At 34.0% G+C, this 72089-nt stretch overlaps 2 protein-coding genes and 1 long non-coding RNA gene across 5 annotated transcripts; all 3 read right to left on the reverse strand.

Moving 5' to 3' along the window:
- Positions 1-2728: 2728 nt before the first annotated feature.
- On the reverse strand, positions 2729-5653 carry LOC127845775 (uncharacterized). 2 transcript variants are annotated; one of them, XR_008033387.1, is made up of 5 exons: positions 5596-5627; positions 5420-5501; positions 4540-4752; positions 4067-4207; positions 2729-3283 (listed from the first exon to the last, which is right to left on the reverse strand). XR_008033387.1 is itself a non-coding variant. In XM_052376908.1 (5 exons), exons 1-4 carry the CDS (start codon positions 5614-5616, stop codon positions 4195-4197), a joined length of 333 nt encoding a protein of 110 aa, XP_052232868.1. In that variant the 5' UTR covers positions 5617-5653; the 3' UTR covers positions 2729-3283; positions 4067-4194. The 2 variants fall into 2 exon arrangements, 1 of the variants encoding a protein (XP_052232868.1); XM_052376908.1 differs by having other exon boundaries at positions 5592-5653.
- A 9323-nt stretch (positions 5654-14976) lies between these two features.
- On the reverse strand, positions 14977-42934 carry LOC127845294 (zonadhesin-like). Its single transcript, XM_052376123.1, has 6 exons — positions 42834-42934; positions 42634-42715; positions 42226-42294; positions 41393-41527; positions 40898-41044; positions 14977-15571 (listed from the first exon to the last, which is right to left on the reverse strand). Exons 2-6 carry the CDS (start codon positions 42704-42706, stop codon positions 15489-15491), a joined length of 507 nt encoding a protein of 168 aa, XP_052232083.1. The 5' UTR covers positions 42707-42715; positions 42834-42934; the 3' UTR covers positions 14977-15488.
- On the reverse strand, positions 26107-30437 carry LOC127845296 (uncharacterized). Of its 2 annotated transcripts, XR_008033168.1 has the most exons (5): positions 30210-30437; positions 29931-30014; positions 29513-29692; positions 28683-28823; positions 26107-27902 (listed from the first exon to the last, which is right to left on the reverse strand). It is a non-coding gene; the product is annotated as an uncharacterized LOC127845296 (long non-coding RNA). The 2 variants fall into 2 exon arrangements; XR_008033167.1 differs by lacking the exon at positions 29931-30014.
- Positions 42935-72089: the final 29155 nt, after the last annotated feature.

Genomic DNA, 72089 nt, shown 5'->3' on the forward strand with positions numbered 1-72089 from the left:
TTACAGAAGTGATCATCTGATAACCCTATTTCAAAGTTGTTTGTATATGTAGGATACGTGTACGAAAATGTATTTAAAGAGTGAACGCTTTAAACAATTTCTCTATTAAATCCAAATGCTCAGATTGTTTGTTTTTGTTATATTACAGCGCTAAGTAGTCATGTATGTGATTAGGCTCATGCCCCTGGTGTCAAAATTGGCAACGTCAAATATGTTTATTGCCTGGTAGCAAAATAAAATATCCTTAAATGTTTCAAAAAGATAAACATAACGTCTGAATAAATGACAACGCTCATTAGTTTCTGAATGAAAGGGGAGCAAAACTGAATTAAAAAACACAATCCGCGGTACAACCGTGTCTTTTTGCGATTGGTGAAATGTCAAAATGTACGCACAGACAAGCGAAATAACAGTTTCATGGAATATAACTGCTACACATTTCGTCCGAATAGATTGAATAGTAATCTCCCTTGATTGTTTGCAATTATTCACAAAGGTATACGCTTAGATTAAGTTGCTTAGTGCGTAAATAGTATTTACTGTCACATTAACATTTTTTACAAAACAATAACTGGCACGTGTGAGTCGTGTCGTTGTGGATTTTGGGCATTTGTTTTTCTATGAAAACCTTATTTAAACATTAAGCGCAATATTCACGTGCAATCTGCATGCATGCATTGACTGCAATATTCATATGCAAACTTACATTACCATACTATTGGTCTGGTCGACAATATTAAAGTACTTTGTATGCTTGTCATATTTTATATTTGTGCCCGCATCAAAAGCATCACTAAATTCGCGTTAAACGTCTCTCTTATTTGCAAACTATGACAACGGCGGGCGTGAATATGATAATCGGACACATATTCTAACTGTGGGTACCATTTCATTTATTATATACATTTTGTTATACGATTTATTTAGGGATATATTGGTCTTGCCAGTGTGAACTTCTCCTACACAAGACATTGTCCTATATATCATGGTCCTATCGCTGTTACATGAATGTCAACAGTGTGTTCTCTATCAAGTTGTAAATAGACACAGACTATACAAACAGTCCATTTTCCCTTTCAATCGCGTTTAGATTTTTTAAATTTAGTTTGCAGATAAAAGGTCATGTAATTCGTTCAAATGGACACAAAATTCACATTGCGCTCATACGAGAGTTTCATGCAAAATCATACAACATTTTGTGCGATTTGCTACCCAAACGAATGGTTAAATTAAATGTAGGCGTCGTTATAAATATTATTTATATTTGATAACATTTTAATAATGAGTACATTGATGCAAAAATGCAATTTTTGGGCTCATGATAAACATATGACCAACGTTTATAAAACATACATCTAGAAACATGTACGTAAATATTATGTACAACTCACATTTGCCTTTTTTCAACCCCCACGTTATGGCATCGCCGTTGTTTAATTAAATATGAAGAGTGTTCATCTGTTTGACAATGTCGTTGAGACTATTGATTTTATTGTAATTTTTTACAAGAAATGGTGTTCAGGTAGCGAAAGAAATCCGCAGACAACTCTAAATACAACCGTTTTAAACGACCTACACCAAAATGTTATTCGAGAAAATATTGGCAACAGCTTTGTAATGCTTGCACTTTTTGTTTTACGTATTCCCATTTTACTTATCCGTTAAAACATTGTTGCTTTATTTCTTTTTAAATATCAATATAATGTTTCTGGTTAAAAGTTCATGGTATGCGTGAGTCTGCGTGATTGTAGCATTTCCTCACATATTTGTTACAAAATTATACCAAACAATAACGTAGGGGGTATGTATTTGTTTGAAAAAGCGTTTGTTTAAGAGCCTGTTTAAAGTACAAATTAGCTTTATGTGTATCAAAGTTAACATCCTTAGTAACGAATTAATCTAGGTGGTACGAAAAATAAATATAAACGTGAGAGTGTTTTCAAAACTGAATTTTATAGCATGTCAAACCAAAAAAACAACATAAAGGTGATAAAGGTCAAATGGATGTGTTCGTCAAGCTAGATGAGGATATGATATGTCACAATGAAACCATCATAAATATCACTGATAAAGATACACTTATTCCAATTCTTATCTAATTTAGTGTGAAACCTTAAAATTGAGTAAAACAAAGTATAATTGACATGCTGCATGTAGGGACACTATGACTGCGCATTTTCTTAAAGAGCATTCTAACCGTACTGCATTTCAGAAATAAAAAGTGTGTCATCCAACCCGAACAAAACCGACATTTATCAAAGTGTACTGTTCTTAATCGACATTTTTTACAGCTACTTTATAGTAGAGAGTAACCCTCCTTTGCGAGTTTTTCCAACTGAAGTTTCCACTTTAAAACATCGATTTATTAGTGAACAGTAACTCGCTGACTGCACGCAGGTCTAAAAAACAGAGTATTATTTGTGGTTTCTTGGACTTAAAACATGTCTTCCAAACAAAAAATTAATGCACATTTTGTTTAAGATTGTATTACATTGCTTATCTGAATGTATTCGTATAATGTAACCTAACCACAGTTTTTTTTTCAGAATTAACGACCGAAATTGAATGCGAATGTATTTGCTTTGCATTAAGTGTTGGAAAAGTACTGTATACGACTATTATTCGTATGCATTATTTGTGTGATAGTGCTCATTTATATAGGCAATACGGATTTCGTGGAGAATGTTTAATGTAAAGGTTCAGTTATGAGGCAGATAAGACAACACTATTTAATACGTAGGTCTATTTCTTTTATTCACAAAATTCCGGCCAAAAGCGGCGCTCAAGTGCCTACAGGAGACCACCCTGTTCCGATTGACCAAGCATTGCCAGTTGGTCGACACTTCGGCTTCATCAGGCATGCGCAGACAACCGGAACTCACATACATGTACACTCTCGTTGATTTTTCTTGTAGACACGGGGCACACGCACTTTGAAAGCCAGATCAAGTTTTAAAAATGTGCAAATCAAATAGCTCGAATTTTCTGCTCTCTGTTTGTGAAATCCTAAGTTTTTGCAAGTTTGTTTCTGTTGTAGTTATTTCAGCATTTGAAAAGTTATTTTCTGTATTGATAAATGCACTTTCAAAGTTATATGTAGATACAAGCTAAATGTGTTCTACTGATAAATCCTGTAGATATAAAGTCATTTGCAAAAGAACAGTCAATGAGCCGCTGAAGCGATGAAAGGTTTGCTAGATGAGAAACAGCACCATTGTAGTAACCATGGAAATGGCAAGTACCGTCACTCTCAAATGTCTCGCGTCATTGTAAGGGCCTTGCGCTAATTAATAAGAAATAGAAAAGAATATTTAAGTATCTATTACATAACTAACTTAAATGCATTTGCAGTATATGATTACTACATTATTTTGTTATTATAATGAGTTTTTTATACTGTTGAGAAAAACAACATGCACATAACGTTTAACACAATTATTTACATGAAGCATATTATATACAAATGAACACGTAATTTGGTTTTCAGGAAAGAAAATGCAGTCCTGAACGTTTGTTACCACTGTCAGGTACAGAAACGAATAATAAGTATGAAATAACCATTCCGCTTGAAAATGTGTTCGAGTCAAGTGAAGTCATGGGAATAAAAATAAAACATGTATACCAAACGGATGGATTTTGGGGCTTAGCAGATTTAGTAAAAATTGTATTTTGAAGGCTTAAACAAAATAATTTATTAACACAATAGTCTCATTTTCCGAAAAGACTCTCGGCAAAATTATTATATTTAACATATAATTTATTTCATTGTTTAACTGTTCTTGGGAGCTGAAAAAGAATATCGAACTACACCAAAACGCGTAACGAATGAAATTGAACTTCGTCAATTATGCGGGCGCGAGTCTATTATCACTGAGATCTTGTTTATAAAAAATAGTTCAGACACTGCTTCCTTTTATATTGACGATTCTGACAACATTATTGCTGCATTACAAATGATATATATGTTAAAAGTGGGAACATGCATTATTCAATTTATGCAAATATATCGGAGAAATACCGTCGATCCAGCCGTATTATGCGGATTTTTATTAAAATATATGTGTACCTTTGCACTGTCCATTTTCTGGAGTGTAGCCATCGTTGCATTTGCACACCAGATCGCCCTGTTGGTCGCGCACACAACTTGCGTTTGAAATACACTCTTGTAATTGTGTACTTCGTTTTCTTCTTCTTCTACCATTTGCCGCTGAATAATTGCAAGTAAACTTATACTTTATAAATAATAATATGTACGTATAGAATTAAAATTACTGTTTCTACCATTTTTTAACGAGAGAGCAATGTGAAATTTGCAATATTGTGTGCATACAATCGATGCAATAAACGGAAGAAAATATCCTTAATGTAAAACGCCTAGAGACAAACAGTCCTTGCTTTAACATTTGCGTTTTAAATTAACTTATTTATTTTTTTAATTATTCAAGCTTAACAACGTATCCAAAACACACATGGGCATTTAAAATCTGTTCACATGTGTTTTTATACATGACAACCAATAATGTTTTAATAAGTGTTTACTTGGAGAAGTAGCATCTGTTGTTGAAACTTTTGTGGTTAACTCCGTCGGACTTGTAGATGCCAAAGTAGTGGGCAGTACCGTTGTTGTACTCTGTGTCTGGGTAGTGACAACTGGCTGGGTGGATCCAGCGGTTGTGGGTGTTTGCGCAGCGGTTGTTACAGTCGTGGCGACAGTTGTTGTTGTAGTTTCTGTTTGGCACTCTTGACCGACCTCTGAACATGGATAACCAGAACGCAAATGTCGCACCATTTACTTCACGAGTATTTAACGATAATAATATTTTACGAGATGCGACTTACATTAAGTATTGAGATTTATCGTTCTATTCAAATGCTCGTAATGGATAACTACAAAACAATGTTTAACATAGTTTGCTCGTAATTGTCTTTAATATGAACAAACCCGACCAGCTCTCATATAAGAAACATTTTTTGACTATATTGACATACGTATGTGGCACATTCCATTTTCACAAACTGTAGTGTTATCTGAACATAACGTCGTTGCATTAGATGAATCGGAAAGAAAGGAACAACGGGTGAAGAGTAATATCCGAAAATATTTTGATCAATTTTAAAAGACTCACGTTTATGGGATTATCTGCCCGAATCGATGGCCTTGACATTGCATTTAATTTAAAACTTATTATGTAACGTGTAACGTTGTATACAATGCGTTTTACTGCTGTTGTCATAGACTGATTAAAAAAACATATTCTCACAATATTTATCCATGTAATGCTTTACGAAAAGAACATGTGCATTCTATATGTTTCGTTATAATTTGAACGAAGCAGTACTCTTTGTATGGTTTGAATTAATATACCTATAATAATGCAAAGAAATTAAAACAAAGTTAAAATTACATCAGTTTACGTACCGAGCGCATCGCATCGCACAACCTAGAAACTCGGAAGAAATACCACCGCCACAAAGAACGCCGGTGGAATCATGGTGCGCACCTTCCAGAAATAAAACAACGACACGTGTACACGCAATAAAACAATTACATGTAAATACTTTTCCAAAACAAAAATAAGATAAAGACTCACTAACAAACACCAAATCGACCAACATGCGAAGTGTGTGGAGATAGGTCTATTTATAATACGACGTCTCCTTGGTGACCCTTATCAGTTGACACGGATGTTTGCAGAGCTGTGCGCTGGTCGTAAGAGCCCTCGGAAGCATCGAATTGTTATCAATCGTTTATAACCCACAATATTGCCGTTTTGTTTGCATAAATTGTGTTTGTTATAACGATTACACTTTTACTATTATTGCAATTTTATTATATAGACAATGGATTGAAATTAATCATTTTGTGATCATTTAAGTGACTTTAGTTTATGAAAACTCACCGTCGATATATTATTAAATCGTTAATACCGTTTTGTATTGTTTTAAAAACTGAATATTAAAGGCCCTGTGTTTGTTTATTACAAGTGCAACAGGCAATAATTATTATGAACAGTTTGAAAAGACGTTGTGACATTTTGAGCTCGAAACATTTATCTAAAACGGAATAAACGAAGGAAATCACCATGAATCTCTTTCCGTCTGTAGACGCACTTTTGTCGGCAGAATTACTCCACTCCACAACGTACAACATTAAAACCTGATTGAATTGTTTATTTCGATATTTGGAGTTGTGCTTGTTTGATTTTTATGTTCCACGTCAAAAAATACAAAAGTAATCAAAGAGCAAAGAAGACATACATATTGCTCTTTCTAATGTTATCGCATGTATTAATTAAATAATTCTTTTTGCAATGTGAAATGCCAGTTAGGAAGTATTCATACATTGCTTTGTGTACATTGTTTTCATAGATAAGTCAGTAACCACATATGTGGGCAGATGTTTGCTGTGTGGATGTTCATTCTAGAACGCGATGATTTGTTCATCTTGTGTAAGCTCTTGACAAACCCTCAACTGGCTGTAATTCTTGTTCCTGTACATGCCATCGTGGGCTATATATTTTGCTATGTTTTACATCACAGTCAAATGCGAATGGCACTACTAGGTGGTATTCATAGATCTGTTTTAAGTGATACTTCTTGTTCGAATTGTGATATTAAAGTATTGTCATGCGTGTGATTTTCTCTTTCAACTCTTCGAGAAACGTCTAGTCATGACACGTTGTTATGGGTAAATAAAATACTGATATTTCATTGTTCAAACGTAAATATTTAAACTTGCCAAATGCGCATGAAACCTTAACAAATCCATAAATAACACACTTTTCTATTGGCGTTCATCAATTGGAGATTCATTTTTTGTGGCATGAGTGGTACACATGTGTTAAGGGGCACAAACATATTATGTGCTCTCATTAGCATTATATCAGCGTGTAAAAATGTGTTCAGGGGGAGCTTTTTCTATGTAACCTTTATCCGTCGTGAGTCGTATGTCATGTGTCGAGTGTCATGCGCCATCACGAGCCGCCCTCCCGTTTGACACATTATTTTGAAGAAAAGTGACAGGAATGGTCCTCGTGTGACCCACTTTCAAAGTTGTTTAGTACACATGTGAGTAGCACATCTATATAATGAATATGAAAAAAAATGAAAATATGACAAGAGTGGAAGTTCGAAAATCGATAAAATACCAAAGTTCGGAGGTTTAATGCCCTATGAGTCAATACTGAAAATGCTTTCAACGTGGGCATCAGCGTGCGTGCAAATGAATCGAATATTTGAGCTCGAATGTTCCGAAAATATATGGCTTCTCTTGTCAACGTACATGATTTATAACTACTTAGAACACGTTGAGAAGCAAAGAAGAGATCTTCCGCAATTGTTAATTTCAAACTTTATGTTTATAAGAATGCGGAGGCGTAGGCGTATACACTGATGTAAAATATGGCAAGGTATTTGGAGACATGACACCTATGTTAGCTATTCCAGACAAAACATTATCATGATTGGTAAATCATTTATGAATGTAATTATTTTATGCCAGTTAATATCTGCTAAAGATATGCAACAGAAAATAAATTCATCTTTTCTCGTTCATGATATATGACCAAGAGCCAAAATGATGTCCTGAAAATGAGATGACATAATCCACGTTTTCTTATAAATTAAGTTATTATTTGCTTGCCACAAGTATTTATCATTGTATTTACAGTACACTATATATTCATTTGAAATTTAAATTATCTTAAGCCAGTAAGTGATATTTTACATTAGATAAACTACAAATGGACGTACGAACGGATGTGGCTATATTAAAATACCAGGAAAACAATCTAAGTTCGGAGTTTTCTTAAAGACTGTAAGCTCTCTCTTGTAATTGGTGCATAATTGTGCTTAGTTAATGAATAATCATATATGTTTGGACGATCTCGAAATACATTCGATATTTTTTTAGCTTGTTGCTCACATTTAAACTTCCCTCTATCTTAAAAATATATTTTTTGTTTTAAGTTAACATCACCTTTCAAGCGTATTTCAAGAATATGTTTGCAATACTGTCAAACCGGAAGAAAAGGTTGGGGCAGCTTTATTCGGCAAATAATCCTAAAGATTGTTTATGAGGTGTTATCTATTCTTGTTTTTACGTGCTTGAAAAAAATACATTTTGCTTGATTAAGCTTAGTTACGCCATGGACTTTCTAAGTTTTTTTTTTTTAATTTTCTACATAAACTGCCTGCACTGGAACAAGTCATATGGTCTCTTGTTAGTGTAACGCAGTTTATGCCATTTTCTTGCAAAATGAGTTTCATCGCGTCTGTTACATACGTCAAAGAGCACCATTTTGACAATTTTGAATATGAATAAAAGATGCTCCATTTGCTTTTTTTAGTCTGGTTAATGAGATAAACAAAATCCTGTATCGATATCTGCTTAAGATATTACAGTGAAAATAAATGCATGTCTTCGCGGTCATGATATATGATCACTGACCAAGAGCCATAATTATGTCCTGCACATGAGATGAAATATTCCACGTTTACTTAAAAGTTAAGTAAACGTTTGCTTGCCACACATATGCATTATTGTATCTACAGCATATATTCATTTGAAATTTCAGACGTGTTAACGTTCCCATAATAAAATGCGATCGGTCATTACTGACTTTATACACTTTGAGGCACAATACTTTGTAAGTTATACTATTTTAGGTTTAAGTTTAACATATAGTTATGTTACATACATACATTCATTTTTAAACATGTCTTCTGAGTATCAGGTTACTGAAGGGGGTTGTTAATTATATTATGAAAGCGATTGAATTTTTGATTGCGCTGTCTATAAACAATGCTTGTTTATTACTGTAAACAATTAGATAGAGATAGCCGATAGGTACAGAGATTACAGATTTAGTTGGAGGGCTTGTCGTTGCAAAACGTTTCTTAAATGTATTTTTTTATTTATTGCACGTTGTATTTTTATGTAAACAATTGTGGTCTGAAACTTTTCCTTGAAGTGAAGAACATTTAATCTAAATAAATATACAATTGACATGTTCTCATCTTTCTATCAAGTAAACATCCTATATTAATACTTAAACACTCTAATCACGCACCGGTTGTTTTATTAGGAATACGCAAACAAATCTGTTTTAACTATTCGAAAAATGTGTTTCATGTTCTTGACGTTGTAAACATCTGTGTCTTCAAAACAACACACGCAATTTAGCTGCGGTTTGTTTACATCCAGTTTGCCATAAGCGATAATATTTTTGTAACTTATAATAGGCTTTACGGGAAAATACACCAGTTTCATAAGCTTATTTGTAACATATTTGTATTTCACAATGTCTTAAATTGTTAAACTTTAAACTGAGAGTGAAGTGTTGCTTAAACCGCAAAACCCAGCGTATAAATTTTTTAATCTTTTTTTACTTTTATTCTTGATTTTTGACTTAAGCTTTTTAGATCAAATGTTTACATTTATCAATATAAAGCATTTAATGACAAACTTCTAACATGCCAAATCTGTGAAAAGGCCGCTTTAATAACTTCAAAAAAGATTTCTTCGTTCAAATTCGTAACATGTACACCCTCTTATCATATATTATAGTTTTCAGATATTTGTTAACATATTTATACATCAAGCTTCAAACGTTTTCAGGGTGATTTATCCGATGACTGTCATGTTTGTATTACTGTAAAAGCGGAACTAAAAACTTGTTTGACAGCTTTATCATGCAAATATTGATAAATCTTTTTTAAGATGATGCAAGATTGTGCAGGATTTGTCATAAATTCTTATTTTAACGTGTGTGTATTTTTTTTTTATAAATATTGCTTGATGTCTCTGAGTCTGCCATTTAAGGCTTGTTTTTTTAATTATTTGTTTTATTTGATATCAACTGGCTGCACTGATAAACTGGTATGGTCTATTGTTTGGTATACGCAGTGTATATTTTACTGTATAACGTCAGGTGAACATATGCGTGCAACAACACAATTTCTCTATATCTACTAAATATATTCAATTTAAGACACACGCATTATTAGAAATTATTATACGTGGTCACTGACAAGGAGCCAAAAATATGTCCCGAAATGAAATGATTATGTTCGTTTGACGAAGTAAATGACATTTATCTGTATCATCATTTTATCACCGATACATCATCTCGCTAAAGTACTTTTTGCGACGGTGAAACAAAGACAAGAGAGGCGAATGTTACAGATATCAAATGTTTAGTTTTAGTGCTTGTCGTTGCATATAGCAAACGTGTATGTTATAAGCAACTTATTGCACGTTACCAAATTTGACCTGACATGTATTCACTGTACTGCAAGTCCTTTCCATAAAAAGTGTCTATCATTCTTCTAAATGAATACATAAGAATTTTGGAAGTGAACAGATACAAACACAAGCATATGTTATATTTCAATTTATAGTTAAATGTGTATAATTGGACATAACATCGACAACTGCATTTAAATTGGCATTGTTTTGACAAAATACCTACTAGACTTAGCTCCCTGTAGTAATCTGTACCATGTACAATGGTTCTTATAATATTGGCCCTTCTGATTCCTTAGGTTTGCTACTATGCGCATGTTCTTAGTCTAAACATAGTATCTTAATGGAAAACAGAACCTCTTGCGAATGTTTTTCTTAACATATTTTTACACTTTACTAAAAAATAAGCCGAGTATAAAACATTTGATAAAGCTACTATTGGTCCATAAAAAAATTACATAATTGTGTGTTACGTAACTTAAAAAGCATAGCATCGTCCTGGAATAAACATTACCTACTTTCCATTGAACACCGGACGTCATGAACATGATCTTTGCAATAGTCATGCATGACCATCAAATGAATGAAATCTCAAAATTAAAAACACATTAATTTTCCAGTACATTTTAGGGGCGATACTATGAGAATAATATATATATGCATATATTTTTTGTTTCGAGTTAACATTTCTTTAATTGTTGAAATTATATAGTACAGTATATAGTACAATCGTGGCGCACGTGTCGATTATTAAATCATGACTGCATGCAAATAAAATGTAATTCATATCTCGACTATTCAAAGATCACGTCGATTTTTCTTTCCACACGCGTTCAAGTGTACGTGCAATCTTCATGTGTTATCCACGTTGTGTGCCATATATATTGTATATAGTTATTTTTCTTGTTTCCGATATGCAATATACTTGATTCTATTTCAACAAATGATTTACGTTATTTTAGCAAGTTTTTGAAGATGTTAATTGAGAAAGACAGGACTTTCTCGGACCAAATGATATGCACAATGCTGTAAGGGTTAAGATTGTAAATATGTTTTTGAAATTCGTGCTATTATAATGAAGACAATATTCTTTGTAAGCTCACCAATGCAAGTATTAAAACATCGTCTCACCAGAAGGGAACGGGAGAGAATGGCCGTCATATTGAGTAAATAAACAAATGATTTCTTTTTTTTTTTTGACAATTTGACGACTAAATATATATTTAATTATATTTTTCAACTATCGTATATATTTACTGATTCGCCATTCGAAGTGTGTATTTGTCTCTAATGCACATGTATGTCTTCAAATAAGAGGCTACATTATTTTTAAGTGTATATGTTTGCAATGATAACAATAGAATGTAATATACTATCAGTTCGGTTTTAAATAAATGTGAGATTGCATTTTAAGACGAACAGCTACCTTTGCTGGAGAAAGATGTCGCAACGTTTACGGGTGTTTCGAGACTCAATTAAGGTCAAGCTTCGTTTAAAATTGGAGACAAGGAGAAGGATTTGTTTCATGTATATACAAACAACCACCTTCGGGAGAGGGCTCCAATAAGGTTTGCCTTTTAGCCCAATTCTATGTCAATGTCATGTAACTTGTGAATATGTTACAATGCCGTAATAAATAAATTTAAACCAAATAACCATGTCAAATACGAACACCCGTTCTATAGCATTGTTAAGATTAACGAAGTTACTAATGAATATTTCATTGATGATGATGTTGAGGATTTCACAGAAATGATAGAATAGATAATACTAAACATTATCATGACTATACGTAACACGTTTAATCTCAGACGTTATTGGTTCGCCTTAACAAAATAATTGGTGAAGTGATAAATTTCTTTGAACATATAAAACGGCATGTGACTTTTAACGCACCGGGCCATTTCAGCGCAGCAATATACTTGTTTGACGTAACTTTTCAATGATGACTTTTATTTTGAGGTATCTTCAGAACATCTGTTCCTAAACAGCTGGTATAATTTCGACGAAACTTAACAGAAATGATCATCTTATAACCATCTTTCGAAGTTGTTTGCATATATAGGATGCGTGTACTAAAATGTATGTAATGAGTGAACGCTTTAAACACTCACTATGAAAGCCAAATGCTCACAGTTATTTTTTGTATATTACATCGCTAAATACTCATGTATGTGTTAAGGTTCATGCCCCTGGAGTCAACATTGGTCACATCAAATATCTTTATTGCCTGGTAGCATAATATAATCTTCTTTAACGTTTCAAAAAGATAACTATAATGCCTGAAGAAATGACAACGCTCATTACATGCTGAATGAAAGGGGAGAAAAACTGAATTTAAAAATCACAATCCGCAATGCAACCATGTCGTTTTTGCAATTGGTTGAATGTCAAAATATACTCTCAGACAAGGGAAGTAACAGTTTCACATAATGTAGGTCCTACACATTTTGTTCGAAAAGATTGGAGAGTAATATCCCTTGATTGTTTGTTATTATTCGCAAATCAAATGTATATGCTCAGATTAAGTTGCTTTGTGAGTGAATAATATACACTGTAACATTAAAAAAACAATAACGGGCACGTGTGTGTATAATCATTGTAGATTTTTGACATTTGCTTTTCTAGGAAAACCGTAATGTCAACATTTAGCGTATTATAAACGTACAATCTACATGCATTCATTGAATGCAATATTCACATGCAAACTAGCATTATCATAATAGTGGTTTTGTCGACAATTTGAAGCTACTTTTGATGCTTGTCATATTGTATGTGTCTGTCCGTATAAAAAAGTATCACTAAATTCGCGTTAAACTTCTCTCTTACTAGACAACATGCAAACTATGACAACGGCGGGCGTTAGCATCGAACATGATAATCGGACACATATTCTGTCTTTACGTACCACTTGATTAAAAATATATATTTTGGTATACGATTTATTGCGGGATATATTGGTCTTGCCAGTATGAACATTTCCTACTCAAGACATGGTCCTATATATCATGGTGCCATCGCTGTAACGTGAAACTCAACAATGTGTTCTCTAACACTTTATATATAGACACAGTATATACAAACCGTCCATTTTCCATTTCAATCGCGTACATATTGTTTATTTAGTTGGTGGATACTAGTTGAGATCAAGCGTGTAAATTGACACAAAAATTATATTTTGCCTATGCGGGAGTTTTTATTTAAAATCATACAACATTTTATGCGATTTGCTACTCTTACAAATGGCTATTATAACTTAAGCCGTCCTTATAAGTATCATTTATAATTGTTAAAATATTAATGATAATTATGTACATGCAAAATTGCAAATTGGGAGGCACATGATACACATATGTTCAACGTTAACAAAAGATTCATGTACAATAATATTATGTAATATTAGGTACAACTTACATTTGCTTGTTTTTGTGCAAACCCTACATCATGGAATCGCCGTTGTATAATTGAACATAAAGAGTGTTCATTGGTTTGATAATGTCGTTGAGACTATTGATTTCACTGTAACGTTTTACACTTAATAGTGTTAAGATAGCGAATACAATCTGAAGGCAACTCTAAATACAAAAGTTGATACCGACCTACACCAAAATGTTATTCGAGACCATTTTGGCCACGGCTGTGAAGTGTTTGAACCATTTTACGTATTTCCATTTTAATTATCCGTTATTAACATTATTGTTTTTGTTTCTTTTTCAATTTCAATATTATATTGCTTGTTAAGAGTTCATCGTGTAAATGTATCTTGATTGTAACAATTCTTGACTTTTTCGTGTTTTTTTACATTCATAACATAAACGTAGGGGGTATGTATTTTTTTTAAACGTTTGTTTTTAGAGCCTGTTTAAAATACAAATTAGCTTTACGTGTATCAAAGTTGACGTCCTTAATAACACATTCATGTATGTTGCAAATAAAAAATATATAATGTGCGAATGTTTTAAGAACTGAATTGTATAGCATGTAAAAACATAAAAACCTTCAACATGATAAAGGAAAATAAACGTTTATCGGATGTGTGCTTTGAGCTAGATAAAGATATTATATGTAACTATGAAACCATGATACAAATCACAATATACGTATTCCAATTCTTAACTTATTTGATGTAAAACTTTAAACTTAAGTTTAAAATAAAATTGACATGTTGCATGTAGGGACACTATGACTGTGCCTTTTTCTTAAAGAGAATTCTTACCGCACTGCATTTGAGAAAAAAAAAAAGTGTGTCATCCAATACGAAAGAACCCGACAATTATCAAAGTGTACTGTTCTTAATCAACATTTGTTCAAGCTACTTTAAAGTTGAGAATAACCCTTCTTTGCAAGTGTTTCCAGCTTAAGTTTCCACTTTAAAACATCGATTTATTAGTGAACAGTAACGCTCCCACTGTACTAAGGACTAAAAACATAATATTATTAGTGGTGTCTTTTACTTAACACATGTCTTCCAAACAAACAATAAATGAACATGATTAGTTTTAGATAGTTTTCCATTGCTTATCTAAATGTATTCGAATACTGTAACCTAGCCACAGCTTTTTTCATTATGAACGAATGTATTTGTTTTGGATTGAGTGTTGTCAAAATAGCTGTATACGAATATTATTCATATGCATTATTTGTGTGATAGTGCTCATTTATATAGGCATTACGGATTTCGTGGAGGTTTAACATACAGGTTCAATTATTAGACAGATACAACAACAATATTTAATATGTAGGTCTATTTCTTTTGATAACTAAATATCCGACCAAAAGTGGCGCTCAGATGCCTACAAGGGACCACACTGTTCCGATAGACCTGGCATTGCCAGATGGTCGGCACTACGGCTTCATCAGGCATGCGCAGACAACCGGAACTCACATACATGTATACTCTCGATGACAACTGTAGACACGTTTCACGAGCACTTTCAAAGCCAGATCATGCATCAATTATATACAAAGCACACCGCTCTAAGTGTCTGCTTTCTGTTTGTGAAATCGTAAGTTTGAGAAAGTTTTGATTCTGTTGTAGTTGTTTTAGCGTTTGAAAATATATGTTCTGTATTGATAAATGAACACTCAAAGGGTTATGCAGATACAAACTAAATGCTGTCAACTGTACACGACTGGTTTTGTCTTAAGTATTTACAAAATATTTGTTCCATGACAATTCTTAAAGATATATAGTTATTTACAAATGGCAGGCAATGGTACCACTGCAGCACTGAAGGGTTTTCTAGATTAGAAACAGCAGAACTGTCGTCACCATGACACTAAAAAGTTCTGTCACTCTCACATGTCCGGCGCCATTCTCAGGATCTGAAGAGAATTCAGAAAAGTAGACTAATTAAAATATTATATACCTTACTTGAATACATTTGAAATTTATTTGTCGGGCTTTGAGCATTACTTATTGAAAAGGATAGTAAGTATACGGTATGGTGTATTTAATTGTGAAAACATATGCACATCACGTAAAACACACTTATTTTATAATAGCTTATACACGAGGTTGTTAATCACCTTGAAAATACAGTCCCTAAATGTTAACACCACCGTAAAGTAAATAAATGAATAATAAGCCGGACATAACACATCCGCTTGAGAATGTGCTTGATTTAAGAGGAGTCGTGGGAATAAACATAAAACGTGTATGGAAAACGAATGCATTTGGGGTCTGATTTGGTTTTAGTTGCTTTTGAAAGATAACACTAATTGATTGATTATCAAGTTGGTATTATTTTTGTAATATGACTATCAACAGAATTATATATTTGTATAAATATACAAAATTGTAAAAGAGACACTGTTCTCTGGCTCGGGAAAAAAGTAGTTTAGCATTGTTAAGTCATAATAAATGAAATTGAACTTCGAAAATTTCATAGGCGCTAGTTCCACGTGACCTTGTTTTGGAAAATAATTTGGAAACCTTTTCCATTGTTCATAAACCATTATCATTATATTAATGCTGCTAAATTAAGAAAATGCGATTTAAAAGTGGGAACAATCTTTTTTTTTTTAAATATGTCTATATTTCGGGGAAAATATACCGTCGATATGTCTATTTAATACAATACGAATTTTGCTGTGTTTATTGTACCTTTGTTGCACTTTCCATTATCTGCAGTATAGCCATCATTACACGCGCATATCAGTGTGGTTTGTTTGCCTGATACACAACTTGCGTTTGAAACACACTCCTGTTGGTTTGTACTGCGTCTTCTTCGTTTTCCGCCGCCAGTTGGTGCTGAAGATTTGTACAAGTACTGATATTTATTAAATATGAATATGTAGGAAGTTATTTTGTTGTCCTATAACAAAAGAGCAATATGACAGCGATATTAGGTGCAAACAATCATTGCATTAAATATAACAATATATATATATTCTTTATGAAACGGAATTTAAGCCAAGCGGGCAATAATTTGCACTTAAAGTTAACACTATTTTATAGTGATTATAAACATTTGTCAGTTTTTACTAAGTATCAAAACAGCGTAGCGCGAAATAATAATCATACATATTTGGTAATACTTCATCGATATTAGGATGGCAAGTGGTACACTTACGAGTAGGTGTCGTAGTATTTGTTGTTGCCACAGTAGTTGTTGTTGCCGAAGAAGAACTCGATGCTTGTGAAGCTGCACCTGTTGTTGTTATAGTTGTTGCTACGGTTGTTGTAGTTTCAATTGTGCATACTTAATCGGCCTCTGAACATGGGTTTGAAAACAAATCATAAATAAACAAGAACTCATATGACGCAAGCTTTATTTAACGAGTGGTACAAGACAATATTTTTTAAAGGAGATTAAACCGATATGTTTGTTTTAATGTATCAGTTCATTTCACTTCTTAGCATTCCATACAAATACATGTTTATAACAGATGCAATTCCGTCGTTCTATTGTTTTATATGGAGAATAAAACAAACAAACTGCCATATAATTTATAAAGTCTTACGTATAAACCATTTTCACAAACTGTCATACTATTTGCACACTTAACCGTTGCATCACATGGACCTGAAAGAAAAGATAAGCTCAAAAAAAACATATTCAAAATTGTCTTCTTAATTGTCAAGACGTTCATTTAAAAGGAATAACCTAGCGGAATTGGTATCGATTACTTTGACTTTCGTATTTATTGCATTCTACTAATGTTGAGGTGGAAAAAGTTGTATGTGTTTTCTGAATTATAATAATAATAATAGTAAATAAATAAATAAATAATACCTAAATGAAGAACACCTCTAAGAAATAGATTTGTGTAAACATACGCTTGGCATGTTATACGTAGTATACCTCTAATTTGGACAAGACATTAAAAAGAAGTTATAAGTATATTGGCTTACGTACTCGGCACATTACATCGCACAACGTAGGAACACGAAAGAAATACCACCGCCACCAAGAACGCCGATGGAATCATGTCGCGAACCTAAAGAAATAAAACAACGTTAAGTACATACGCAATGAAACAAACCTTAACATCCATTACATGTTATTTCTATTCCAAATTATTTTTTTAAGGCAAATCGACGCACTATCAAACACCAGGTCGACTTATGTGCGTTATGTCTGGAGATATGACTATTTATAATACGTCGTCTCCTTGGTTACCCTTATCAGTTGACAAGGATGTTTACGCAGCTGTGCGTTGATCGTTATAAGGGTAATGAAAAGAACGAGTTGCCATCAATAATTTATACCTCACAATATTGCGGTTTTGTTTGCATTAGATTTGTTTGTTCTAAAGAAAAAAAGTGTTCGTATAATTTCAATATTAATATATTGAAAAAAAATTGAAGCGATGCACTTGGTGAGAATTTTAGTGACCTTTCAAATAGTAAATACAATTCGGGTTCGCTATTTAGTTTATCAAAACTCATCATCGATAATGTATCAAACGGATTTGACACGTTACGGCACTGCATGGGTCTGAAACAAAACGACGTTTTCTATTGTTATAAGTGAACATACACATGAAACAGCCGGTAATAAACATGAAAAAGAGGTATAGAGGTATAGAGATCGGAATATTTAACTAAAAAAATGGAATGAATGAAGGGAAACATTATGTACGTATGTATGGCCGTCTGTCTGTCCGTATTTAGAACTATGTAGGAAAAAGTTCCGGTTCACTGTTTAACGTACACAATTAAACTTTGCCAGTTTCTTACGGTATACGAAGTTGTGCTTTTACGATTTCTTCTCGTCCCCCGTTACACATAACAAAAGAGAGACTATACTACTATTAACTTATTTATCAAAACTATACATCTCTGAAATTTTAACGTGAGATGTGTAATACATAGTATGTAATAATTTGTATTGGCCTTATTCTTAGTATTATAATATAATTTTATATAGCAAAATGACTTTTAAAATATTTCCTCTGAAATCATAAATTCCAATTCTTTAAGATTTGGTATATGATATTGTATTTAGGCTATTTTCAAACTATGTTCAAATATTGCCCCTGTGGTCAAAAACTAGCCTAGCCCCAGTGTCAAATATTGCATTGTTACAACTTGCTACATATTACCTAATGCGGCGTCGGGGGTATTCGTCGCTATCGTGGCAAGGTCAAGTTAGAACTTTAACAACTCAACCGATTATTGGAGTCGGCGTAATGCTATTGCTTAGGTTTGTGTGCTACAACTGCAATGAACTGAATGAGGTCTATTGAAACTGGTGTTTGGGTCATCTTGACTTTAACATTGACCTACTTTTGGAATAAGACTTATCCAGATGGTCAAATGTATTGGTTAAACGAAATTGACGTTAGAAAAGTCGGTAAGAGTATGCAAATTAAACTCACCACAATTTTATTTTCACTTATAATATCCGTTAATATGTAGATAAGCTGACATTTAACCATTTAAACAACTCAATGATGTATAATCCTGAAAAGTATGCTATACTTAAAAAGTTAGATTATGTCATTTTCGTATATAGTTCGAAATGGCTCTTTGTTCCTAATTTAGCAGCAAAAAGAAACAGTATTTTCAATTCATTTGATTAAGACTGCCCAAAGCTTGACGATACATGGTTAATGAATTTCTTTTAAGGCTTTATAACTTCGAAAAATATTTCTTCTCTTAAAGTCGTAACACAAGTGAGTGATTTAGTGCTATCTTAACTCTCTTATCTGAAATTATAGTTTTCACATTTTTGTTTACATAAGTTTACCTCTAGCTTTAAAAGATATTCCATTTCAGGGTGATTTTATCAGATAAATCTTGTAATATGTGTATAATAATGTAAAAGCGGAAGAAACGTTTCGGACAACTTTATTATGCACATATTGATAAATAATTTATAAGCTGATGCAAGATTGTGTAGGATTTGTCATACATTCTTCTTTCAAGGTGTTTAAAAAAATATTGCTAAATGTATCTGAGTCACTTCCTTTTAAGGCTTTTTTTCTCAATGATATGCTTTTATTTTTATATCAATAGGTTGCACTGATAAAGAAGTATGGTCTATGGTTCTATTAACGCAATGTTTATTTTCCTGCATAACAACTAAAGCGTCGTTTTGTCATTTTCCCACGTAGACGACTTTTATTTTGAAAAGAGTGAACACGAAAGATAGTTGAACCTATTGCTTTATTTTCCCTCTGGAAACTCAGGTGAACATAAGCGTGCAACAACGCCATTTCTCAATATTTACTTTATATTTTCAATTTAAGATACACGCATGTTTTAGTAATCATTATATGTGGTCACTTACAGGGAGCCATACTTATTTTCCGAAATAAAATAATTATGTTCGTTTCACGAAGTTAATCTTTTTTTCTGCACCGTATTATCAATTAAGTAACGTTTTTTATTGAAAAAAAAATCGAAAACGAATTAAAGATCATCCTTTGCTTTATTTCTCTCCCCAACGAATTTCTGTGAAACATTTTATAAATATCTAGAATAATACAAAAACCCAACAATGATTATAATAAATTGGTGATCTTATTGCGTAAGGATCTGAAGTGGCGACTAAGCCGTCGTCACATGATGTTTTTTATATTTGCATAAGAAAATCCCCGGCGTATTATGGCCTTGAAAAAAACATTATATACTAGCAATCCTTTATAAACACCGTCGATTGACGACATAAACATTATCAGTTTATAGTACAGTTTTTTGCGACGGGGAAAAACAGACAAGATAGGCGATTAGTACAGAGATCAAAGGTTTAATTTGAGTGTTTGTCGTAGCAAACATTTCGCAAACTTGTCCGTATTTGATAAGCAAGTTATTGCACGTAAAAAATAAAATGTACCTCACGTCCTTTTAATCTATATAAACAAATTTGTTTCGACTTAACATTTGTTTTATTTTTAGAATGATATATAAGTAAAATCGTGGCGCACGTATCGGTTGTTACATCAGGACTGCATGCAAATAAAATGTTATTGATATTTCGACTATTTAAAGATTATGTGGCATTTCCTATTCCTCCCAGTGTCAGTGTACGCGTCCTGATACTTGTAATCTTTCTTTGTTATAAATAAAAATATCAAAAGCATTTTTTTCATAACATTTGTATTGCGGCAGGTTAAAGGCAAAAACACCATTTGTAGTGGATTTTAGGTAATGTATATGTTACAAGTAACATTATTGAAAAAAAAAATAAACCAATAATGTACTTGCCTTGAGCAATTGCTTAAATGATATAATACAGAAGGAGAAGATTTTCTCGGAAACAATCATAAACAATATGCTGTAAGTGTCGTTAGGATTTTAAATAGTGTATTCATGCTACTACCTCAACGATTAAAATAATCATTGCATGCTACTCGTTTCGAGTGTCTTAGCACATCTTAACCTTTCAAATTGATTAAGACAATAATTTACCGAGACCAAGTCGGTTACAACGTTTAATTTGAATATAAGCTTAATTAATTTGATGTTTCGCTTATTTATTAAAAATTAACCAAATGAACACTTTATAGGTTGAACTTTTCAACGCACAAAGAAAAATTTGATCAAAGTTGTTATGCGTTAGTATTTTTACCGCTATGTAGGCCGACTATAATAGTTATTTTATTATAATAATGTATGTATCATCTCGAGCATATGTAATCCCCAATAACTAAGTTTGTACCTCCGTATACTGTAAGTACACTTTCTGTCTGTCGGGGTGGGCCAGCCGGTCAGTAGGTCGGTCGGTCTTTTGGCCGTTATGTCTTTCACGCTGCACATGTGAACTTTGTGTTGCGAACTAGTCCCTCAGTTGTCTGCCTATCAACATGAAACTTTAAAGATATGCTGTCTATAGAATGTAGAAGTGAAAGGCGTTATTTTCTTTCGTGTTTGTCGCGATATTCTTAGCTGATCAAAGTGAACTGTAACCTTTTCAAATGTTTGAAACCTAACATGTGTACTTTGTGTCGCAAATTAGTATCACAATTTTCTGTATATCAATATACAACTTAATAGATATGTTGCTCATAAGGCGTTGAGGTGCAATTCGTTACTTTTCTGTGTATGTCGCGAAATTCTTCTCAGAGTTATTTGCTCTTGAACTTAAGTAAATTTTGGATATAAACATAATTGCACTCTGCACATAGCGCTTCTGTTTTTCTACTTTAAAAATGAATCAAAAAAGTAAACATACTTACCATTTTCAATTTCTCATGCGACCTATAGCAAAAGAACACCACTTTGTTGTTGATAGAATTTCTATACGTTATTATTTTCTTTACGCTGTATTATTTGCAGGGTTATTTGCGCTTGAGATTAGGCAAATTTCGGATTTGGGTAACCTATAGGTCATTGTACATGTGCACTTTGTGTCGCGAACTAGTTTTCTGTGTACCAAAACGAAACTTTAAAAGGTTGTTTTTTATGTACAATGCAGAAAAGAAAGCCACGGTTTTGTGTATGTCAACCTATTTTGGCTGAGTACTGTGACGTAGAACATAGGGCATTTATTGAATTAACGTGTAGCTTTTTGTCTTTGTAAGTGATTATTTTAATAAAGCGAACAACACAATTTTATAATTAAATTTAATAATACTGTAAGCTGGGGCCTGCTTGAAAAGAAGGGACATTTAAAATTTTCAATGAGTGTTAATTTTATTGAAAATCGCTATCAGTAAATGTTGTATTTAAATACAAATACTGTACAGAACAACGCTGGTAAGTTTTCTCAGAAAATGTAATGCTTCAGGATTATTTAACGATGTTCTCATTCAGCGACCTCCCAAATGTGTATGTCCCCAATTTCATTGGATGTTGTTCACCTCAACAAAAAGTATCTAGCACTCGTGAACTCCCGATGCATAAATTACAGGATCACAAATGGATGTTAATCGACGTAAACACACCGGTAACTGGTGCTTTTTTCAACTGCTTAAAACACTTTTTCTGACGAATTTCAACTAGTGCATAAAAGACAGTTTTCTATGCGGCTTATGGCAATGTGAAATACATTAGAATTACTTTATTTAATAAACCTGTGTTCTTCGCCAAAAATTCTATATGTACAAAATTCCCTTACACGGTTATGCTGCAAGCAACGTTAAATTTTGACACCGATTGCAGACGTATTCGATAATGTATTCTTAAATCGTAGGATACCGGCACATACTGAAAAAAGAAAACTTGTCATAAAAGTGTTTCAATAACTTGAAAAAATAAAGTTCTTAACGGTGCGTTTTCATTCTGTCCAGCCCGTGTGTAAACCCCTGTCAACCCCGTCAATTCTGCATCCTGTATATTATGCATTGATCGTGCAATATATTTGCATTCGGTTCAGTTTGTGCACGTTTACACAGTTTAAACAGACCGTAATAGTAAACTTACAGTAAACTTAGTGAGGTTCGCTTCAATATTTGAAAGGGACATCCTTATCAAACGAATGACTTGTTTAATTTTCGATGACACACACATTCTTCCTTTAAGCGGCCCATCCACACACAATATCATTGTCAATAATATTGACAGAATATGTTTTGCCCTCAAGTGTACAAACATATTTATCAATATTTTGTTCATAAAGCATTGCGCTACTATTGGATAAACGAAAGCGAAAAAAGAAGATATTTTGGACAAAACAATGGTGTCAGCAAAAAAAAAGAAGTTTTGACACGTAATGCTCCTAAATGAACTTCGTGTAAATTATCCAGAAGATTACAGAAATTTTATTCGTATGGATGAAGAATCATTTTATGAACTCATCGACATGTTAACACCTTAAATACATATAATTATATATATATATATATATATATATATATATATATATATATATATATATATATATATATATATATATTGATTAAATATTATTGAAGGGTGCAAAACACTTGTCAATAAAATTGACAATGCGTCAATAAATATTTGAGCTCTCTGATTTTCATCAATACATTGACGGTGTCTTCAATATCATCCATTCACTATCAATTGTATTGTCAACCTTCATTTTTGACAATAAAATTGACAATGATAGTGTGTGTGGATGGGCCGCTTTAGGAATTGTACAAATTAATTCAATAATCATCTAAATATATATTTTGTGATTGTTATCCTTACAATTATTTTTGTTTTCGGTTCATATTTTTTATTTTTTATTTTGTTAAACTCTGATCAAGGTCTTCAACGATGTTTAAAGAATGATTTACAAGTGCTAAGCTGACATCAGATGACATTCGTGAAGCCGTCGAAAACTTATTATTATAACTCAATTTGTATCATTTTGGTATTCGTTCTAACGCTCTTATAACAAAATCTTTGAGTGTGACATCGTACATTTTTATTTTTTATTTTTGTGTTAAGTGAGTTGTTTCATTACTGAAGCATATTATGCTATACGTTTCAAAGAGTGTACGTAACCTAAAGCAGCACATTTTAAGATTTCTACAAGTGTTTTATTGTTTTGATCTTCATATAATTTGAACGTTGGTCGATAATTGATTGTAAGTATATTTACCGGATTTACCTTAGCCAATAACACATTTTGGATGAACATTTTTTTATACAAAATAAATATTAAGAAACGTATATATGGCAACCAAAAGTATATTATTTTGTATGAATGTTGACTACATGTATTATTTAATTGCTTTCGAACCGGGTGAAGTTATGTCAAATTTAGACAAACTTTCACATTTATGGGCATATCTTTATCATTCATCTGGAAATTATAATAAATATTTCACCAAACTTTCACCACCAAGAGACGGCGTGCTATGTGTTAGACCTTCAGGATCGAAGATCAAGATCACACCATATGGACGAAGTTTAAATGTAGGTATACTACCCTTGTTCGGACTGTAACTTTGTTTTCCTTAAGGACATTTTCTAAATGCTTGCCACACATTTTCGAATGTGAAGACGGCATATCGCTCGGCAAATTCCTGTCCTTACTTTCCAAGGTCAAGATCATATCATATTATCCCACTGTCGCCTGTGGTACCGTCTGGGACATACCGATCAGCTTCCTCCAGGCGTCTCGATTCTGGGCAAATCACTATCGTTGTGGGTTCCAGGTGAGAGATTGTCTTGTCGTATTTGAACTTTTCATTTAAATGACTTATCCTCCTTAACAGTTATGCAGATTTTGACTAAACATAACATAAATAATCATCGGATTACCATATTTCAATGCTGCTAAAATCTGTCCAATTGGTTAAATATTTTAGTAATTAGGACTGATATAAAAAATAAACACTTACAATATCCTCTATCAATGTAAAATTGTAAAGTAGTCGTCTGTGTCTTCTTGTTTATACCCCTAGGATGTAAATGTGCCGCGTAAATGGGTATGTATTGACTTAATAATAAATTATTCTGAAACGTTTCAAAATATATAAGCCTAACGTATGACAATATTGTTTCACTTATTACAGTCGCTGAATAAAATGTGAGCACAAATGAAATTCGCGACATTTTCGTGTATTTTGTGCCCTAATTTTGTTTAAATATATACATTCATTCACAGGAAGTATTAACGGTTTCAAGGAAAATAACTCTTACAGTATTTGCCCGAATAGATTTGACAGTGACCTCCCTCTTATGTTTCACCGCAAAAGGATTTTTTACAAAATAACCAAAAACAATACGCGTTTGAAAATAATTTGATAAAAAAATAGTATTATGTTGTTTGCCGCTTTTTTTTTTCGACTGTAACATTTATAAAACATAAACCGGCATTTGTGTGTCGTGAAGTCGTGTGCTTTATAAGGAAAACCGATATGTAAACATTGATCGCAATATTCACGTGCAAACTATCATGAAAAAATGGCATGGGTGTTAGTAGTAACGAAATGACTATCAGACACGGACGCTTATTGTACGTATCGTTTCATCTATGTTTGTTATTTGTTTCAGCGGTGCATGCTTTATTTTGGAATATATTGGTGATGGCACAGTGAACATTTCCTACGCATGATATGGTCCAATATATCATTTTGATGTCGCTGTGTTACTCAACAGTGTACTCCCTATCAAGGTGTATGTAGACTGTACAAACAGTCTTTTTTCCTATTCAATAGTATATAGGTTTTTCTGTTACGTTGCCGAATACTAGTAAATCATATACTTGCAAATGGACAACACAAATTGCAAATTGCGCCTATGTGAGAGTTTTCATGTTCAATCATACAGAAATTTTTACCAGTTCGTGCTCGCACGAATGTTTTAAAATAACTAACAACGTCCTAATGAGTGTTATTTGGATTTGTCAATTATTCGATTGGTAATTGTGTTTAGACGAGAAAGTGGCAATTTAGAGACACAATATATAAATATGTTCAGAGTTTGGCAAGAACAAAATAGATACATAGACATTCATATTGTATACAACTGACGCTTGCTTGTTACTTTAAAAAACAACTCTATGACACCACCGTTGTATCACATAGAAAGACATTTTATTTGTTTGCTTATGTTTGTCAGACCATTGAATTTACTGTAATCTTTAACATAAAATAGTGCTAAGAAAGCAAAACATTTCGATGGCAACTCTAAATACATCAGTTTCATATGGTCTACACGAAATTGTTATTAGATATGAAGTTGACTACAGCTGTTAACTGTGCGTACTATTTATCTGTTATATTTATTGTTGTTTTCGTTTAATATTAATAGTATATGTACATTTGACTGCGCACCATATATGCGTGTGTCTGTTTGATTCTTAAGATATAGAATTGCTTCACACTTTAGTAATCAAATACAAACACACTTAGAGGGTACGAAGTTGTTTGGACAATACGTTTGTTTTAGAGGCTGTTAATATGCACATTCGCTTAATGCATATCAAAGTTGACGTCCTTAGTAATCTAGGTGGTATGAATAAATATATACATGTACAATTGTAATCAGAACCAAATTGTCTAGCATTTGAAACCATTTACAGCATAAACATGATAAAGGTCAACAAACGTGTGTTTGATGTGCGCATGAACGCAGATAAGGATATGATTTGTTACCATGAAACCATGATAACATAATATACAATTAATATACAAATATAATATACAGATTCCAATCCTTACGAAATTTAGTGAAAAGCCTTAAACGTAAGTCCAAAATAGCAACGGTGTATCATCAGACAAGATGGAATTCGGCAATAATCAAAGTGAACTTTTTTCAAGCTACTGCATGGTTGAGAGTAAATCTCATTTGCGTGAGTTTCGCACTGCAGTTTCCAAATTAAAAAAACATTTCAGTGATTTCTGCGTGAACATCAACGTTCTCACTGAACTCAGGTTGAACAAAAGAATATCATAACCAGTGTATTTTACTTAAATACATCATAGAGCAAATTAAGATGATTTGTTTTTGAGACTATACTATTGCATTTTCTGAATTTATTCGTATACTGTAACAAAAACGCAGTGCGTTTATACTTAGGAAATTAAGACTGAAACCGAATGCTAACGTATCTTTAAACTTGAATGTTAGAAAAAAGTTGTATACGAGCACCGGTTGTATAAATTGTTTTGTGATAATCAGTGTTTAATTGTAGAGCGGTAACTGGGATCGAGGAACATGTATAATACGAAGGCTCGGTTTATAGGCAGATAACTATGTCAACACTATTTAGTATGTAGGTATATCGCTTGTATTCGTTAAAAAAGAATCCGGCCAAAAGTGGCGCTCATGTGCCAACAAGAAACCACACAGTTCTGGTTGATCTGGCATTGCTAGTTGGTCGGCACTACGGCTTCATCAGGCATGCGCAGATTACCAGAACTCACATACATGTAAACTCTCGGTGACATATTTTATAGACACAAGGCACACAAACTTTCAAAGCCAGATCATGCATCAATAATGTGCATATCACACCGCTCGAATGTTCTGCTCTCGGTTTGTGAAATCGTAAGTTTGTTTCAGTTGTAGTTGTTTAAGCATTTGAATTGTGTTTTTTCCTGTATTGATAAATGCACTTTCAAATTGACATGCAGATAAAAAATACATGTGTTCTACTACACACGACTGGTTTTGATTTAGGTATCTACAATATATTTGTTCCGTGATGAATCCTAAAGATATAAAGTTATATTCGACGATGACATCAACAATTCAACGAGCCGCTGTAGCGCTGGAAGGTTTGTTAGATGAGAAACAGCTGCACTGTCGTCACCATGGAAAGTACCGTCACTCTCAAATGTCCCGCGCCATTATAAGGATCTGTAGCTAATTAATAACAAAAACATATATATAACATATATTTTTAATAACTTATTGAATGCATGGTGTTTGCAGTTTATGTGTCTGGCATGTGTTGAGCATAACATGAATTATTTGTTACGAAAACAGTGAAATGTTTGTTCTTTATAATGGTGAAAATATATGCACATTACGCAATTATATACTTCAAGCTTGCACTATTTCCGTAGTTATATTCTCCTCGAATGCATTTCCGAAATTTCGATGCCAACGTCAAGAAAAGGAACACATAATAAACATACAATAAAACTTGCTTGAAAATGGGTTCCATTTATGAGGAGTCATAGAAGAAAATTAAACATGTATAGCTAACACATGTATTTGATGGCCTAGCAGATTTGGTAAAAGGGGTATTTCGAAGACGTATACGGAACATTTGATTAAATCGTTGCTCTAATTTTCGAAATATTATTCTCAACAATACTAAATAAAAGTTTATATTATTAAAACAGTGTCATTGAGACACGGTTCTCAGGCGCTAAAAACATGTAAAGTACAAATAAAACTTATAATGAATTAAATTGATCTTCGCCAATTTTGTGGGAGCGAGTTCGAATCCCACGAGAACCTGGAAAATAGTTTGGGAAATCATTTTTACAAACTGTGTTTCCATTTTTTTATTATAACGAATCATGATATTTTTGCTGCGAAATAAATGTGAGTCAAAAATGGGAATATGCATTATTTCATGCATGTCAATATTTCGGGGAAATATACCGTTGATATGTACTTTGAGTGTTTATTTACCTTTGAATAGTCCATTATCTGCCGTAAAGACATCATAACACGCACACACCAGTGTGGCTTGTTTTCCTGACAAACAACTTGCGTTTGAAACACATTCCTTATGGCCTGTATTGCGTTTCCTTCGTTTTCTGCCGCCAATGGCTAGAGTATAATATAAGTACTTATTTTAATTCAACATGAATATGTATGTATTTATTTATTTAAGTTGGACATCGTCTAGAAGCGATACAGCAATGTGCCATTAGCAATATTTGGTGCAAACTATCCAGGCAGTTTATACAGCGGAACATATATTCCTTATAATACGAACTTAGAGCAAAACCGCCACACACTGAGGTCAAATGCTATACATTTTGATTAAATATGCCTTATTTTATAAGCATTCTACCATGCATTTCGACATGCCCTGTTATAATTGGTCATCGTTATCAGGCAGTGGGGCACATGCCAGACTCATGTTCCGATGTCCAAGGTCAAGGTCACTCAAATTCCGTTGCACACCGCCATTTGAAAGCACGGTTAATACCGTTAATGTTTATAAATTTATTTTGTAATGCGGAGCTTTATTTTATAATGACTTATAAAGGTTTCATTTAACAATTATTAGATTGGGTCAATGAAAGTGGATGTGCACATAATTTCGCGTTGCAAGCATTTAACGGGGGATATCAACCCAAGAATGTGCTTTTTTAACTTGAAAGTAACTGACATTTTTGATCACATTAAATGCTTCAGTTTAACACCGTATCCAAAACGTACATAGCGAATTATAGTTACCATAAATATGCTGTCATACTTGACTACACTATAATGGCAAGTGTTACACTTACGAGCACCTGTTGTTGCGCTTGCATCCGCAGTAGTTAAAGGTGTTGCAGTAGATGCAGGTGACGCAGTTGTTGTTGGCGCCTAGGTAGAACTCGGTGCTTGGGAAGTTGAACCTGACTGGGTTGGTCCAGCGGTTGTTTGGGCGGTTGTTGAAGTTTCTATTGTGCATACTTGATCGGCCTCTGAACATTGATAAGAAACAAATTATAAATAAATATGAACTGAAATGTCGAAAACATTATTTATTGAGTCAGATAAGACAATGATCTTTAAATCAGAGAAAACAGATGTGTGTGTTTAAATAAATTATTCAATAAATCAATACAAATACGTGCTCTGTAACATGTGTAATTTTCTGCGTTCTTTGTTTTATATGTAGAATAAAGCGGAAATACTACCGCATAATTAATAAAGACTTACGTATATGACAGAAATCATTTTCACAACCTGTGACATTATTTGCACACTCTACCGTTGCATTACATGGACCTAAAGGTCCATAAGCTAAAAAAGGAATAACATCCGCAATTGTCTCCTCAATTCAAAAGAAATGATCCATGAAAATCGATTGTTTTGACATTCGTATTAAATTCTAAGTGCTAGATTTTGCGTTAACATTCCGACGTAGTCTTACGCGTGTCATTGTTTACGTAATATACCTCTAATTTGGTGAAGTTAAAAGTATATTGGTTTACGCACTTAGCACATCACATCGCGCAACGTAGGAACACGAAAGAAATACCACCACCACCAAGAACGACGATGGAATCATGTCGTGAACCTAAAGAAACAAAACAACGTTAAGTACATACGGAATTAAACAAACCTAAACAGCAATTACTTGTAATTATTATTCCAAATATTTCACACAAAAAATAAAAAGGCATATCGATGCGCTATCAAACACCAGGTCGACTTATCTGCGCAATGTCTGGAGAAATGACTATTTATAATACGCCGTCTCCTTGGTGACCCTTATCTTTTGACAAGGATGTTTACGGAGCTGTGCGTTTGTCGTTATAAAGGAAATCAAAAGAACGAGTTGTCATCAATAATGTATACCTCACAATATTGCGGTTTTGTTTGCATACGATTTGTTTGTTCTAACGAAAAATGTTTGACTATTATATTAATATTACTATATTGCAAAAAACTTATAAAATACCTTATGTGAGCATTTTAGTGACCTTTCTTGAAGAAAATACAATTCTGATTTGCTAGTTAGTAGTGTAAAACTCAGCTTCGATGATGTATCGAACGGTTTTGACTATTTTATCGTTTTGTACACGCAAATTCTTCAAGATATATCAAAACGGAGTCGTTAAGGCACTTCATGGATTTGAAACGAAACGACGCTTCTTATTGAATACAAGTGAACATACACATTCAATAGCCAGTTATAAACATTAAAGAGTCGTTTTGAAAGAATAGAGCTCGAAAGATTCATCTCAAAAAGGAGCGAATGAAGGGAAACATCATGGACGTAGATATGTCCGTTTGTCAGTCCGTATTTAGAAATTTGTCGGACTAAGTTCTCCTTCACTGTTTAACGGACAAAATAAAAACTTGCCTGTTTTCTTTTTAACAGTTTGGAAGTTGGGCTTTTGCGATTTTAATCGTCCCACGTTTAAAATTACTTAAAACATGTCACTTTTTCTACTCATTTACTATTGATTTTATAAGCAAAACATAATCTCTGAAACTTTAACCACCAGATGTGTGATAACTAGTTTGTACATTTGTATATTGACCATATTATAACTATCATCTTATCATGACAGTGGGATCAAAACTGACCACACCCAGAGTTTTAAATAGCTTGTTATATAGCAAAATAACTTTATAAATCATTCCCTCTGAAATCATACGTTCCAATTCTTTAAGATAAGGTATGTACCATTGTATTGTTGATTGTTTTTCTTCAAATATTGACCCTTGGTTAAAACTAGCCTAGCCCTGGTGTCAAATGTTGCATTGTTACAACTTGCTACATATTATCTGATGCGGTGTCGGGAATATTCGTTACAGCCGTCGAGAGGTCAAGTTCGAACTACAATAACTCAACCGATCATTGGCGTCGGCGTTGTGCTGTGGATATGGTTTGCGGGCTATAACTTTAATCAACTGTAGGGATTCTATTGAACTGGTATTTGGGGTCACCGAATGATTAACCGAATGGGTAATAAGCAAACACCTACACCTATCAATTAAGAATATTAACATCCGTGTGTGTACCTTTCACTGTCTCTTTTAGCGGAAACATCTCTTTCCACATATATACTATTATTGTAAAGCCTCTGTACCGATGCAGTACGAAATGTTACGCTTTATAACTCTAACTCTCACTTACTATTTAATCAACAGAAGCACAAGCGATTTGCTCTGTCTCGCATTGACTCATAATTGCGATTAATTCTGGAAAGCGGTATACCACTTGCGAAATATTTATATCATGTCATGTGATTATCGTTTTTGTAGATAATGCAGTAACTGCAAATGCGTTCAGATGGCTGTTAGGTGTTATATTTTATATGATTGTTCATAATGGAACGCAATTATTCATTGAAAGTAACCTCTTGAAAAACACTTTTTTTCACTGGCTGTTGTTATTTTGTCTAAGTTATCTCTATAACATAAATATGAGGAAAGAGAGTGCACCCACATCTCGACCTGTGCCTTAAGATAAACTCTTTATAAATTTGAATGGGTTGTGTTTATTTCAAACTTGCGCTACAAAAAGCTATAACATAATTTTCAAAACTGAGTTGCGTCTCAGATTATGCAATAGCGTACAATGTCAGTGCCTTCGGCGCTTCGATTATGGTAAAATACTGGGGCTGAGAGTTTGCATCACATCCCATATGCGAAAAACTATTTGGAGTGCTATTACTTGTTCGAGTTTTTTTAAGTTTGTCTTGACATTGAAACGTATATGCTTTTTCTAACATGTCTTCTTGAAACCTCGCGTTTTGATTTTTTGAGGGTTAATAAAATATTGATACTTTATTGTTCAACCATACTTGACAAAACTGTGCATGTAAACATAACATATCACAAACTTTTTATGTTCTCTGATTAAAGTTAGCTCAGCCGTGTACAATGTGATCATTTTGTTGTCATCTTTTGTCCGTCATGAGGTGTGTGTCATGCGTCGAATGTCATTCGCCATATGTTTTTAACGAGCCCCAGCACCACCCCTTACACCACAGGACACATAGTACGAAACTTCACAGGAATTGTCCCTTGGTTACCCTCTTTCCAAATTGTTCAAATCGTTCCGATCTGCTGCATGGGTGGGTGATCAGTTAAAAAAACACTTTTACAGCTTATAGTGGTCATCTACATGTTTTTGTTGTTATAACGTCTATGTGGTCGGAATAGTACAAGCGCTGGGATCAAATGCTTTATTTTTAGCAAAAAAAACTGTCAAAGTTTTCTTTTCTGAAACCACAATGGTGATATTTGGTATGTGATGTAAAATATTGCTCCTCTACAAAGCTTTCCCATCAATTCTGTTATACAAACTTGCCACGCACCAGTCAAAATTGTAATATTGACGTTATAAACACACACATTCTTTTTGCTCAAACACCGCGAGGTATGTGTGCTGTTTGTTATGTAACGTATAGTGGTGCTTTATTAAGCTTAACAGAATTATGCATACGGCGTTAAAACTGGCCGTACCTCGAGGCACATGTTAATTTAAGACGATGTTCTTTCTTGATGCTTAAAACCGGTGATCGATTAAAGATTATCCTGGTACTATTGTATGAAATATCAGGTTTAGTTTAACATAATTATACCTCACTAACTTAAACATATATTCTTTATTCAACGTCAGTCATTTTTATCAGGCGAATGGCAAAACATATATATACTTCTGCCAAAAAGAAGCAAACACATTAACCTGTAATATTTTTATAAATAAAGTCTAAGTATAATTGTTCATTTATTTTTTTACATTTCTCCACTTAACGTATTAACACTCTTTATAGGATTTCTATTGTTGTTTACTTAAATATCCTATATTTTAGATAACGCATTATTCAATATAAGTGCATTGAACCTCTTAAGTGTAAATCTATATATAATTGTATTGAAAGGCTACACTTGCTGACAAAATTAAATAATATGCGATATAAGTTGAACGCTTAAATGTTGATATCTTTGTTTTGAATGTGTTAATGTCACTCTGTTAATATTTATATGCGAAACATTAGAAATAACTTGTACGATTCCACATGCAATGATCCAATAACCAATTTTGTTTAACAGGGTTTTGGTATGTGAAGTCGTGATTCATTCGTAACGTACATGTTTTGTGTATTTGCAGTAGCAACTCCTCTGCGTAATTTGGCCTTGAATACCTGAAACACATCACATCACAGTCATTCGTCTTTACCCCGCTCCCTGAAAGATGACTACAAGTTGGCAATAAATCATCGGCCAGTTTTACTTTTATACCTACATGATCATCAGTCAAGATAGGAAAGGTATTAAGAAATTAAAATTTTGCGTTGATGACTTTTTCTTTTCCAAAAAACGTCTTTGAATACTTTAAAGAAACTCACATCAACTGACATAATGTTTTCTTTGACATTGACTAACTATTGGAATAAGACTTCTCCAGAAGGTCTAAAGTGTTGTTTAAACGAAATTGACGTTAGAAAAGTCGATTAGAGTATTCAACATAAACTCATCACAATTTTGTATTTCATTAATAATATCCAATTATATGTAGATATGCTGACATTTAACCATTAATTTAAACAACTTAATGATATTTAATCCTGAAAAAGTATGCTATACTTAGAAAGGTAGATACTGTCATTTTTGTATTTGCTTTGAACTGGCTCTTTGTTTCTTATTCAGCATAAAGAAGCAGTATGCTCGATTCATTTGAGCCAGACTGTCCAAAGCTCGATGGTACCTGGTAAATGAATGACTTGTTAGGCTTTATAACTTCGAAAAAGATCTCTTCTCTCAAATTCGTAACACAAGTGAGCGATCTAGTGCCATCTTAATCCTCGTATCTGACATTATAGTCTTCAGATGTTTGTTTGTTTACATAATTTTACATCTAGCTTAAAAATATATTGTATTTCAGGGTGATTTTATCAGATGAATGTCGTAACATGTTTCTAATACTGTAAAAGCAGAAGAAACGTTTTTGATAACTTAATTATGCAAATATTGATAAATCCTTTATAAGATTATGCAAGATTGTGTAGGATTTGTACTCAATTTTTTTTTATGGTGTTTTTTATATAATTAAATATTGCTTGATCATTTATATCAACCGGCTGCACTGATAAAGTGGTACGGTCTATTGCTAGGTTAATGCAGTGAATATTTTCATGACTTACAGTTGATGCGTCGTGGCATGATTTTAACATGTAAACGAGTTTTACTAGGGTAAGTGTGAACACGAAAGACAGACTCACCTATTGGTTTATTTTTCCTCTGGAAACTCAGGTGAATATTTGCGTGCAGCAGCACCATTTCTCTATATCTACTAAGTAAATTTAATTAAAGATACACGCATGTTAAAGTTATCATTATATGTGGTAATTTACAAGGATTCATAATTATTTCCCGAAATGAAATAATGATGGTCGTTTGACGAAGTAAATAACATTTGTCTACATAATCATTTTATGAACGTTGTACCAAATTATCAATTTAGTAACGTTTTTATTTCAAAAAGAAATCGATTAAATGAATTTAAGGTCTTCCTTTGCTTTATTTTCACTCCGCAACAAATTTCTGTGAAATATCGATTTCTATACTGAGACTTCAAGTGCCAACGAATTATTATAATAAATTGGAGATCGATTCTTTTGCGTTGGGATCTGAAGTGGGGACTCATCCGTCTGCACATGATGTTTTTTAATATTTGCATAAGACAATCCCCGGCGTATTATGGCCTTGAAAACACATCACATCTAAGCAATCCTGTATATACACCGTCGATAGACTTTCGATTCATTATCTGTATATAGTACTTTTTTGCGAAGGTGCAAATAAGACAAGATAGGCGATTTATACTGAGATCGAATGTTTAGTTCGAGTGTTTGCGTCGCAAACGTGTATGTTATAAGCAAGTTATTGTATGTTAAACATTTTGACCTGACATGTTTTCACTGTACTGCAAGTACTTTCAATCAAGCATGTATATCCGTAGTATCGATCATCTTAATGAATACATACACGTTTGGAAGTAAACTGATACAAAACCACGCATGTGATATAAGTCAATATATAGTTAAATATGTATTATTGGACATGTAACGAGAACTGCATTTAAATCGGCTTTGTTTTGACAAAATACTGTCTAGACTCAGCTCCCGGTAGTAATCTGCACCATGTACAATGTGTCTCATAATATCGGCCCTTCTGATTGATTGCTCAGGTTTGTTATTATGCGCATGTGCTTGGTCTAAACATAGTAGCTGAATGGAATACCGAAAGTTTTGCTTATGTTGTTCTTAAAATATTTTTACATTTTATTAAAAAAATAAGCGGCATATAAAACATTTCATAAAGCTACTATTGATTCATAAACAAACTAACATAATTGTGTGTTACGTAATTTAAAAGTCATAGCAAAGCATCACCCTGGAACAAACATCACTTATTTTCCTTTGAACACCGGAAATCATGCGAATGATCGTCGTAATAGTCATAGATAACCATAAAATAGATTGAACCTTCTTCAAATTAAAAAAACATTAACTTTCGAGCACTTCTTGAGGGGTTTGCGTTAAAGTCTCGATACTATGACGAGGGCCGTTACTATGATAATAGTATTCAAATAAATGTTTTTGTTTCGAGTTAACTTTTTTTTTAATTGTTGGCATTATATGTAAGTTTATATACAAGTAAAATCGTGGCGTTCATGTGGGTTATTAAATCAGGACTGCCTGAAAATAAAATGTTAGTTATATCTCGACTATCTTGATCGCCTAGAAGTAAACTAAAATATTCTTAAACGTGTCAAAAAGATTAACATAACGTGTCTTTTAGCGATTGGTTAAATGCCAAAATATACGCCCTGACAAGGGAAGTAACAGTTTAATGGAATATAACTGCTGCACATTTCGTCCGAAAAGATCGGATACTAATCTCCCTTGATTGTTTGTAATTATTCTCAAATGTATATGCTTGGATTAAGATGCTTTGTGCGAGAATAGTATACACTGTAAAATTAACATTTTTACACAAAACAATAATCGGTACGTGTGTGTCGTGTCTTTGTGTATTTTTTGGCCATTTGTTTTTCTATGGAAACCGTAGTGTAAACATTAAGCGCAATATTCACGTGCAATATTCATGCATTCATTGAATGCAATATTCATATGCAAACTAGCATAACCATACTAGTGGTCTGGTCGACAATATTAAGCTAATTTTTATGCTTGTTATATGGTTTATTTGTGTCCGTATCAAAAGTATAACTAAATTCACGTTCTTAAAATTTTTATTATACAATGTGCAAACATTGAACATGATAATCGGACACATATTCTGACTGTATCTACCACTTGATTTATAATATATATTTTGGTAAACGATTTATTAAGGAATATATTGATGTTGTCAGTGTGAACAATTCCAACACAAGACATGGTTCTATATATACCATGGTCCTATCGCGGTTACGTGAAACTCAACAGTGTGTTCTCTATCAATTTGTATATAGTGACAGTCTTTACAAACAGTTCATTTTCCCATTCAATAGCGTATAGATTTTTATGTTCCCCCAAATTTTTTTTTGGAGGAGCATATAGTCGCCGCTTCGTCTGTCCGTGCGTGTGTGCGTGTGTCCGTCCGTCCGTGCACAATTTTTGTCCGGGCTATTTCTCAGCAATTAATGACCGGAATTCAATTGAACTTTATGGGAAGCTTCACTACCAAGAGGAGATGTGCATATTATCAGCCGGTTCTGGTCGGATGATTTTTAACAGAATTATGGCCCTTTGAAATTTTCCATTCACTGTACATATAGTGCAATTTTTGCCCCCCCCCCACCCCCAACTACTAGACGTTTCCTTTTATCTGAATATATAGTGCAATATTGTGACAAAAAACCTTTGGGGAGCATCACCCTTCTCCGACGGTTTCTTGTTTATTTAGTTGGTGTATACTAGCTGATGTCAAGCGTGTAAATTGACACAAAAAATACATTGCGCCTATGCGGGAGTTTTCATTTAAAATCATACATCATTTTATGCGATTTGCTACTAATACGAATGGTTAAAATAACTTTAGCCGTCCTTATAAGTATCATTTATATTTGTTAAAATTTTAATAATAATTATGTATATGCAAAAATGCACTTTGGGAGGCACATGATACACATATGTTCAACGTTATAAAAACATAAATAGAGATTCATGTACAATCATATTATGTACTATAAGGAAAAATTTACATTTGCTTATTTTTATGCAAACGCCACAGCATGGAATCGCCATTGTATTATGAATATAAAGAGTGTTCATTGGTTGTCTAATGTCATTGAGACTATTGATTTTACTGTAACGTTTTACACTAAATAGTGTTAAGATAGCGAAAACAATCTAAAGGCAACGCTAAATACAAAAGTTGATACCGACCTACACCAAAATGTTAGTCGAGACCATATTGGCCACGGCTGTGTAATGTTTGAACCATTTTCGTTTTCCCAATTTAATTATCCGTAATAAACATTATTGTTGTTGTTGTTTTTTCAATATCAATATTATATTGCTTGTTAACAGTTCATCATGTAAATGTTTCTACGTGATTGTAACATTTCTTGACATTTTTTAATTCCAAACATAAACGTAGGGGGTATGTAGATTTTTTTAAAAACGTTTGTTTTAGAGCTTGTTTAAAATACAAATTAGCTTTACGTGTATCAAAGTTGACGTCCTTATTAACGAATTCATGTAGGTTGCAAATAAAAACTATATAAATGTACGAATGTTGTAAGAACTGAATTGTATAGCATGTAAACCCATAAAAACCATACACATGATAAAGGAAAACAAACGTTAATTGGATGTGTGCTTTAAGCTAGATAAAGATATTATATGTTACAAAATAACCATGATAGAGATCGCAATGTACGTATTCCAATTCGTATCTACTTTAATGTAAAACTTTAAACTTAAGTAAAAAATAAAATTGACACGTTGCATGTAGGGACACTATGACTGTGCCTTTTCTTAAAGAGTATTCTAACCGCACTGCATTTGAGAAATAAACAAGTGTGTCATCCAACACGAAAGAACCCGACAATTATCAAAGTGTACTGTTCTCAATAAACATTTTTTTCCAAGTTTCTTAAAAGTTGAGAATAACCCTCCTTTGCAAGTGTGTCCGGCTTAAGTTTCCACTTTAAAACATCGATTTATTAGTGAACAGTAACGCCCCCACTGTACTCATGACTAAAAACATATTATAATTAGTGGTGTCTTTTACTCTTCCAAACAAACAATAAATGAACATGATTTGTTTAAGATATTATTCCATGGCTTATCTGAATGTATACTGTAACCTAGCCACAGTTGTTTTTTTCAGTATTTACGACCGAAACTGAATGCGAATGTATTTGTTTTACATTCAGTGTTGACAAAATAGCTGTATCCGAATATTATTTATATGAATAATTTGTGTTATAGTGCTCATTTATATAGGCATTACGGATTTCGTGGAAGATGTTTAACATATAGGTTCAGTTATTAGGCAGATATAACAACAATATTTAATATGTAGGTCTATTTTTTTTAATAACTAAACATCCGACCGAAAGTGGCGCTTAGGTGCCAACAAGGGACCAAACTGTTCCGATAGACCTGGCATTGCCAGTCGGTCGGCACTTCGGCTTCATCAGGCATGCGCAGATAACCGGAACTCTCATACATGTACAATCTCGATGACAACTGTGGACACGTTGCACACGCACTTTCAAAGCCAGATCATGCATCAATAATGTACAAAGCGCAACGCTCTAGGTGTCTGCTTTCTGTTTGTGAAATCGTACGTTTGTGAAAGTTTTGTTTCTGTTGTAGTTGTTTAAGCGTTTGAAAATATATTTTCTGTATTAATAAATGAACTTTCAAAGGAATATACAGATATGCAGATACAAACTAAATGCGGTCTACTGTACGCGACTGGTTTTGTCTTTAGTATTTACAAAATATTTGTTCCTTGACAGGTCCTATAGATATATAGTTATTCACAAACGGCAGGCAATGGTACCACTGCAGCACTGAAGGATTTTCTAGATTAGAAACAGCAGCACTGTCGTCACCATGACACTGAAAAGTTCCGTCACCCTCACATGTCCGGCGCCATTATCAGGATCTGAAGATGATTCAGAAAATAAGACTAATTTAAATATTATATAACTTCCTTGAATACATTTGAAATTTATTTGTCGGTCTTTGAGCATAAGTATACGGTATGTTGTATATAATTGTGAAAACATATGCACATCACGTAAAACACACTTATTTTATAGGAGCTTATACACGAGGTTGTTAATTACCTTGAAAAATGCAGTCCCTAAATGTTAACACCATCGTTAAGTAAAAACAAAAGAATAATAAGCGGGAAATAACACATCCGCTTGACAATGTGTTTGATTTTTGAGGAGTCTTGGGAATAAACATAAAACGTGCATGGAAAACGAATGCATTTGGAGACTAAGCAGATTTGGTTAAAGAGGCATTTGAAGGATAATACTAATTGATGGATTATCAAGTTGGTATTTTATTTTATAATAAGTCTATCAACATAATTATTTTTATAAATATTAAAAATTTGTATGTGAGACACTGTTCTCTGGCTCGGGTAGTTGAACATTGTAAAGTCATAATAAATGAAATTGAACTTCGCAAATTTCATAGGCGCTAGTTCCACGTGACCTTGGTTTGGAAATAATTTAAAGGTAAAGGTAAAGGCATGCTTTTATTGTCTGATTACTTACTATGATTCAATCGACTTTGACATTTACCCCCCGATCACTGGGATTTAAGTCGTCCGTTTACATATGGCGCCGAAGGCAGTCACGGCACATTGACTTATTTCCCTCACAGGTACCCATTTATACACCTGGGTGGAGAGGAGCAAGCGTGGGATTAATTTTTTGCTCAGATAAATCCAGTGCCTCGAGCGGGATTCGAACCAGACCAGCATCCTACCACTATACCACTGTCCCCAATTTAGAAACCTTTTCAATTGTATATTAACGATTATCATTATATTAATGTTGCTTAATTAATAATATGCGATTTAAAAGTGGGAACATGCATTTTTTTAATATGTCTATATTTCGGGTAAATACGCCGTCGATATGTCTATTTAAAACTACATGAATTGTGCTGTGTTTATTGTACCTTTGTTGCACTTTCCATTATCTGCTTTATAGCCATCATTACACGCGCACACCAGTGTTGGTTGTAGGCCAGGTACACAACTTGCGTTTGAAACACACTCCTGTTGGTTTGCACTGCGTCTTCTTCGTTTTACGGGGCCAGGTAGTGCTGAAGATTTGTGCAAGTACTGATATTTATTAAATATGAATATGTATGAAGTTATTTGTTATAGTGAAGTTTAGCATCGTCTTATAACAAAAGAGCAATATGACATTAGCGATATTACATGTAGGTGCAAACAATCATTGCATTAAATATAACAATTTATATATATTCTTAATGTAACAGAATTTAAGCCAAACGGGCAACAAATTGCACTTAAAATTAATAATATTTTATGATGATAATAAACATTTGTCAGTTTTAACAAAGTATCAAAACTGCTTAACGCAAAACAATTATCATACATATTTTGTAATACTTCACCGATACTAGGATGACAAGTGGTACACTTACGAGTAGTTGTTGCCGCAGTCGTTGTTGTTGCCACAGTAGTTGTTGTTGCCGAGGTAGAACTCGATACTTGTGAAGGTGTTGTTACAGTTGTTGCTACGGTTGGTGTAGTTTCAAGCGTGCATACTTGGCCGGCCTCTGAACATGGGTACGAAAACAAATCATAAATAAACAAGAAACTCAAATGTCGCAAACTTTATTTAAAGTGATATAATGGGCATCTGACAGTTTATAGGTGTCTATCGCAACCGTTGTTTATTTTTGGTGTTTTCACTTCATATACACTTATATTTGTTAATGCAGCATCAACATACTAAAACAATATCCCGGAAAGAAAAAAATAATGCATTTGAATATCAACCGTACTTTCGTTTGACAACCGATCACGCATGTACAATGTGAACCTAAATTTAGTTTTAGTGAAGATTCGTTTATACGACACAAAGACACGATTTTGTTTTACGGATCATTTCGGCTTACAGGACTGGGTGGGTCACGTAAAATATATAATATAAAATATATTTTTATAAACAACTGGTAGCAAGATGAGTTGCAGATTATTGGTCAGTAACCACATTTTAACTTACTCTTTTGACCTGTTAATTCTTTTCAGCTCAATTCAACTGTGAAAAATGCCCATAATATCACTTTAACGAATGATAAAAGAAAATAATCTTTAAAGGCCATTCAACCGATAAGTTTGTTTTAATGTATTGGTTCATTTCACAGCTTAGCATTCCATACAAATACATGTTTATAACAGATGCAATGCCGTTGTTCTATTGTTTCATATGGAGAATTAAAAAAACACTACCATATAATTTATAAACACTTACGTATATGACAGAAACCATTTTCACAAACTGTGATATTATTTGCACATGCTACCGTTGCATTACATGGACCTGAAAGAAAAGATAACATAAAAAAGAATCACATCCGCAATTGTCTTCTCAATTGTCAAGACGTTCTTTTCAAAGGAATAACCAAGCGGAATTGTTATCGATTACTTTGACTTTCGTAAGGCATTCTACTTATGTTTAGGTGGAAAGAGTTGTATGAGTTGTCCGAATAATAATTATAATAAATAAGTAAATAATAAGTAAAGGAAGAAAACCTGTGTGTGCTTAATTTTTTTGTAAACATTCCAACGCAGTTTTACGCGTTTCATGGTTTTCGTCATTTACCTTTAATTTTGTCATAAAAACATAAACACGAAGTTAAAAGTATATGTGTTTACGTACTATTCACATTACATCGCACAATGTAGAAACACGACAGAAATACCACCGCCACCAAGAACCCTGATGGAATCATGTCGTGAACCTAAGAAAATAAAACAACGTTAAGTACATACGCAATTAAAAACAAACCTAAACAGCCATAACATGCAATTTATATTCCAAATTATTTCACACCAAAATAAAATGTCATATCAACCCACTTTCAAACACCTGGTCGACTTATCTGCGTTATGTCTGGAGAGATGACTATTTATAATACGATGTCTCCTTGGTGACCCATATCTATTGACAAGGAAGTTTACGGCGCTGTGCGTTTGTCGTTATACCTCACACTATTGCGGTTTTGTTTGCATAAGATTGGTTTGTTCTAAAAAAAAATGTTTGACTATAATATTAATATTACAATATTGAAAAGAACATTTAATGACACCTTAGCTGAGCATTTTAGTGGCCTTTCCATGATTTGATATTTATATTTTTGTAAAACTCATCTTCGATCATTTATTCAACGGTTTTAACTATTCTATCGTTTTGTACCCGCAAATTCTTCATGATAAATACAAACGGAGTCGTAAAGGCACGTCATGGGCTTAAAACAAAACAACGCCTTCTATTGAATAAAATTGAACATACACATGCGGCAGCCAGTTGTTAACATTAACAAGAGTGAAAGTATAGAGTATAGAGTAAAGTAAAAAAAAAGTATAGAGTTCAAAAGATTTATCTTCACAAATGTGACGAATGGAAGGAATCAACATGGACGTAGGTATGCACGTCTGTCAGTCCGTATTCAGAAGTTAATAGGAAGATCATCTCTTGCACTTTTTAACGTGCAACATTTAAACTTGCCTCTTTTGTTTCGTGCGGTAAAAGAAGTTGTGCTTTTCCAATTTTTATTTCTCATTGTTAAATGATATGTCACTTTTTCTACTATCTAGTAGCATAGATATAAATCTCAAAAACTTTCACGTCCAGATGTGTGATATTTAGTTTGTAACATTGAATATTGGCCTTATTTTTAGTATCATCATATCATGACCTTGGGATCAAAACTGACCACACCCAGAGTGTTGAATTGATTATATTGCAAAATATCTTTATAAATCTATCCCTCTTAAATCATAAGTTCCAATTCTTTAAGATTTTATATGTAATAGTGTGTTGTGGTTCTTTTCAAACTGTGTTCAAATATTGCATTGTTACAACTTGCTTCGTATTACCTAATGCGGCGTAGGGGGTATTCCTCACTACCGTGGAACGGTCGAGTTCGAAATTAAACAACTCAACCGATTATTGGCGTCGGCATTATGCTGTGGCTAAGGTTTATGTGATACAACTGCAATCAACTGTAGGAATGCTATTGAAGCTGGTCTTTCGGGTGATCGAATGATGAACCAAATGGGTCATCTTTTGTACCTTTCACTCTCTCTTTTATCGGAAACATATCTTACCATAATAATAATATATTTTCTAAGCCGCTGTACTCATGTAAGGGTATCACGTTTATACGTTTAAACGGTCGCGTTTCGTGTTTTGCCGATAAACATCAGTAAACGTTAAAACGGCAGTCAATATCAACATAATACATTTTAGTTCCTTTCGTTACGACGTTGCAAAGCTTATTAACAGCTGCCGAAAAAGACTCATATTTGTATCATGTGCGCCAATGGCCCTTATTCACAATACCGTAAACATAACAATACACCATGTACGGACTAGACGTCTTGAATATTAAACGCGCGTCGGCACGAAGTGCTCGATACATTTTCCCCGCCATTTGTTGCATGAGCATGCCCCGAATCGTCTTGAACATTCGACGCGCGTCGGCACGAAGTGCTCGAGGAAATTTCCCCGCCGTTTCTTCATCGGCATTCATGTTTAGAGATATGGCGAACGAGGCAAAAAAACTCCGTATTGGAACTTTTTTTTACTAAAATTGAAGTATGCGGAAAAGAAAAGGTTAAATGTAACTTGTGTGCAGCTGAGTTGGCGTTCAAAGGTGGAAGTACGGGGACCATGGCGAACCACATTAAACTGGTTCACAAGTCTGTGCGACTGGATGCAACTAAAACGTCCGCAGACGATAGTGAGAAACAGCAGCGGAAGCTAACTGATTATGCCAAACCCACGATGTCTCGGCAAAAATGGATAGTTTGCACAGAGAAATTAGCCCTCATGTGTGCGCAAAATCTCCGACCTATTTCCATTGTAAATGGAGAAGGTTTCATTGACTTTTGTCGAGAGTCTTATCCGTCGTATGACGAGCCGGGCCCTAGCACAGTGTCAACTTACTTTACAAAAATGAACGAGTCGGAAAAAAGCGAACTGCTAAACGTATTATCCATGCAGACTGGCGTGGCACTGACATCGGACCATTGGACTAGCCTTGCAACGGAGGGCTATATTACAGTAACTTGTCACTTCATTGATGAAGGTAAGCACAAACTATAAATGCATTGATATATTTTTAATTACATAATTTTATACCAAATCAGTTTATGGAAACCACAGTACAATGGTACATTAATCATTTAATTATTTGAAATTTGACATTTAATTCGTATACATGTTTATAAATTATAATGAAATAGGACATATTTTAAGTTTACTGTAGTGATGCAATGATTAAGTAAACAAATATACGTCATGTACGAGTTTGTCAATTTGGATGTAGGAAAAAATACCTCATCACGTTAGGGAAATTTGAATGTTGACTTTAGTACAATGCCAAAAATGATAAAGTACCTTGTAAAAAAATGCTAATTTAATCATGTAAGAACTTAATAAGATAGTTTATGTTTTCCGTTTAATGTTTGCAGATTGCAGAAAATACAGCAGCGGAAATCAAATTGATAACCCAGGAATTCGGCATTAAAGATGAGCATGTTTCCGCTATTGTAACTGACAATGCGTCGAATATGGTGGCGTGCGTACAACAACTTCAGTGGACACACGTTCGCTGTTTTGGACACACGCTACAATTGGTATCCGGACAATCGCTCATACGGACAATCGCTCCTACGCAAATTTTCACAAGGCGGACAGTCGCTCCAACGTTGTTTTGACAACCCGGACAGTCGCTCCTACATTATTTTGACAACCCGGACAGTCGCTCCTACATAGTTGTAACACCATGGCGATTGGTAATAAGTTATATATCCTACAATTAGATGCGAAACCTTAAAACATTGTATATGCCGATCAAAGCCTAACACCTTTAATTAGCCGACAATTAAATTAACATTTTAATTTATAAATGTAAATATGAGCTAATTTCCTTTCTGTACATTCGTGTGCAAAATAGAATAAATACAAGTTAAATAAAGAACAACATTTCAACTTCTCATGCGTTTTTTATGTTTTATTCCATTCGCAAAATTGGAACTTATTCCAATAGATGTAATGTATTAACGGTTGTCCGGGGTGTCCATATAACGTAGGAACGAATGTCAAAATAATGTAGGATCGACAGTCCGGGTTGTCAAAATAATGTAAGAGCGACTGTCCGGGTTGTCAAAATAATGTAGGAGCGACTGTCCGCCTTGTCAAAATTAGCGAAGGAGCGATTGTCCGTGAGAGCGATTGTCAGGGATTCGCTACAATTGTCCATTCGCGGTGGGTTTGAGAAGTCGGAGACTATCAAAAAGCTACTGGTTTCATGCAAAAGATTAGTAAAACACTTCAGAAAATCCGTAATCGTCTCAAATGCACTCGAAGAAAAACAAAAGCAAATGGGCTCCAAGGAAAACAGCTTAATCATTGACTGTGAAACAAGTTGGAGTTCATCATACGACATGCTCGAAAGGCTTCTCGAACAGCGTTTACCGGTGTATGCCGTCTTGCATGACCCAGCCGTAGCAAAGATGGCTGATGCGCGCTCTCTTAACCTAACTGATCACCAGTTGAAAATAATCGAGGGTCTGGTCCCGGTTTTAAAACCGCTATATTTTGCAACGAGAACAATGTGTTCAGAGCTTTACCCTACCGTCGGTGGTATTTACCCGATACTTTTCAGTATAATAAACCACCACCTCGCTGAGAATGCCCAAGACACTCCCGCTGTTGCAAAATTCAAGAAACAGTCCTACCAAGTTACTCCCAGAACGGCTAGATTTTAGCCATCGCTTATCGGCAGAACTAATCAGTGTTAACTGTTCTGTGGTCATAAAGCATACTCCCCTGTCAGGCTGACCACAGCCTGCTTGGCGAAAATAAATACACCCAGGTGTTATCTCTGGCCAGATCTAAATCTGCTGCACATGTTTTAGAGGGTTATCAACCAGTGTAATTAGCAGTTGTGTTAAATATTAATTGCAAAAAAAAATAATAAAAAAATAAATAAATGGATATGTATAAAACCGGTAAGCTTGAAATTTGTTAGTAAAATAATTTTATGTTCACCTTTATTAGATTTTAAATTTGACATGTAACATGCACCGAACATTTATTATGAAATGATTGAAATTAAAACTAATAGAACTTATATGATTTTAAAAGATAGTTTTCTTTACTCTTTCAGAATCTTTTTTTTGCTGAGAAGGGACCTCCTTTGAACGGAACATACTACAGCAGCGGAAAGTGTCGTCCCTGATTAGCCTTTGCGGAGTGCAAGGCTAATCTGGGTCGACACTTTAACCAAATGCATTAAACCCCGTTTTCCCAGAGCGCGGCTCAGATGAAATTAAAGAGCGTTTTGATATTTAACCACATTCTCTTGGGTCGAGGATAGGAATACACTGAAGCTTTTGAAATCAACTTAATATTAACTAGAAATGGCGCGGCAGATGCCGACGCGTATCCCCACACCGCCCGTGTTGAAAGAAGAGATGTTCAGTATAAAAGTGACGTCACGCCAATTGGTGAATAAATGAAGAAGTTATGTTAAAACAAAATTTTGGGCCCCACCCCAACCCCCATTCTCCTCAATCTCCTCCTACACTATTAGCACTAGAACCTTGAAACTTACACACATGGTAGCTATGAGCATATGTGCGACGGTGCACTATTTGGAATTTTGATCTGACCCCTGGGTGAAAAGTTGTTATCATGTGCGTCGTATGTTGTAAGTAAACCGAGTTTTTTTTTACCCATTTTACCCATTTATTTACCCATAACTTTAAACCCAGGGTCAGATCAAAATTTCGTCACCGTCATCGTCGCACATATGCTCATAATTACCAAGTTTCAAGGTTCTAGTGTTAATAGTGTAGAAGAAAATATGGTCCAATCAAAAATAAAGCGGAGATCAATACAATATCCCCACGCGTTTAAAAACGTGGGGATTATTAAACATTCATAAATTACTTGTTAACATTTCATTAAAAAAACTTCATGCATGGCTTAAACTCCGAATTAATAAAAATCCGAGATAAAAAGCAAATTCACGCGGAGCTTTAGGGTAGACAAAAACGAGTTGAAATGAAATGAATAAACCGAAAAAGAGAATCTGGATTGATCTATGGCAATCAGAACTGATGTTCAGGTCCCGCTGCGAATTTAATAAACCTTAAGTGTTTAAAATATTGATAAATTCATGTTCGCGTTTTGATTACGAAAGATTGACGAAGCAAGACGTATACATTAAGACAAGGACGTGTGTTTTCAGTCCAAAGGAGTGTTTACTTAAGTAACAATAAACGTTGTTCGAGTTTGTCGACATTTAGCTTTTACATTATGGTCGGTTGAAGATGAAACCAGTTGGAAACTCTGGGGGTGCGCATTTTCTTCCATTCATCCCTTCGTCCATCCCATTTCGTAATCACTGTGAAAAAAATTTAATTCAGATTTTGTAAATTACTTAGCGGAATTATTCAGCATCACAAGCGGATGTGTCATTCACACTCTAAGGCCAAGGTCACACTTAGAGGGAAAAGATCGAATTTGTAATCTCTTGCTTATGATTGCTCAATGGCCGTGTCATTAGAGTCGCGTTCTGATAAAACTGGGCATATTGCTTGTGCGTAAATTGTCATCCCATGTTAGCCTGTTCAGTCCGCACAGGCTAATCAGGGACGACAATTTCCGCTTTTATGGAATTTTTCGTTTAAATGGTGTCTCTTCTTGGCGAAAATCCAGTTTAGGCGGAAAGTGTCGTCCCGGATTAGCCTGTGCGGATATCATAGGCTTATCTGGGATGACACTTTTTTACGCACATGCATTATGACCAGTTTTCTCAGAACGGAACTCATTATAGGAAAAGGTTCGAGATTAATTTGAAGAAAGGAATATTCATAATTATGAGACAATGCGACGCGCGAAGTCCGTACTTCCTATGTCATATTCCTGTACATAGGTATATTGTTGTCCTGCCATTTTAAAAGATTGAAGGGATGAAATAACTTGGCGGAAATTTAAAAGACATGAAGATATCTGTAAATATCACTTGAAACTGGTCTGCTGATTGAAATGCTCCATTGACTGTCTATTAAGGCATGATTATGAAAAGTAAATTTATTGAACACCTATCCAAAAAGGACATACGAAATACTTAAACGTGCATGCACACACTTTCACCGAGGCATTTTCAAAACCTAGGCAACATGTCCAGCCCATTGTCAATACTACCTCTAATAATTTGAGTCGCGTTCTTAGAAACTGGACAAAATGCATGTGCGTAAAGTGTCGTCCCAGATTAACCTGTGCAGTCCGCACATGCTAATCATGGACGACACTTTCCGCCTCAATTGGATTTTTGCTAAGAAGAGACTTGATTTATACGAAAAATGTCATAAAAGCGGAAAGTGTCGTCCCTGATTAGCCCGTGCGGACTTCAAATTGAAAAATTGAAAAATGTATAGCACACCATCTCCACATGGTTAATACTGCTGGGAAATGATTTTAAAATTGCATTTTCTTACAAATTAACCTGCTATTTTATATACGGACACATTTAAAACACTTATAAGTTATATGGACGTTTAGAAACGTATTCAACAAACGTGTTATCTTTTTTTTCAAATATCGATCCGAATGTCGAAATTGCGAATCGTGAATCTCTCTGAGTGATGCAATTTTTTTTAATACACTCCAATATGTGACTGGCTGACCCCTGATGATTGACCGAGTGCCTGGTTGTAGACCAATTATATATACTGCACCTGGTCATATGATACAGCGACGATCTCGCGGTTATACATTAAGTATGATGTATCGTATCCAGAATTTATTACATTTAAATCATTGCGACCATTTGGCCGTTTGCCGTCTTACACCAACCCGTGCATAGCTACGATAACAATCTAATAACAAGTGAAAGTACAACTCCCCAACCTTCCCCTTTAAAACTTCTCATTTACAGTGTTTTTCGCAAAACATGATCCAAAGACTAAAAAAATGCCTCCAAAAGCAGAAACAAAATAATATAATTTGCAACAGATACAAAAGCAACGCGACTCAAACAGCCAAAAGCCCGTCATAAAGCTATAGTATCATTGCCAAAATTAAAAATAACGGACACGATCAGTATTTGAGCCACTCTGTGTGAAAACGGGTATTCATGCATGTGCGTAAAGTGTCGTCCAAGATTAGACTGTGCAGTCTGCACAGGCTTATCAGGAACAATACTTTCCGCATAAACTGGTTTTTCGCTACGTAAAGACTTCATTAAAACGAAAAATACAATAAAAGCGAAAAGTGTCGTCCCTGATTAGACTGTGCGCACTGTCTTTGTTAATTTGGGACGAAACTTTACGCACAGGCGTTAAGCCCCGTTTCACAGAGCGCGGCTAATTTATTAAACGTCTCTGAAACCGGTATTTCCTCCAAATATAGCACATTTTCCTAATCCACGATTTTTAAAAAAGTCTTAACTTTAATAGCGAACACCGTCGCTTATGTCCCAATCCACAGGTGCAGACGGCGCTATTTGGTGTAAACATTAATGTTTTTTCAATGAAAGTTCCTTGCTAGAAAAGTTTGGGTTACAATCATGGCAGTACTAAATATACATGTATATAGAAGCTTATCATTCTATTATTATAAATTGACAAGAATTCTATAAAGTTTATGTGGCATACTATTTATGCTATTTCAACTTGTTTATATGGACATTAATAGATGTACATTGAAAAAGTAAGGAATATTCAATTGTTTACTTCTGAATAATGTGATATGTGTAATGGAAAATATCTTCATTATAATTTTATATAACATAATTATAATTATGCTCTGAGATCATTACATACTCTTCGCATTTATATACTTTCCATTACATAGTTTAATTAACATTAATTAATATGTTGTTCAATTCAATAATAAACTATGTACATGTTCTGTTCTGTTCATTTTATTTTAATCCATCATTCAAATACAAGCACGATGCTCTTTATTAAAATGTGCTTTAGTTAATTAATATTATCTCGTTGATACCTTTTAAAATATTTCCCCTGTATTTTTCTACAATCAAATTATTCATTTAGTGTGTGAGCGATGTTTAACCCTCTGAATTATCAGCATTGTACAGCAATATCTTGGAATTAGATATTGCCAATAAATACCCTAATGTTATGACTTCCAACAGTGACCAGCGTTTCACACCACCTTGATAATGACCTCTGAACAGTTAAATAGATAAAACCTGATCTTGTGGAATCTAAGGAGAAAGGAGTAACCGAGTGGGACAGGAAAGACGTTCATTCTGATTTGGTGAAAAGGTATCACATTGACAGTGACGAAATCACATCAAGCTTGCCGGTCATTTGCACTTTTCTTGATCCCAGGTACAGATCATAGCCGTTTCTGACGGAGCCCCAGCGGAAACTGTTTCATGAGAGCGTGCTTGAGCGTGTGGACGCTTTACAGTTACCGATGTATCAACCAACAGCCGATAGCCCAAATATAATCTCTCAACCAGGGCCAAGAAAGCGATCAAAACTTAACCAGGATGACATGGCATTTTTGTTAGGTGGATATTTCCAGGCAACAACCAGTGCTACACCGTCAAATGGTGCCGAAGAACCTGAGCGTTATCTGTGTGATAAAGCTGTCTCATTAAGTCAAAGTCCATTTCTGTTGTGGCAATTGAACATGGACACCTATCCACGACTTGCAGTTCTTGCGAGAAAATTGACCGGTGTCCCAGAAACTTCCGTACTATCGGAGCGAGTGTTTTCCGTTGCTGGAGCTACCGTTACTTAGCTTAGGGCGTCCCTAGACTCTACAACAGTGGACAAACTGGTGTTCCTCCACAAATCCAGCGACAAGTAGTGAGTAAAATTTTACGGGACGACGCCAGCGAGTTCATTACTGAATTCTGATGCAGCCGTTTAAATGTACATCTTGTTTAATAAAACATTGAACATTTTACAACAGGTTTACTCTTATTGAAGATATGTGGGTTCGATATTAATTCGTCTTTGTTACAAAATATTACGGCATGTAAGTACACAAAGTGTTACCCAATGGTTCGACAACGACGAGTACAGTTGGTTTTAATTTGCCTTCATTGCGCTAATGCGATAAGCACTGAATATAACTTCCGGATATAATAAGCATGTGTACCCGTACTACTTTCAGTTTGGAAATGCGATGGCACTAATGTTTTTAAAACGAACAAAGGGAAACCGTTTAAACGGTAACGTTTCGTTTAATTCATTTCGTTTAAACGTTTAGCAAAATCTGTAAACGTGATACCCTTATGTAACCCATATACGCTTAGGTAAAACTTACAGGTTCTAAATTTCCATTAAAGTTCTTCTACTACTGCAGATATTCAATGGTTCTTGGAACTGACGGACTACTATCTCAATATTTTATCAAACGGGAACATAGGCGATTTGCTCTGTCTGGCGTTGGCTCATTAATGATATTCTCTCTGGAATGTTGAATGCAACTTGCGCATTATTTATGACGTGTCATGTGTATATCGTTTTTTTTTGTGGATTACACAATTATTGCAAATTCGTTCAGATGGTTTTGGGGTGGTATATTCTATATAAGACTTTTCGTAAAAGAGCGCATTTGCTCGCTGAAAGTAACCTCTTGACAAACACTCTACTTACTGTAATTCTTTATCCGTTACGTGCAATTGTGTGAACAATTGGAAATTGGATAACCATACAGCAATAAACATGTTACATTTTTATGATAAATTATTGGAGGACGGGGATGCATCTCGATCCATATGCGAAGGACACTACGAGTTGGCATTAATAAATCTATTTGGAGTGCTAATACTTTTTCGAGTTGTTAATAAATTTGTGTTGACATTAAAATGTATATGCTTGTAGCGCCGTTTAATGTCGCATCGTCGTTATCTGTCGCACGCTAAGAGATTTGTCGCAACGTTGACGATAAATGTCGCAAATCCTACTGACGATATATGTCGCACAACTTTGTATGTCATGTAAAAAAAATGAAAAGTTCAAGTGATATGACTAAAACTTTAAGGTTATATCTGGAATACCCGACAAGGTTCTTTGGGCCTACTTCCACCAGAATGGTCAGTTTTTACTTATTATTGTCCAAAATGGTCAGTTGTGGTCAGTATTTTTCATAAATGTCAGTTGCGGTCGGTATTGTCCAAAAAGGTCAGTTGTGTTCAATATTGACCCAATCAATATTTATAATGTTTGGCTCGAGTAGCCAGTTGTTGATTTCCCTGTGCTAAATGAAATGCTGTTATCAAGATTGGCCAAAGGTTGTAAGATATAATAAAACTGTAACATTATTACAGCAACACAAATTACGATAAAATTGTATTGAATATTGTATGTAAGTTGAATGACTGTAGTACATATATCATTAAATTAGTTAATGTATTACTTTTCTGCAGACGCACTGGCATACTACGGAGTTTGTACTGGCATACTGATGAACTGACTGAAGAATGATATGTTCTTTTTATTTTTTCAATATCTATGCCTTCAATTTATGCTTAATATATAGGCATCGGTATTCTATGTCGCCGATTCACTGACTCGCTGCAGAGTATCAATCTAGTAAAAAAATACCTCATCACCGTTTATCAGTGAACTTCACCTTCTGTTAGTCATTTCCTTTACTTTCGTGAATATAAAAGTTGGTAAGTAACAGTGTCAAAGATCATCCTCCGTACACAGTAATTTTGTTTTATTAGATTCCCGATCCTTTTGGAATTTGAACTCGTACTTTTTAAAGTAACCAATCACGCAAATGGCCACATTTACATTAAACATACATATAACGAGTTGTCGTTTCACAATATTTTTATTAAACGAGTTCAGAAATTTTGTTAGTAAGCGAGCCTCTGACTTCGCTGACTCAATTTGAAAGGATCGCCAAGCGGAATGGTAATTGTCCGTAGGTGGATAGTGGTTTCACTACATCGCCAGAAGAGGGACGTGAGCAGCGGATGTGGCAGCGTAGAGGCCATTGGTGAAGCAGACCTTGGGCAGAGATGCAAACCAGGATTGCGATGGGTGGCCCTATCAAGATAATGGAAGTGTCGGTACCCAGTACGCTCAACGTGCTGGGGAAATCGTTCTATGGTTCGGGTCTTAGACAAGCGACATTACAGTCATGTGTGTTGACAAAGATGCGTGACGAGAAATTCTCATGTTACTTTCTAACCGTCAAACTGTAATTTTCGCCGTCCAATCGGTTCCGAGAATGCTTATGTGTATGAGGAGTTAACTGGAGACTATTATTTGTGATTGACGTGGGTCGATTTATTAAGTGTTTACCGCAGATTGTTTAACAAATCATTACAGTTTTACCATTTACGTAATATAAAACGGTAATTAAATCAGTATGTTAAACGCAATGGTGGGCATCATCCTCACACCTTTAAACTGTAAACAATAGTTACTTCTGTAAAGTTATAACTAAAGCAAATGGTGAGAAATTGAATCCTTATGGCGAGTAAGTTGTGAAAACAACAACCTTTAAAGAATCTACGCGGTAGCAATTTAAATTCAGTACATGTATATTTCGCTTTTCTATAGCCATGTGTTAATATTTGCTGATTAAAAATCCTTCGTACGCATCTAAAAAACGTGTTTTATAACAGTGCAAAATTGTTGCTGTTGTCTATCAAGTTCCACGCATGAAATGCGTGCGTGTTGAAAACAGACCAGGTGCTGTTGCTAAATACAGACGTGCAATTTAGTAAATGTAGTACTTTATGATGAAAAAAGTAAATCAGTAAAAAGTAAATTTTTTCATCTTTGTAATCATAAGTGGAGTTTGTTTGAGTCTTGTATAAAATTATGAAATATTGTAAATCAATGGCATTTTCTGCCTTGATGTTGTTTTTATCAAAATCTCACCACTGTAGACAATTAAAAGTAAATTATACTGGTGTTTGTATTTTTTGTGGCCGTTCGATTGGCCTACTTTATAAAGTCGAACGTAATGTCCTGTGCCTGTAAGTAAAATTAAATACGTTCAAAGAGCGAACGACCGCAGTGCCTTCAGCGCATTGATATGCGTAAGCAGCGTAGCGCTCTGTTAACACTAAAGAGCTAGGACAGGTAATCGTTGCGAGTAGTTTGACTTTACCGGACCCATTCATAACATCCGAATCTAAATTTAAAGTATCCTTTAATAAACTTATAGAACACAGTATTCTACCTTCTTCCGCGATTGTGCCTAAAAAGCTGATGGAAAGCATATTAAAACACAACCTTTTTAATTTTACTTTGTTGTATGCATATTTTATTCTAATCACATTCTGAATAAAACGATACATGTGTTTGCTAGATTATTTATCATCTTAAAACAGTACTTCTTTCTTCTACGTTTAAGATTGTGTAATTCTTTTACAGATTGATCACGTGACAACATAACGCACAATTTGTTTCTGTTTTTTTTTTAGTGTTTGTAAGCTTCGCTCATAAAGCTCGTTAAAAATAACATCTTCTTGACATTGAATTCAACATCATACTCAACAACTTTAGCAATATCTACTCACTTAATACGGAACTTCTTGTTTGAAGTATGAACATTCGTTATTCGCAAGCGAACAAACTATAATCTGACCCAGTGTGTGTCGTCAAATTAGTGTTAGATATTTAAATACTACAGGTGAAGTCTGCACATGTGCAGCTTCTACTGTCACTTAATGCAGAGTTATAGTATTTTTAAAACTATATCTACCATTCTGTCAGTGTGTTGTGGCACAAGATACTATTGTTTTCCTTCAATATTTATCTTTTTAATTCTAGCAACTTCCGCGACATCAAGAAGTTTCAAACCAACGTTGTAATGAAAGCAAACTTTCCTTTAAAATAAAATAAGGTTAAATATGTACGTTAGCAATGAAGCCGCGCTTTAAAGAGATATGATCTACAGTTTATTTTCAATTACTATGCAGCAAAGCGTGTAGAGCTCCTGTCAAGGATTATGGCGTATCAAGCGACTTGTGGTTTCAACTGCATTTCTTTTTTTTTCTTTTTTTATTCAATATAATACATACAATGTATACATGTGTATGATCATACAACAAAGTGATTGTACAAAGCAATAAAGTTCAGACATTTAATACAAGATATGCTAATATATATACTTTTTTTGGTTTCCTTAAGATTAAAAAAAACAACAAAAAAAACTAATTAATATGTTTTTTCTTTGGTTGTTTGTGATAGGTGTTTTTTTTAAAGAGAAAAGAAAAAACAACAGAAGAATAGTTATGAAAAATGATGAGTTGTATAATGTGGGAAGAAAGCATACTGGACTTGTGTGTTTTGTTGTATATTCACAATGATCTTATAAGATTGAAAAAAAAATACAAAAATATTTTAGCAAGATAAACTAACATTAGAGTGAAATGTATATAAGTTGACAAACATTATGAGAATTTAATCCGATTCCATTTTTGTTCAAAGATTTGTAATGTGTCATTACTGAGGGCTATTTCTTTCTCAATCTGGATTTTTAGTTTAAGACTATGGACAAAACAATTAAAATTTGGTACTTGTTTTTTGTACTTCATGTTAAAGATAAAATATTTCATCAATATACGAATAACATTCACAATATTATTACAGTCTATTGATTTCAATGAGTAAATTCCGAAACTTACATTTAAGAAAGATAGTTTAACGTTTTGTTGCTGTTGTTCAAGAAAATATACTAATTGATTCCAAATAGGCCGGATGTGTTTGCACTCCCAAAAAAGATGTTCTATAGTTTCGATGTTTTCACCGCAGAAGTCACACAGATTTGAGTTAGATAATTTGCATTTAAAGAGATATTTATTTGTAGCTATAATTCTATGGATGTATTTATATTGAAAATATCTCAGTGTGCTTTCAATAGTTGCTTTATATGGAATGGTAAATATGTGTTTCCAATTAAGTTCATGTTCTCCGAAAAGGACTTGCCATTTATTTTGGGTTTTGGAGTTTTCTGTAGGGTTTTTAAATTGTAGTGTGTTAAATATTTTATTCGTTTTGTTTTTTCTTCCAAGTATGTTTTCTACGAATGTTGTTTGAGTACATGGTGTATTATTTGTATTGATTTCAGATTTAATATGTATGAGTATGCTTTTGATTAGTCTGTAGTACTTCAAAAAAGTATTTGAAGATATTCCGTATATGTAGCATATATCATCAAAAGAGTAGAAATCCTTAATTCTGTAGTCATATAATTGGTCGACATATTTAATGCTTCGTTCAAACCAATCTTTATAGAAAAACGTCTTATTGTTTGAAGTTATGTCTTTATTGTTCCATAAAATAGTTTTACTGCTGGTTTGGGTTTCTAGGTTATGAGTAACATCACTCCATGCTGATAGAACATCAGACAGAAATATGTTTTCGATTGCAATTTCATGTAAGATAGTATTGCTGATGTTACATTCAAAGAGTAAGGAGTCACCATATTTTTTTAGGATTTTCTGGTAGAATAATTTCCATTTACTCGTATTGGTATTATCTAGGTATCTTTTAACCCAGCTGCATTTAATTGCATTCAAGAATGAGTCAATGTACGTTAATTGGATACCTCCATTTTCTACAGATTGAATTAACTGAGTTCGTTTTATTTTATCAGGCTTACCGTCCCATATGAAATTAAATATTGCTGATTTTATATCGTTAATAACATCATTTGGTGGATTTGGGAGAACTGTTAATACATAAATTAATTTGGGAAGTGCAAACGTTTTTAATACTGTGTTTTTTCCGATTAGTGTAAGTTTACGGTGATGCCATGATTTTAAGCAGTTTTTAAAATTCTGTAATTTAGGTAGTATGTTTTTAAGAACTGTATCCTTTTCATTATTTGTGAAAGTAATTCCTAACGTTGTGGCTTCATCGGATGTCCAATTAAATTTCATTTCTTTTTTATATTGGACATTACTTTGTTTTAATTTACCTACTCGTAGCACAGTACATTTACTTTTGTTTAGTTTAAGACCCGATGTCATTCCGTAAAGGGTTAGCGACTCTATTAGGTTATGGAAAGAATCGTAATTGTCGTTTAAAAAATAAGTTGCATCGTCAGCAAATAGGGTTATTGTGCTGTTTTGTACTGTTTGGGCAATCGGTCACTTGCCTTAAATAAAGGACCAACTAATTGTTTTTAATGAAAATTCAATACTGCTCCAGCAGCTGGAGTTTCACTTCTTTATATTGTTTGATTTCTTCGTCAGGTTCTAGTGATATGCCTTTTATGTGTTTATTTTATTGGATGTGATGTGATAGATACTCGATGCAAATAATAAATAGCAATGATGAGAGTGGACATCCTTGTCGAACCCCTCGTTCGATGTTAAAACTGTTTGAAAAGAAGCCATTGTTTATGATTATACTGTTAATATCGGTATAGAATAGTTTGACCCATTGAATGAGACTTTCACTAAAGTTCATATTTGCTAAGCAAGAGAACATAAATGAATGATCAAGCGAATCGAATGCCTTTTCAAAGTCTGCAAAGAATATTAGACCAGGATTATTTGAATTGTTGAAATAGTTTATGCATTCTTGGATAAGACGAACGTTTTCACCAATGTAACGTCCTTTTATGAAACCAGATTGAGATTTTGAAATGATTGATGGTAAAAATTTTTTTATTCTGTTTGCTATACTTTTAGTTGCAATTTTATAATCATTGTTAAGTAAACTAATTGGGCGCCAGTTCGATAAGGATTCTAAGTTTTTTCCAGGTTTTGGAATGAGTGATATTATACCTTGTTTTTGAAGCGTAGTTAGGTTTTCATTATTATATGAATAGTTTAGTGAATTAATTAAATGTGTTTTGATATCATTCCAAAATATTTTATAAAACTCAATGGTGATGCCATCAGATCCTGGTCTTTTGTTATTTTGCATTTCTTATAGTGCTAATCCACATTCATATTCATTTAGTAATCCGTCACACAATAGTTTTTCTTCTTGATTTAAAGTGTGATGTGTATTTTTAAAAAGGGTGTTATTTTCAACATTTTTTCGTTTATAGAGGGTTTCGAAACATAAACGTTGTTCTTCTAGTATTTGAGTTCTGTATGTTATATCTTTGCCATTGACTACTAATTTGTGTACAGTTTTTAGTTCACCTCTACGTTTTTCAATGTTTGCGAAGTATTTTTTATTTTTTTCATTGTGTTTAACATGCTGTGCACGCGCTCTTAGTATTATTCCATTGAGATGTGTATGATAGATTCCATCTAATATTTGTTTTTTTAATGTTATTTCATTTTCAATGTCGGTGGTATCATTTGTGTTTGTTTGATGCAATTGTTTTTCAAGTGTTTCAATGTTTGTTTTTTTGTTTCAGTTTCAAGTTTGTGTGTTTCTTTTTGTTTAAATGATGTGTATCTAATTGTTGTGTTACGTATATTTCCTTTAATTACTTCCCATAAGGTGTTTGGGTTTGCATCTTTATTATTTTGAACTGTATTTAATATTTCCTGTTTTATTTGTGTTTGATATTGTGTATCTAATAAGATGCTGTTGTTAATTTTAAAGTATCCTGGGCCTCTTTCAGGTTGTATTGAATTGAATTACAGATGCTTTATCAGGAGATTACTAAAACAGTTTTGCTTATGTTTCATAAACATATAACATAAACATAGTTAAGGTATAAGTAAGATATGCCAGTTGCTGTAATAAACAGTATTATTAATAGTTTTTTTAATCAATAACTCAAAATGCAGAACTAACAATTTGTATTTCTTTTTCATGTTCACATCAAACCTTATACTTGACACAATTTAATTTGGATTATTAAATGCACATATTAGTTTGTTTGTCTAAATGCCATAATGTTAGCACATAAGATAGTGTTTTGTAGAATAAATATAGTTATATAATCAATAACTCATACATAAATTAGTAATTTGTAGAATAAATATAGTTATATTATCATTTATTCATACAAGTGAAAACTAGATTTTTAACAAGCATGTTAATTTTGGAATAAAAAAGTATACTTTATAATCACCTTCAATCCTTCTTTAGTTGTAGTATCAGTTTAATTTAATCGGCATGTAGGAGAGGTATATATTTGACAAGCATATTTTTTTCAACTGCATTTCGAAGAGTAATGAAATGTAAATTATTTTATTTTTTAAATAAATGTCCAATTAGTTTATAGCCCAGGGTTATGAGAGAATTAACATATTTTAACTTGCAAACATTAAGTTAACCCTTAAATTTTATGCAGTGTCATTTTGGAAATTTATCTTTATATCTTGAGGAAATATAGATCTATTATGAGTTTTCAAAAAATTAAATCTTCAAAGCAAGTCGCAATAATTAGCTTACCAGGATCAGAATTTTTTTTATTTTATAAAAAGGTGTATACAATATATTTTGCTAAATAAAAGAAAGAAAATTACTCCGAAAGTTGAGCTTTATATATATATATATAGACAGACAGACAGACAGACAGACAGACAGACAGACAGACAGACAGACAGACAGACAGACAGACAGACAGACAGACAGACAGACAGACAGACAGACACACAGACTGACAAACTGACAGACAGACGGACAGACGGACGGACGGACGGACGGAAAGACGGACAGACGGACAGACGGACAGACGGACAGACAGACAGACAGACAGACAGACAGACAGACAGACAGACAGACAGACAGACAGACAGACAGACAGACAGACAGACAGACAGACAGACAGACAGACAGATAGATAGATAGATAGATATGAAGTCTATGATTTTTGTTCGATTATTTATGCGTGAAAAATTTCATGGGTTATAATACACGTATTATGAAATCTTTACCATGCGCTTGTTTAGAAATATTAACTAATTAATTGACAAAATCCGAGTATTGTATAATGTGCAATACTAGTTTTACAAAGAAATTTAATAAATAAACACCAAACGTTAGCCTAACTATGTTTTGAATTTATAAGAATACATACATTTACCACAATATAGTGTGTACTTGTTAAAGTAATACACGCGTATTACTGCTGACAGGCAATAATCTGCTTTTTGTTAAATCAACGTTATGATCGATTTGAGCCCCTTCGCCAGCTTCGTAATTGATATCCGTGTATTATTCATAGAGGCAAAACACAACACTTATTTCATTGTATGAACGCCATTACATTCAGATTATAACACAACATGAAGAAAATTTTATAACTGTGAATTTTGTTCTAGATTGGCGGCTGCAGATATTATTATTTTTAATTTAACCCGATTTATCTAAACAATTGTGAAAATGTACATAATAAAATATGCACCAGTTATTGGCCTATGTTGTACAATTGCCGTTTGTTTTTATTTATATTTAAAAGTGGCCTTAAAGGCATTTTACAACATTAACAACAACAACAACACCAGATATTAACCAGTTGAACGTTCTTTAGTATATTGCTTGTAGCATTATAGTTATTAATGTAAGTATTATGAGTATAAAGTACATTACTTTCTCGGATAGGAGTGGTACTAATTTAAGCACATGTGGTGTAGCTGCACTGGCAACGCCTTCTTGCAGAGCACGCCGCCGGCATGAATGCCTCTTTGATAGCATGTGCACCGACAGACTGATTTGTATGCTTGACGAGAACGGATGTTAATAAAACCAGTATAACTTTCAATGGTGTTTGTTCCTTAAATGGTGTTCCTTTAGTGGTGATAAATAGTGTATTCTGGAGAAGAAACACTACAGTACATATCACAAAATTATAGTGAAACATGTGCTTTGCTCGGGAATTATACATGTAATCATGTTTTACTCGAGAAAACTAAGTTCTTTTATAAACTCTAATCGAATAATCCATTGTTATTGAATCAATATTATATTTCAAATTACCCCCGGTCTGACGCTTCTATAACATCTGGCTAACAGCGACAAATCTTTGAATGGATGTTCGGATTTTTTTAATGAGCTTTGGACTTTACGTGCCTGGTAACGGAACATTGAGTTTATTGAGAGTAAACGAATTTATTTATCTTCAATAAATTAGGATGTAGAATATTTAATTTGTTTTTGATGATAGTCATCACATTAAATTTCCATGATTTTGATGTTTGGTAATGACGTTTTTACATCAATATGTGCTTAATAGTTGTTTTCCTATTAACGACTTATCCGAAACGTATGGGGAATGTTCGCATCACACGTTTAAGTCTGGTGAAATATTTTCTTTCTTCTAATGGTTAACACCATTCAAGCATTTAAAAGAGCAAAGTATTATAAGTTCGTGATATTGCATAAAATACGCAATGAACAGTGACAGGCCATTTGTGTCACCTTTAATGTAATGACTTAACATTGACAGACTCTGGTAGTTTAAGCGGCACATATTCTAAAATTGGATTATATTTGCAGCAATTCATTTTGAAATCCTTAATCGCAACGCGAGATTCAGTTCAAGAGTAAGTTGGGAAACATCCACCAACCGACCTATAAAAAGAACGAGCGAATGAAAAAAAATCATCGTTACATATAGACACCCACACCTTTCTGTTATTTGAAGCTAAGGAAACCGTCCAACATATACTTAAATGACAATATTCGTTTTGATTAAAAACAAACAAAACGATTTCATTGATATGATGTTTCACTTGATTTCCTACAACTATGCAATCATGCAAAAATTTTGACTTCATATGTTTGTGTGATAGAGACATTTAGCATTAAGCTCGACATCAACACAGACGTTACGCTGACAATGTATACAAGTGCATTATCAGGAAATTGTCGGCTAAATAAGTAAATACAAAGTTTGTATTACCAAGCTCGTACTCCAGTTTAAGGTATCATAGAAAAAAAAAACTTCATACTTAAAAAAAAAATTTACTAAACAATTAAAACAAATATTAAAACGCCAGAAATTGTAGCGATTTAAATTTAATGTTGGAGTCAGAATTTAATATTTATTTATCAATATTATATATTGATGATAAGTAATCTACAGCTAAAACGTACAAAAATAATTGTGAATAATGCAATAAAAGCATTGGTATCCGCATAATCATGATTCACCCATATATATTTTTCAAAGGTATAAGCGTGTGTTCTTTGCATACATGTTTGAGTTGGTTGCCATACTATTTGACTGGTGTTTATATTATTTATAGTATCGTTATTCAATTTAATTATGATAACTACATTCGTAAAGTTTATAGAATATTTTTTATTAAATAAACCAAAACTGACGTCTATCATGACAATGGTCTAAGCACATTCAGAATCTCGTAAAGTGCACATGTCATATTTAAATGATGTGCACTATTGTTTATGAAATGTTAGCATACGCCGAACGATGTTTCTTGTATCGCTTTAGCATATGACATAACTTTGTAAGACGATTTCCTGACACACTGACCGCGCACCTGCCTTGATACCCTGCGATATGGAATGTATCGCATGTTAAGCGACTGTACGATTTAGCAGTTGAAGAGGTTTTGAATGGTATCACCTAACACCAGATATACACCAACACCAAATGATAGTTTACACTTTAATTAACCCTAATGAAACCTTACATTTTCACTCAAACACAATTGGCGTTGCAAAGTAAGAAAATGACGTTATTACATCCTGATGTCATGACGACGTCACAATTCTTCTTTCTTAATGAAGAGTATTCAAGAGTTATATAACATGAACTTAACATTAATTATATTTTCTTCTCTTTTTCAGTTCTGCCTGTAAAAGTAAGATTGAATTATTTAAATAAACAGTTTTGAACAAAACATAATAAATAATATAAACACAGTCAGTCTATATAAATTCTCTTGAGAATCGCCCTCCATGCAACTCTTCCAGTAGATTATATCCTGAAGCGCCTCGTTTGGCCATACAGTCAGCAAGGTGGTATTTTCCTGAACACCATCGGATCTCCTTTACCACGTGCCTGGACAGGGATTCATTTATAGCTGCGATATCGACACGAAAACGCTTGTCATCCACTAATTTAGTGGAATATACAGCTTCGATGACACTTTGTTGTCAACGTAGGCTATGATTGGTATGGTGTTTCCTTCAAGTTTCATAATGTTTTCCATCATCTGGTCGTAATAGTAGCCACATTCAAGGCATTCTTGTAGACTTAGCGCCTCTGCAGCAATTGGTGAACGCACAGCTCGTTTAATTCTTTTTGTGTGCCGTGCAAGTAGGCAACATTTTCCTTGGTTGTCAGCTAACCACACGACATAGGCGGCAGTACTTCATGTGCCACTGTTAATATTGCACATAGAAGCATCGTTGAAGACAACAATCCTCTGGTCCCTGATATTTTTGCTGAGTCTCGCAAATGATATCATTGATCTCACATCTTTCACTCAGTTGACTGCTTAACTGTTCTTGTCAAATCAACTACAGTTGCTTGTTTCAGTTTAGTGCTCATGTCTATGAGTTCAAAAGCCAAGTCTGGTCTGGTTCCATGTACGACCCAGTTGATTTGTCCAATGGTTTGTCTGTTTCGAGATTGCTCTTCTGCTGTTATCATATCTTCCTTCTGCTGCACCCTTTCTGTATCTAAACTGCCACTATTTATGTTTTAAACATACTTGGATTGATCTATAACTATATCTGTTGGCTGTTGCATAACTTTGAAGCCAATATAATTAAAATTGCCTTCTGATACTTTTCCGGCAACAAATTTGTTTCGTAAACTTGCCATAATTCTTTCAAGACATTCGTTTCCTGCATGGAGAAAATCATCAACATGGCAACATATAATACCACTCCACTTTCCTTGTGTATGCAAAAAGAACATTGCTGGGTCCGTTTTTGAAATTTGACACCAACATCTCATTAGTTTTTCCTTAACACTCAGATAAAACTGTCTTGCTCCATCTTTTAGTCCGTACAATCTGTGGCGGAGCTTCCAGACAACTCCTTCAGCAATATCACAGTCCTTTGGTGGCTTTATGGTTACGTCCCTCTTAATCTTTTGGCCTTGTAAAATGCAGACTTGATGTCAGTAGTCTTGACAATCCAGCTGTTTATCAATGCTAAGGAAATAAACATTCTCATTGTTCCTTTTCCAACCGTCGGACTGTCACTTTGCATAGAGATTTCTTCTTCAAAACCTCTTACAACAAGTCGAGCTTTTGTTTGATTATTCTTTTTAGAAATGAACAACCAAGTTAATAGAGTATTTTGACCACAGTCGTTTTCTTCTACGTACGTGCTGAATTGTTCCAGTTTCTGTAATTCTTCAAGCTTTGCCTGTAGAACATCACCATTGACTTCTTTGTTCTCCATCACCACATTTACTTTTGTCAGATTTGGACACCACGAAGCCGGGCTCTGACGCGTCGCACTGGCCCACCAGCGGCCGGTCCGTCCGTCTCGAGACCATATGTGTGGCGGTTTCGGCGCTAGCGTGCACTCGCGAAGCGGCGTGACGACAGGGCTCGATGGGCCTCTTGTCTCGCGCAGCCGAAAAGCGACCTTCGCGCCCGCTGCCCGGCCACGAACTCCTATAAACCCTAACCGACCTCGAATCAGACGAGATTACCCACTGAACTTAAGCATATCAGTAAGCGGAGGGAAAGTAACTAACGAGGATTCCCTCAGTAATGTAACGGCGAGTTAAGCAGGAAGAGCCCAGCACCAAAGCCCCGGCTCAAACGGGCCACGGGAAATGTGGTGTATAGGCGGCCGATTGGCGTCTCCGACCGGTCTTCGAGTCCTCCTGATCGTGGCCTTGCCCAGAGCGGATGTCAGGCCCATGGCGGGACTCGGTCGGGGCGCCTTCGAGCCGCATCAGAGTCGGGTTGCTTGGGAATTCAGCCCTAAGCGGGTGGTAAACTCCATCTAAGGCTTATTTAGTCTGCCCAAAGCTCGATGGTACATGGTTAATTAATGACTTTTTAGACTTTATAACTTCGAAAAATATTTCTTCTCTCAAACTCGTAACACAAGTGAGCGATCTTGTGGCATCTTAACCCTCTTATTTGAAATTATAATTTTCTAATTTGTGTTTACTATAAGTGTACCTCTACCTTTAAAAGATATTCCATTTCATGGTGATTTTATCAGATAACCGTCGTTACATGTTTCAAATAATATAAAAGCGGAAAAAACGTTTTGGACAACTTAATTATGCAAATATTGATAAATCATTTATAAGATGATGCAAGATAGTTAAGGATTTGTCATAAATTCTTCTTTCAAGATGTTTTTTTTAATAAATATTGCTTGATATATCTGAGTCACTTCCTTTGAAGGCTTTTTCTTAATTGTATGCTTTAATTTGATATCAACATGCTTCACTGATAAAGAAGCATGGGCTATGGTTATGTTAACGCAGTGTTTATTTTCCTGCATAACAAAACTTCAAATATAAAATAATGATTCTAATAAATTTGAGATCGAGTCTATTTCATTGGGATCTGAAGTGGGGACTCACCCGTCTGCACATGCTGTTTTTTAATATTTGCATAAGAAAATCTCCGGCGTATTATGGCCTTTAAAATTCATCAAATCAAAGCAATCCTGTTTAAACCCCGTCGATAGACGATCGATACATTATCTGTTCATAGTACAATTTTACGACGGTGAAAAACAGAAAAGATAGGCGATTGAGACAGCGATCAAACGTTAAGTTTGAGTGTTTGTCTTTGTAAACATTTCGCAAACTTGTCCGTATGTTGCAAATAGTGTATTCATGCTACTACCTAAATGATGAAAGTAATCATTTCAAGCTACTCGTTGCGAGTGTCTTAGCACATCTTTACCTTTTAAAATGATAACACAATAATTTACGGATACCAAGTCGGTTAGAATATAAGCTTCATTAATTTGCTGTTTCGCTTATTTATTGAAAATATACAAAGAATTTTATAGGATGAACTTTATTCAACGCGCAAAGAACAATTTTATTTGAAATTGTTATTCATTAGTATATTTGCCGCGTATATAGGTCGACTATAATAGTTGTTAAATTATAAGAATGTACTTATCATCTTGAGCATATTGTATCCCTAAAACCTAAGTTGGTACCTCCGTATACTGTAAGTACAATTTCTGTTTGTTGGGGTTGCCCAGTCGGTCAGTAGGTCGGTCGGTCTTTCGGTCGGTAGTTTTGTCTGTCACGCTGCACATTTGAACTTTGTGTTGCGAACTATTTTCTCACTTTCTGCCTATCCACATGAAACTTTATAGATATGTTGTCTATAGAATGTAGAAGGGAAATGCGTCATTTTCGTGAATGTCGCGATATTCTTTACTGATCAAAGTGAACTGTAACCTTTTCACATATTGGAAACTTAACATGTGTACTTTGTGTCGCAAACTTGTATCACACTTGTCCATGGTGCCTAACCTATATGGATAATACTGGAAACATTTGTAATGTTCCGGATAATACGCGAAACAGCAACGGATCATATCGGAAAATAAACAAGGTGAAATGCAGGATGCGCCTAGTATTGAAAGTGAAATTGGCCACAAAACCGCGTTAAAATGCCAAATAGTATTGCTCACGGAACATTATGGTGTTTCAGCTAATGGTTTACTTCGTTATGTAGATAAAACATTTTATCAAAACGAACGAAAACACATGAACCATACCTACCTCATAGTCATGAACAAGTTTAAAATACTTGCTTTTTTGTAACTAGCAGAAAAAAAACTTATAATACTACTACTTTACATTTTTGTTATAATCATTCAGAATTATAATGAAACTGTAGAAAATTACTGGCAACTTCAAAAACGTGAATATTTGCCTTTTAAAGGGTCGCATATTGATTTCACGGGCACCGGATAACACACGAAACCACACAATACTGGCACCGGATAAATTCCGAAAACACAACACTGGATAATACACGAAATTCATTGATAGATATACAGATTATTACGTGCTTTTCAGCATGTTTTATAAACAACATGTTCACATTGTATGTTAAACGTTTCATATAGTACTTGAAATTGGTGACCAATTTTGAACTACCGGTATAGCTGCAATTTCCAGCCATGTGCTTGTAACTGAAATATATTCATAACGACATGCGTATATAGGATTCTAGATTGTGGGAGACAAAAAACGTACCGTAATCATTAAACGCAGATATATGTTACGCGTATTATTTCTTGTAAGAAAAGCTTATGATCTTAACTTTCAGGTATTGCGCAATTGACATTAAAGCACCCATGAACTGTCATTTCACTAGTACCGCCTGTCGTATATTTAAATTCCGAGTAACCGGAATTATAAGTATAATCTTAGGAGATGGCTGAATTAATGTAATTTGTTTGGGTGTATATTTCTTTGTGTGAATTATGAAATGAAAACTTTTGTATGTTAAACATACATCGTGTACAAATAAAAGAGACACTAGCTCTAAGTGTTGATAATGAGTTAATCCAAAAACGACAAATACCTAACTGTGTGTGCATTTGAAGAGCGCAATTGTAAACAAGGGAAGTATCACGATTGGGGAAGTATCTCTAAATCTAAACCGTAGGTTACACACAAATTATTTCCCCTAATATTAAATATAATAATTAATTATAATCATAATCACACACAAGTAAACAAAAAAGGTAAAAAAAGACTAATAATACGACAACAATCATATTTTACAATTAACACTGCTGAACTGGTCTTAAAACTTTCTTTTTCAAATTCTTATCGAATCGTGTATATTAATTTTATATTAAAACAATCAACGGGTTCTTATATCCTATCAATATTGTTGCAGAATCGGTGGTTCAACAATAGCACGCGTTCTACATCAGTTTGTTTAAGAACCAATACCATGTGTAACCTTAAATGCCTAGTTTTAATAACCTTTTTCAGCTTAGGGTCAATTCCTTTTTCATGCGATAAGACAGTGGTCAGGGCTGAGGGACGAGAAGTAACAGACCCATTTCATTTAACAATATAAAATCAAGAAATTCTTTAAATGATGACCATATTAGCACAATCCAATAAATTATTTAAACGTGCTATACATGTACTTAAATTCATTAGTCTCGGCTTTTATCCGGTGCCTACTTCATGCATTATCCGGCGCCAGCATTCGACATATAAAATACTTGTTTTTCTACAAACTAAACCGTTACTCATCATGGCAATGATTTCTCAAGACTTATGCTGCATTTTCCTCAGAAAACTAGCTCAGAAGTTTAAAATCCATTGTTTAGATGGACCAATATCTGCATTATACTTTCGTTTCCACAGGTTTTTTGCATAAACTGTTGGGCAATGTAGGTTCCCACTGCAAATTGACGTTTGTGTTACTGAGCACGAGTATACAATTTACTGAATGAATGTCTTAGTTGTTTCTTGGAATATTGGTTTGGTGAAAAATGTTAACTTAAAAAAGAGAATATTGAAAATAAAAGAACACACCTCAAAACAGTCAATATTTACTGATATGATCCGGTGCCGTTTCAGGTATTAGCTGGAAACAAACAAATGTTTCCAGTATTATCCGTATTAGTTAGGCACCGTGTTTTCTTGGTATCAACATGAAACTTACTAGATATGTTGTTCATAATGCGTTTAAGGGCAATGTCTGTGTATGTCGCGAAAGTCTTCTCAGAGTTATTTGGTTTTGAACTTATGTAAATGTTGGATATAAACATCATTGCACTCTACTTGTTAGATACGTTTGTGCTGGGCACATAGCGCTTTTGCTTTTCTACTTAAAAAATGAATACATCAAGTTAACATAACTACAATTTTCTTTTTCTCTCGCGACATAGAGCAACAGAACATCACGTTGTTGTTTATATTTTGTAGAATTTCTATATTATATTCTTTACGCTGTATTCTTTGCACAGTTATATGCGCTTGAGCTTAGGCAAATTTCGGATTTGGATACGTTTTAGGGAATTGTTTATGTGCAGTTTCTGTTGCGAACGTGTCTCACAGTTTTTTGTCTACCAAAACGAAACTTTCTAATGCTTTTTTTATGTACAATTCAGAAGTGAAAGCCACTTTTTTGTGTATGTCAACCTATTTTTTAAGAATTATGTACCGTAGAACATAGGACCTTTATTCAATTAACGTGAAGCTTTTTGTCTTTGTAAGTGATTTATGTGATATAGCCAACAACAACATTTTAAGATTAAATTAAATAATACTGAAAGCTTGGGCTTGCTTTAAAAAAGGGACCATTTTAAATGAGTGTTAATTTTATTGAAAATTGCTTGCAGTAAATGCTTTATTTAATTACAAATACTGTACAGAAAAACGCCGGTAAGCTTTCTCAAAAACTGTAATGTTTAAGGATTATTTAACGATTTTCTCATTCAGCGACCTCCCAGATGTTTATGTCACCAATTCCATTGGACGTTGAACAGCTCAACAAAAATTATCGGGCCCTCGTGAACTCCGGACGCATGAATCATACATGGTGCAGAATCACGTGACTCTATGGGGTCCACACATGGATGTTTATGGACGTCAACACAACGGAAACTGGGGCTTTTTTTCAACTTTTTAAAACAAGTTTTCTTAAAAATTTCAACGAGTTAATAAATGACAGTTTTTTATTTGTTATAAGGGGGCATCCTTTTCACGCGAATGTCTTATTTAATTTGCGATGACACACACATTCTTCCTTTAGGAATTGTAAAGATTAATTCAAAATATCATGTTAATATATATATTTGCGAGCGATTGTTATCCGTGCAATTATTTTTGTTTTCGGTTCATATTTGTTTTTGTTTTTTTTAAACTGCGATCAAGGTCTTTAACAATATTTTCAGAATGATTTTCAAATGCTTAGCTGACGTCGGATGACATTCGTAAAGCCGTTTTTTCATCCACGTATACGTGTATATAATGCTTTTAATTTATTCTTTGATGACAGCAGTCGAAAAAGTATTATTTTATCTCTTCTTGTTTACTTTTGGTATTCGTTCTAACGCTCTAATAAACTAATCTTTGAGTGTTACATCGTACACTTTTTGTTGTTAAGTTTTATTAGTAAAGCACATTATGCTATACGTTTCGGAGAGTGCACGTAACCCCAGGGCAACACATAATAAGATTTCTTCAAGTGTTTCATTGTTTTGATCTGCATACAATTTGAAAGTTGGTCGATAACTAAGTGTAAGTATATTTAATGGATTTAGCTTAACTATTAACACATTTTGCATTAACACATTTTTATACACAAAATAAATATTAACAAATATATCTTTGGCAACCAAAAATATATTATTATGTATGTACGTTGACTACATTTATTATTAAATTGCGTTCGAACCGGGTAAAGTAATATTACATTTGGACACACTTTAACATATATGAACATATCTGTATCAATCATCTGGAACCTTATATAAATATTTCATTAAATCGTCACCATCTAGAGACGGCGTGCCATGTGTTAGACCTTCAGGATCGAAGATCAAGATCAAACCTTATGGTCGAAGTTTAAATGTAGATATTCTACACTTGTTCGGACTGTAACTGTATTGTCCTGTAGCTTTTGCTTAGTTTGTCAAATGTGAATACGGCATATCGCTCGTCAAATGTATGTCCTTAAGGTCCATTGTCAAGACAACATCCCACTCTTGCCTGTGGTACCGTCTAGGACATATGCCGCCAACCAGCTTCCTCCAGGCGTCTCGGTTGTGGGCAAGTCTCTACTGTTGTGGGTTCCATGTGAGAGATAGACTTGTCGTATTTTTCATTCAAACGACATATCCTCCTATACCTAAACATCACATTAATAATCCTTGGATTACCATATTAAAATGTTGCTGAAATCTTTCCGATTGGTTAAGTTATTAGGACTGAATTAGATATAAAAATAAGAGCTTACAATATTCTCTATCAATTTAACATTGTATAGTAATCATCCGTGCGATCTTGTTTATGCCCCTTGGATGTAAATTTGCCTTCCCATAGGGATCTTATTCACTTGAAGTAAAATAACTTGTTCTGAAACGTTTAAAAATATATAAGACATACGTATTAAAATATTGCAACACTTATTACAGTCGCTGAATAAAATGTGAGCAAAATGAAATTCGCGACATTATCGGGTCTTTTGTGCCATTTTTATGTTTAAATATTTACATTCATTCGAAGGAAGTATTAACGGTTTCATGGAATATAACTCTTACAATTGT

The sequence above is a fragment of the Dreissena polymorpha genome, chromosome 9 (genome assembly GCF_020536995.1).
Source record: "Dreissena polymorpha isolate Duluth1 chromosome 9, UMN_Dpol_1.0, whole genome shotgun sequence".
NCBI classification, from domain to species: Eukaryota; Metazoa; Mollusca; class Bivalvia; order Myida; family Dreissenidae; genus Dreissena; species Dreissena polymorpha.

Bases quoted from the DNA above. Each gene is read 5' to 3' on its own strand.
- LOC127845775 (XM_052376908.1), bottom strand. From the start codon at position 5,616: ATGTTGGTCGATTTGGTGTTTGTTA. The intron at 5,502-5,591 runs GTGAGTCTTTAT...TATTTCTGGAAG, and splicing joins GGTCGATTTGGTGTTTGTTA to GTGCGCACCATGATTCCACC. The intron at 4,753-5,419 runs GTACGTAAACTG...ATCCATGTTCAG, and splicing joins TGTGCGATGCGATGCGCTCG to AGGTCGGTCAAGAGTGCCAA.
- LOC127845294 (XM_052376123.1), bottom strand. From the start codon at position 42,706: ATGATTCCATCAGGGTTCTTGGTGGCGGTGGTATTTCTGTCGTGTTTC. The intron at 41,528-42,225 runs GTAAGTGTTTAT...ACCCATGTTCAG, and splicing joins AAATGGTTTCTGTCATATAC to AGGCCGGCCAAGTATGCACG. The intron at 15,572-40,897 runs GTACAATAAACA...AATTCTCTTCAG, and splicing joins TAATGGAAAGTGCAACAAAG to ATCCTGAGAATGGCGCCGGA.